General features: G+C 49.8%; 3 protein-coding genes across 4 annotated transcripts; all 3 read left to right on the plus strand.

The window, feature by feature from the left end:
• Positions 1-18,230: 18,230 nt before the first annotated feature.
• KIAA1671 (KIAA1671 ortholog) lies at positions 18,231-43,901 on the plus strand. The gene is made up of 8 exons (XM_086623238.1): positions 18,231-18,515; positions 33,207-33,325; positions 38,284-38,539; positions 40,317-40,491; positions 41,376-41,500; positions 41,878-42,017; positions 42,191-42,273; positions 43,113-43,901. Exons 1-7 carry the CDS (start codon positions 18,231-18,233, stop codon positions 42,267-42,269), a joined length of 1,179 nt encoding a protein of 392 aa, XP_086479364.1. The 3' UTR covers positions 42,270-42,273; positions 43,113-43,901.
• Positions 43,902-49,893: 5,992 nt separating this feature from the next.
• Positions 49,894-52,556, plus strand: CRYBB3 (crystallin beta B3). The gene is made up of 5 exons (XM_086623266.1): positions 49,894-49,973; positions 51,305-51,423; positions 51,527-51,659; positions 51,797-51,939; positions 52,391-52,556. The coding sequence occupies exons 1-5, from the start codon at positions 49,899-49,901 to the stop codon at positions 52,554-52,556; spliced, it is 636 nt and encodes a 211-aa protein (XP_086479392.1). The 5' UTR covers positions 49,894-49,898.
• Positions 52,557-55,861: 3,305 nt separating this feature from the next.
• CRYBB2 (crystallin beta B2) lies at positions 55,862-58,607 on the plus strand. 2 transcript variants are annotated; one of them, XM_086623267.1, is made up of 6 exons: positions 55,862-55,908; positions 56,135-56,210; positions 56,583-56,701; positions 57,622-57,796; positions 58,181-58,323; positions 58,439-58,607. In XM_086623267.1, the coding sequence occupies exons 1-6, from the start codon at positions 55,862-55,864 to the stop codon at positions 58,605-58,607; spliced, it is 729 nt and encodes a 242-aa protein (XP_086479393.1). The 2 variants fall into 2 exon arrangements, with proteins under 2 accessions (XP_086479393.1, XP_086479394.1); XM_086623268.1 differs by lacking the exon at positions 55,862-55,908 and having other exon boundaries at positions 56,157-56,210; positions 57,622-57,754.
• The last annotated feature ends 1,013 nt before the right edge of the window (positions 58,608-59,620 follow it).

Genomic DNA, 59,620 nt, shown 5'->3' on the forward strand with positions numbered 1-59,620 from the left:
GAGTGAAGAATTTCTTCCTTAGATCTAATTTAAGTCTCCCCTCTTTCCATTTGAAGCCGTTGGCCCTTGTCCTGTCACTCCACGCCCTTGCAGCAAGCCTTGTAAGATGTTTGTGGTTCACGCATACACCTGCAGGGTGCTTTAGTTTTGGAATATACTGAGCAGAGAATAACACTCAAAGTAGGGTTAAAGCATCACAGCATAGATATAAAAATAAAGTTGTTCTCCTCCTGTTTGCTCTGTTCAACTGGGCTTTTAGCTGATAGAATTGGCTGCACCTCGCAGACTCTCTAGCAAGCAGAGAGCGTGTCTGCGTGGCTCAGTGCCGTGCACCTTTACAGGAGTCTTGAGGCCTTGAATGCACTTTGAGGGACTGTGAGCCTCTGTCGTGACTGTCTGTACAATGGAAACGCTCCCTGGCTGTGTAGCCTGTTGTAAGAGTTGGGGTTCCTGTTGGCTCTGTGCTCCCCCGGAAGGCACCGTACCCGCAGCACGTTATGGTGCACCACCAGAACTTCCGCAGACGTTTTCACGTGTTGTCTTTCGTAACTCGTGGTGACTCCATCGCAGCTGACACAGGTCTTTAATTCTGTGACGTTGGGTCACAAACCTCAATTCCTGATTAGGTCATCAAGACTGATAGGAGCCTTACGAATGAAGAACCGAGGAATGTGCCATGCGGCTCGTCTCCCCGGCGGAAGGAAGTGCTGGTGCTCTGTGGGGCCGAAGGGATCGTGCCCTCGTCCCCAAACAGCAGCTTTGGGGCAGCTGTGGTCTGTAACCAAAGTCGCTGCTGTGTGCAGTTGAAACGGAGCGCTCCGGTACTGGAGCTGATGTAGGCATGAATTATTCTGAAGCCTCTGGTTATATATTTTATTTATTTATTTTATATTAAACTTTGTGGGGTTTTGCCCTTTCGTGAGGAAAATCTGGTATCCTTAATGGTATCCATATAAAGATGCACATTTGAGACTGTGATGTGTGGGTGGGGAAGGATTTGTTTGAGAAAATCATGAGCTGACTCTTAAAATGTTTTGGAAATGAACTGCAAGGGAGAGAAGATAAATATTTTATAAACATGTGCAGATGAATTGTATAGTTTGGCTTGCCATGGGTCACCAGATCTCCTGGTTCTGGCCACGACGGGTCTCTCTCCTGCCCATTGAAGAACAAACATTCTCATCTCCTGGTTGTGTAAAGCCTCTAATGCTGCGGCTTCGCTCCTTCCCAGGTGGAAACAGATGTACTAAAAACCCAATCCTGTGCCAATGGTTCTGTTAGCCTGAAAACTGAATCAGCCTGGAAGAAAATCAAAAGAATTTGTCAGCTGTACAAGGACTTATAGGTGGTGATTAGAGGAGTGGGGGGTATTCTTGTTAAACATCCAGAACCAAAATTTCAAGCAAAGGAAACTGTGGAGTCTTGGAAGCTGTTTTGTGTCACCTCCGCGTTGTCCCTCCCTGGGAAAGGTGAGAGCTGGAGGAGGACTGGAGGAGTTGGGGTCATGCCTGGACTGGCTCCTGTCACTTCCCTGTCCTTTCCTCATCAAAAAAAGGACATGGGTCAAAAAAGTAGGAAGAGAGAGAAATTTTATGATTCCTGTTTTGGCTTTTCACAAGGTACCTGCCATCATTCAGTCACTCAGCTCTGCTTCCTTCTTCTAAAGCAGCCTGGCAGAGGCTGACCCAGCACTGGTTGGTAACTGGGTTTAACCAGACTTTCTTCCTTTTTTGGTAGTATTTGTTTGCGGGGAACATTCCAGCCATATATAAAAAGACACTTTGTGTCTACTTCATCTTGTTCACAAAATACGATTTTGTATTAAAAGCAGGAGCTTTTCTTTCATCTGTGGTTTGGTTTGTTTTTTTTTCTTTCCTTTCTTGCACAGCGCGGAAAAACAAGGTCAGCTCGGAGCCCCACGGCTGCGGGGGCATTAGCAGCGTTTCGTAAGCCCGCTGGCACACGCAGGGTGGGTTTAGAAGCTTCTCTTTCCTTCCAGATGAAGGGCTCTTTGGCCTGAAACCCAAAGTGCTGTTACTAACTCCCGACTCAGGCGTTCCGGAGGAGAAGCCTGAGCACTGGGATGCGAAATAACCGGTGGTTCGGTCACATGTGCCCGCGGCTCAGCGGCTGCTTACGAGCAGCCACAGCATCTGTTAAAGGCGCAGAGTGACGTGGGGCCGGATAACCAGGCACCCTGCCTGCCTTCTTCGTGTGGCTTCTGATCGCTCCAGCCTGCTTCCAGTTCGTGCTGGAGGCGGGGAGGAGCGGGGAGGCAGAGCCTGGCGAGGATGGGGTTGTGTTAACTTTGGGCTTTGGAAGATGGAGTATTACTACTGTCCGCGTCTGCTGAAGTTTCTGCAGTATTTGTGGGTAAGCGTGTTCTTCCATGTGCTTGTGCTTACAAATTGGGACCTTTTTAACTGTTTTCCGAAATCCTGAGGCTGTTCCTGCGTAGCGATGGCTTTGCCTCGCAGTTTCTTTCTGACCTTTCTGAAGAGTAACATGAAACTTGAGGATTAAGAAAGGCTGTTTTATCTTTTCTAGTCGCTTAAAACGGAGAGACTGCAGACTACATAAATGTAGTAGTAAACCCTCTAGTAAAGCCTCTAGAAACTGGAATTTCTTCCTTGTTTATGTCTAGCCACAGGAGCTGTAGTTTTGCATGCTGCATATTAGCAATATTCTTCCCCATCTGTGTAAGAGCTGTCGTTGACTCCGGGGACTGCTGTGTCCAGGAGCGCTCCTTCCCCTGCTGCCCGCTGTTCCGGTGAAATGACCAGTACTAATGGTTTGGGAAGGGGGTGTTTTTGTAGTTCCTTACTCATTTTTAATTTGGCTGTGTTAGTAGGTTTTGCTCATCCCAGTGAGCACTTCCTCTTCAAGCAGTCCTTCGTCAGTGAAAAGCTCTTTTTAACGGGCTGCTTTTCGTGTGCAGCTCTGGAGGGTTACGTTTGCACAGTGATTGCTCTTTGTCGGATATTTCCACGTTTATCAAAGATGAATTTGATTTTTAAAGCCTTTATGAATAGATATGATATTACTTTGAACCTAATTAATGAATGTTTTCATTTCTGCTGTACTAATCAAGTACCAGTTTTCATTTGTGGTACTGTCCACATTAATCTAGCCATTTTTTCAGCTGTAAATTCAGCCTGTAATCAACACTGGCACGTCAAACCTGGTAATGTGAGCTGCTTGCTAGTGTGTTTGAAACTCTGAAAAGAGTGGGCTTCCTTCGTGTGGAGTTTAATTTTACAGTCCTCACCTTGCATGTGCTTTGAGCAGCAGTGAGATGAGGTTGCCTGCTGGGAATTTTGTGCAGCTACAAGAGAAAGTAGTACTTGTAGAACTGGGCATTTTCTTAAAATCTTTTCCTGTTGGAGACTGTAGTATTGTGAAACATGGAAGTCTTTGGACATTTCTTAAGTTTGTTTATTTGATTAGTTAGATTTTTAAGAAGCAAGCCTTCTTCAAATTGTGCATCAAAAAAGGGACGTGTCAGACTTTGGTACGATGAGCGGCTGATGTTCTTCGTGGTTTGCCAGTGTGAGAAGTCTGGAAGAGATCTCTGAATGCTTCTGCTTTCACATGTATCTGGTCATTTTCCCTAAGGCTGGGAGGAACAAACCAAACCAAACTTTTTGTTTAGTCCAGATCACTGGGATGATATCTCAAACTGTGCAGTTTTAGTCTGCAGCTGAACAGATATCTTGTGTTTTCTGTGTGTGCTGTGTGTGTATGTTCTTTTAGAGGCCTTGAAGTATTTCTTAAGCATTTTCATTAGTAAATGCTCTCCTAGGTTGCAAGAAAATATTGGAAAGATGATTGTGATATCAATTATATTAAAAAAAAAAAAATATATATATATATATATAAAAGAAATTTTAAGGGGAGAGCACCGCTGTGCCTTTTGTCACTTTCTGTGTTGATGTTACAGCTGAAGACTACTAAGGAGATCTTTATCAGTTCTCTCTATTTATAATCAGGAGTAACCAGAGATGTCAGGATTAGTTGTCAGGCTTTGTGTTGAGTTATTTAATCTATCTTGGGGAGCTAAGATACTTTATTCATTAGGTAGACATACCTGAAGAAGCTGTAACTCTTAATTAAAAAGTATTATAATGAAAATCCATTTTTAAAGCTACTATTTTGAGTTATTGATAGATTGCATCTCGTCTGCTGTGTATTTGTTTTACTCCTGTACAGTGATGGAGTTGTTGGACATCAGTGGGCCCACTCAGTGCAGCTACCTGCTGATTACTTGCTGATTCCTCATCTGATCTTTGAAGAGGATATTCATTATTGTGACGTGTAGGAAAGTTGTCAAAAGAAATCTTGAGAGTATTTTTTCAGCACAGTGCAGTTTGTGGTCTGCTGGAGCGTGTGTGAAATGATGACTGACCACCAAGAAGTCTGTGGCCGGTAGTCAGGGGTGTTGAGCGACAGCTCTAAGTTTCTTTGGGTCTAAGTAGTCTTTGTGCCCAGAGCAGAATGTTTTTGTTTGGTAGGTTGTATTCAACACAGGCAGAGTTCTGTCCAGTAGTGCAACTTCCAGCTCCCTTTTCGATCCAAGATGTAATGAGAGGAGAGCGAGCTCATCAAACCCAGGTCATCTGCACCCTTAATGAGGTGGGCTGCAGGATGCTGCAACGCTGCAGCGTGCTCATCCTCTAGTGCGATGTGTAACTCTGAAACAGGGATTGCTGAGAAGCAGGTTCCTGGGAAGACTGATCATTGGGGTTTTTGGTGACAGGAGGTGGGCTGACGAGAGCTACCGAGAACTATCGCTGCAGCTGGACCAACTTGCTGAAAAAAGAACAATAAAAGAGGAAAGCCAACAGTGCTGATGAGCCTTGCAGATTGCTGCATAAAGCTTTTAGGAGTCTTTAGGATGACTGTTCAAGAATCCAGAAGTTCCTGGATGGTGTGATAACACAGTCTGGTTTTGGTCAAATCAGTTGATTTTTCTTTCAGAAGCGGAAGAGCAGGACTCTTAAACACCACTCAGTTTGATTCACTCAGTAAATTGTCTCTTCATACTTCTAATGTGCTCGTTTCTGGGAGAGATTTCCCAGAAACTTGTAGTTTTGTGACTCCAGCAGTGCACCTATCCTCCTTTGATTCTGGCCATTCGAATTACAGATGGTGTGAGATATTACCTGTGTGGTGTACAACTGGGCTTTTGCTGGTGATAGAGGGGGGAAAGGGGTCTGGGCTAGGTCCTGCCTTAGCCTGTGTTTTCCTGCAAGCTGCTGATGTTTTTCTGCTGTGTTCAGGGCTGGCTCTTCACCATCCAGCTGGTGTCAGCACTGGTTCCTCTTGCTGCCTTTTCCATCAACCTGGAGCCCAGACTTACGGAGTTGCTTTCAGTCATACGTTCAGTTACGGGCTGTGTTTGTTGTCTGGACACTTTGAGTCAAACGGTCGGATGAGCATCAAGCAGAGCACGGCACGCTGATCGCCAGGCTGTGGTCGTCTGTTGTTCAGTGGCTGAAGTTCAGAGACTGAATCATAGCTCTCCATACTCCATGTCATCACTTCCTTCTCTGCTCTGCCATGTACCTTCCTCCTAGCTGTCAACTCTTCATCATCTTTAATTGGTTAGTTATTGTAATTATATATTCAAGTGCCAGTCATTCAGCGACCATGTGCTATATTTATTATATCTGAGTATTTTCCAGGGTACATGGGGTATTCATCATTGCTTTTCCAGCTGGGGAGGAGCTTTGCTGTGACTGATACATGACATCTTTAGGTCTGACTTGCATAAGAAGTCCTTCAAGTGCAGCTCCATGGTCTGTTGTGCAGCTGCTTGCCGCAGTCACGCTGTCGAGCTGGCCAGCGTCCCAGGTAGGCAGCCACAGCGATGAGGTTTCCTGTTCCATCCTGTGTCCAGTAACCAGCTTTTTTGCCTTCCTGGTGGACGACGCCACTAGTGGAGCGCTCAGTTGCTTCTGTTTGTGTCCTCAGCCATCTCAAAGCTGGGAGTGATTCTTGCTCTGCCCCAGGGCGTTCTGTGGGGAACTCCAATTTTGATGATGTAATCTCTTTTTTGATGTATCTGAGGCTGCTGTAGAACATACTGATGAACAGTGACCAGTGTTACAAGTAGGACCAGGTAACGTAAGCCAGCTCGGTGAGCGGAGGCCTGGCTTCTGGCAGGGGGGACAGAGCTGGCAAGAGATAGGAAAGCTCTGGGCCTCTTCCAGAATAGGTGCTGAAGGAAAAGGGTAGGTGCCCTGGCTGGTTTTGAACAGGCGCTGCAGTACTCGTGGGATGAGGAGGGGTGATGTCAGGATGTGAGCTGTCCTAGATGCAGTTTTTAGTGCCTTGGTCAGGAGCCAGCTGTGACTTTGGCCACAGCCACCTTCAGAACTGTCCTGACAGGTTGGGTGGTTAGTGAGGGACCTGGATCAGAGTGCTGGCTGGGCATCCAGCCGTGCTGCTGTGGTGTGGGAGATGGGCAACCATCAAACCTCGGGGCTCGAGGGGGAGCCGTGCGATGGCCGTTCAATCCGGGTAAGACAGGTCATGGCAGTAGGTGGGAGAAGTTGATGAGTTGTGTTTTCTCAGCCTGGCACTCCCCCGTGTTCAGATAACAAACAAATGCTGCATCCTGGAAGCATTCAAAAGAAACTGGCATGTTTTATATGAAATGTTACCCTGCAGCTCCATGGTTTAAAAAGACCTTATTCTTTATTGCCAGTCACTAAACAATGATTATAAATTCAAAAGAAAATGCGGTATTTAAGTAAGAAGTAAGATCGAAAGTTTCTTTTGACAAGGTTTGAGTTTTTCCCTTTTGCGGGCGGTTTTGATCCCTCTTTATCAGGTGATTCCCAAGGAAGTGGCAGCTCGGGAATAGCCGTGCTGCCGCGGCGTGTCCCGGCGACAGCGCTGCCGTGGGCGATGGAAGGAAGCCGTGACCGTGGGCGTGCTGCCGCGGGCAATCCCTGCTCCGTGGGCGTGCTGTGTCCGTGCCGCCCGCTGCCTCGGGATTTCCTGCGGGTGACGTCTGCTGCGCTTCTGCCACGGGGTTTGCTTTTGGTGACGGGGCAGCTGCGTTTCAGACATGTGGTTTTTTTTTTTTTTCCCCAAAGACTTAAAAACCCCTCGTGCCCTGGTCGTGTCTGAGGTCCGGCCACCTTCTTTCGGATAACCTGAGTAAACGATGCCCTGTGCAGGGAAAAATCCGTTGGGAAAGGCGTTTTCCCAATTGCTGAATGCTGCTGTAGAAGAGGAGTTCTGACTCGTGTCCCTGCCAAGAGCAGCAGACCAAAGCCCGGCCGAGGAGCCTGGTTCTTGGCGGGGACGCGAGAGAGTGCTGTTCCGCCGCGGGACGCCGGCGTGCCGGGGCCACGCGTCCTCGCGCCGGGAAACCGTGCGGGATCCGAGCGAGTGTGTTGTAATTCGGTGTGGTGTAGAGTTTAATCTGCCATAAAACACTTTCATGAAATAACGCGTTCCAGGTTCACTCGGCGCAATAAGGTTTGCGTTCAGTAAAACATAACCATTTGTAGACTGGGTGATTATTTTATTTTTTTTTTTTGGTAATGACCATGTTGGAGTCGCTGGACGTGGGGGACTGTGCGCCCCTCTCCTTTGGTTTGAGCCTGAAGTAGCAAATAGGCCTCTGATACAAGCCTAAAGTGGGGTGTTAAACCTCATTTATACACACAGAACAGAGGTGACTTCACTGCCTCTCCACTGATGTTTTGATCTAAAGTTGTTTTGACTCAGTTCCTGCTTTCCCATGCTGTTGTCCGTGTGGCTGATGCTGGGAGACAGCCGAGTTCCCACTATTGTTCCTGTTCTTTCAGCATTGCGGGCTGCTCGGGCGGCCAGCGCGTGTTTACTGTACTGAAAGGAAACGGCGTTTTGGAGAGCAGCTTGAGCGTGGTGAAAGTCGTCCTTTGTAGTGGCCTTGCCTCAAAATATGGCAGGACTTCATCCTGCGGGGCAAAACTTCTCTTTAAAAATAACTTCAGTTAAATCTTAACCCTGAACGAAGCTTGGAAAAAATGTAGTATTTGGTTTAGTGATTCATGGTTGAGGCTAATAAACGCCTGCCACGTTCGGAGGGCAGTATGGATTATTTGCTAACCACGGTATGTATTTGGCAAGTTTGGATTGCCGGGGTTGGAGGTTGCAGATGTTGGATGAGGCTGGATTTCCTTCGTTCGTTCTGTAATTCAGCAGTGCTTCACCGTCCAGGGCAGGAAATACAGCAAATGGAGTTGGGAGCACAGAAGGAATTTCCACAAATCAGCCTTTTAGCTTCACAGAGTTCCAGACCAAGCAGGAAACAATGTCCTTAATCTAAAAAATGTAAATGAAGGCCACACCTGTAACAACAACCCCGATAACCGATTTGAGGCGCAGCCTTCTGCAGAGTCACAGGGTGTTCTTGTACCGCGCCGCTGCTCCGGGCTGCAGGAGAACGTGTCGCTGGGTGTGTGGGGGGGGTTGGCACAGGGGGGGCTGGCTCAGGGGCCCCCGCCGTGCCCTGATGGCATCCCAGGGGACATGGGAGCATTGGGTGCCATGGGGCTGACGGGCCGCCCGTGGCTGAGCTGCCTGGAGAAGAGGAGGCAGCAGGAGCAAAGAGTCCGAGAAATGCAGGAACCGTGTGTGCACACAGCGTTACACAGCCACAGCAAATAAAACCTGTTTTTGTCATAAAAATGGCACGTTGCAAGATAGGATGGACGAAGAACGTGTTGTGTAAACTTACACCTGATATTTGTTTCACTTACTGCGATCAAGAAGTGGTTGATGTAAATGAAAAATGCACGGAATAGAGTTTTGTGGGGAGGAAATGGAAAGCACAGTGAGGTGCTCGGTGCTTCCCAGCTGTGCAGTGGGAAGGTGGTTTAGACAGTTGTTGGGAGGTGTGTGATTGTGCTGAGAACAGCTGGAATGATTTAAGATGCAGTTTTGCTTCCCAGCTTCTTGTTACTACTGCTTGAAGAAGGAAACACCTCGCACAGAAAAGTGCGCTGTTCCTTTGGAGTGTTCTCTGAGTTCCAAAAGTCAGATCTGAACCTGCAGTAGCTGGGAAAAGTTTAGCAGATGGAGGTATTTTAGGCCAAAAAAAAGATATTTTGCAGTTGCCTGTGCTTAACGTGTGAGTCCGTTGGCTCAAGCGATGGAGAAAGGACTGTTCCCATGTTGGGCTCTGGTCCCGCTTCGTTTCGCCTCCCTGGAGCAAGCGGGTCCTGTGCAGGCTGGAGCTTTTTCCTTGTGGCTGCCCGGCACGTTGGGGAGATTCCCTAACTGAGGGTTGGGACTTGGGAGAAAACGGGATCAGTGGTGGGCTGAGATGGTGTGTTGGATCAGAACGACGGAACTGGGGGCGTGTTTGCAGGGAGCACGTGGTGCTCAGCCTGCTCCGGGTTTGTTTGCACGCCCATGTTTTCATTTGGCTGTGCAAATAGCTTCCTTTTCCTGCGGATAAGTTTCACATTGTGGTTCTTGTTGACATTAGATATTCCCGACTGTAAGATAGCTCGCGGTTTTCCATGGCATCTTTCGCAGGTGATGCAAAAGCCAACGCTTCCCTTATCGCTAAGCTTGCAGCTAATTTGTTTGCAGGTTTTGGCCCACATTGGAGGGAACGTTTAGTATTTATGTGGTAATATTGATCAACAAAAAACTTTCTTCATGGTGGATTTTTGTTTGTATAAATGGAAAAAAACTGTAACTGTCCGTCTTCTGCTCGGCTTGATCCTTTTGACGTAAACAGATGTAAAGAAAATGTTTTTAGTACTTTCCAGAATATTTGTGCTGTAGGAATTTCCTGTTTCTGTTTTGTTTTTCAGTTTTTCCTCCTCCATTGAGATGGAAGGGAAGTGCTGAATGATTCTGTACATGGGCTTTCAAACAACATAGTATATTTTTAGCCCGTTCCCTCAGCTTTAACATCGATAGCTTTGTTTTATAGTGAAACAATTCAAGGTACAAAAACTGTGCGTGTTCAGGATGTTTAACTGGGCCTTGCTGAAGTTCAAGAGAAACATAGTTTGGGGGTCAAAAGAATCAACATTTTCCGAAAAACTGTTTGGGCACTCTGCTTGTTGCAATTATTACTGGTAGTCGTAATTAAATTCTTTAAAAACTTAGATTAAAAGTTACATTTCACAATTACCTTTGTTTACAGATTTTTATTAATCTTGGAATAATTATGTACTGCTGTAAAAGTGCCCAGAATTTTGTAGAGAGGAAAGGATGGCTGATGTTCTGCTTCGATTACAAATGAAATGGGAAACAGCAGTTTTTCACTGATCCCATCAAGGATGACCATGGGAGCAGAATGGTAATATTGTTTTGGCAGGAATAAACAAATACATGATGTGTTCAGTCATGGAAATTATTAACGTGTTTTCCTTTATCACAAGTGTAGTTCTGTAAGGAAAACAAGGAATTTAAATGTTAAGGGTGTTTTTCTTCTTATCTGGTTTCTGTAACGTTGGTTAATTTGGAAGAAAGTGCATCTTTCAAGTGCGTTTGGAACTTAATAAGACTTTGTGCCTCTGCTTTCCCCTGTTCTTGCCCCTTCTGTTATCATTTTTTGATTTAAATCTGTAAGAAGTGTATCGTACTTAAATGGGACTTTTCTTAAATGAGAACGTAAGGTGCAGAATTTTATCTTGCTGCCGTAATAGCAGAAAAAAACACTTTTCTGTCTGGAAAGTGGGCAGAGAGTGGGGGACAGCCAGGGACCCCTGGGGTGTTCCTGGTGGGGGACGTGCAGCAGACTCGATGCATTGGGCATCTGACCTTCTTGAGCAAACATTGCAAAACATTTCTCTGCGATAAAGAGCCTCGTTTCATATGCACTAACGTGCTTCTTGTGTGAGAGGGGGAAAGATGATATCCCAGCAACATTTGTAATCTTTTTTTTGCCTTGTTTGAAGTGTGCAGATGTCTAACTGCGTTTTGAATTTATTGATCAGACTGGGACGCTCTTTTTTTAAAATATGGAAGAAGAAAAGATGTTACAAGTGGTAGCTCTTTGTATATAAAAATGATTTGGAACTTTGTGCACGGAGGTTTAATCGGCTGCACGTGGAACACCAACAGCTTTTAACTGGCTTCACGGTGTTACGTTGAACAATTCTCGTTGTGTGTCACGGAGGATGTTTTATTTGTCTGAAGATGTGGGTGAGGTGGGGATCCATGGTCAGGCACCAGCTTCAGCTCTAATAAATTACCGCTAAGTAGATATGAGACATTTACCCCTTTGATGTTCCTGCCACCTTGTTGGGGTTACAGAGTGTCAAGGACCTCTCTCTTGCTTCCGAATGCTCTAATTCTCCTTAGAGCTGCCCTCTTTAACCTTTACTTCCCGACACCGGATGCGTTTTCCTGCTTGGTTTCATGCTGCTGACTCGAGGGCGTTCAAACATGTACAGGGTGAAAGGGTCGGAGTGCCCACAGTCAAGGGCAATCATGCAAAAAAGGGTGGAAAAAACATCTTCCCTGCAGCCCAGACAGATGCTATGCTGCTTGCAGAGACCTTTGGAAACAAAACTCACGTTCTGCCATGGGGGACATGGGAGAGAGGAGCTGGACGGCAGGCGAGGAAGGCCCTGTCCACTGCGAACTCCGTTTTTATCAGCGCTGAGCCGTGGCTCCGCGTGGCAGCCGTGCTCAGCCGGCGCCGAGCCCGAGGAACCGTGTGGCACCATCCCTCTGCATGCTGATCTGGGAACGTTCCTTTGCTTGGCCAGGGATGTTCCAGTGATGCTGTAAGACAGCAGTTATATCTAGGGAGCGTGGGGATTTTGTTTCTTCTTTCACTTTTTTTTTTTAAATTTCCCTGCCATTTCGTCCTCCCTGTAGTCGAACCAAGTCTCTTTCTGTACGAGACTTGGAGAAAGGATGTATTCCTCTTGTTCTGCCTCCTTGTTCCCTTTCATGGTCCTCTCTTAGCTGATATTCAAGAAGATGCATGCAGTGACTGAGATGTTTGGTTGGTTGTGAAACCTTGGCAGAGCATATTGGTTTATACTGGGGAAATGGCAAAACCTGTGCTGTAGGTCTACAGGGAATTTGGTAGTTTCCTCCCTGAAATCACTTTCTGTGGCAGGGAATGTTCTTGTTGCTTTTCTGCCCTTGCACGAGGGGACTCTGTGCTTGCCATAAAACATGAATATTTTTATAATGCTTTTTGTGCTCTGAGAGGATTATCAGGTTAGCCCACAGCAAGGCAGAGAATAAAGAGAATAAAGCTTTCCGTGCCTGGGCGTTGGGCTGTGCTGGATCATCGTTCTCTCCTCGCCCTGGACGTTTCAGCTGGAGTAGGCAGGATAGCATGATGGCAGGCAAGGGAGTTCAGCTCTGTTGTTTGTCAAAGGTAGTAATGCCACAGGTGAACTTCAAGAATAAGGTAGCTGTGGAATGAGGATGTGCAGCATGTGGGTGGTGTCGTTTCTATTTTCAACAGCCAACTGTCAAAGTGGTTCAATCTTCTAGAGCTGCCGACCGGCTGGGGCAGTGGGCCAGTTGGGCAACGGGTTGTAGCAGAGCAGGACTCTTGCAAACTGGCAGATCATCGTGAAGGCTTGAGAATATTACTTGATGTTTCAGATGATTGAGTGCTAAAGAATTTCTTTTTTACTTTAAATGAGAATTTGAAGGTGACATGGAAAAAGCTTTTCTTATAGGATGTTACATGTAAGGAATTCAGCCTGTAGTTAGGAACGCTCGCTAGTCCTTCTTTGAGGATGACAATTCAGATGGCAAAAATAAGGAACTTGGGAAAAACAGAAGTTGTTTTGTAGTGTCTGAGGAATCCAAGGAGTAACTGAGCCTGGAGCCATGCAACTAGGCTCAGCGCAGTGCTGCGTCTTTAAATAGTCCATAATGTCAAACACAACAGGTTAAATTAAGTTCTCTTACTAATGAAACAGAAAAAGAGTCGGTGTGGAATGCAAGACCAGAACAGCCTTACAAGGGCAGGCTTTGCTCCTCGGTGGTTGCTGAAGACTGAGTGTAATTGAGATGGACAAACTAAGAGGCCCGAGATGGAATGGAAGCTGTCATGATCTCTGCAAGTACTCGGTCATGATGTCTTGTGCGTGGGGTGATGCCTCGCAGAAAACACTGCAGAAATGTGTGAATTATTAATAGTTGCTAACTGAAGTGGGGTGATGGGGCGTGAGGAGGGTGAGCATTGGGAGAGTGGGTTTCTGGCTGAGTGAGGGTCCCACAAGGGAAAAGCAGAGACTTTTTGTTCACAGTTAGTTTAAACTGGTGTTGCCCATCCTTCTGTCCGTCTGCTTTGCTGACAAAGGATCATTCAGGGGTCCAGTCTAGGTGAAAACTCACCCCTGATACCCTGTTGGTAGGTCTTCAGCTGGATTGCCATCCCAGTCCATAGTGCTGGCAGAAGGGAGGTGGGCTGGGGGGGACCCAGCTGCTGCTTGAACACCCCGTGGGCTTGAACGGCTCACGCTCAGCATGAGGCTGTGCTCGAAGCTCCACCTGCCTCATGGTGTGTGTGTCGTGTGCTCAGTTATGTGCAGGCCTGTTCTTAATTTGACCTTCCCATCCTATGTAGTCATTAGCATAATTATATGTATTTGAGAACAGGTAAAGCTCAAAATCAGCTGAAAGAACCTTTTGAAAAATACAATGTAACCATAGAATTGTGTTTTCTGCTGAACGAGGGAAAAAATAGGGATCGTTACTCCTTTGTGCAGGATTGTATTTCTGAGTTGTAGGTGGAATAGATGTTAATAATAAAAGTATCCAGCAATGTTTGAATAACAAAGTCCCATTTGCTGCTGTGGTAATTAGTCCTGCAGTACTGGTTAGCAGTGCGTGCTCTCTGTTTTCCAAAGCTGCAGGCCCTTGGCAGAGCCAGGAGGTAATCACTAGCGTTTTTCAAGGGCAGAAGATTGTCCTGGGCTGCTCTTGTTCAGAAACAAAGCCCTGCTCAGCCAGAAAGGCTGCTGAACTGGAGTGACTGGGAGTCAGTTATGGAACATCTGTATGGTTCGAGCTGTGTTCTGTAGGCTGATGGGTATCAAAGATATGTGGATTCACCGGAGAAGTGCTAAACAGAGCCCGTGTGTAACCCACGTGCTGTTATTTAATTACAGTACAGTTGTGAGCTTTTGCCAGCTGGGAGGTCTGTGTGGAGCCCCACAGAGCATCATGTTCTGGGGAGCCTTAGAAAAGAAATAACGAGAGCAAGTAGGTGTGCTCCCCGGGGAGCCCAGGCGTGCCTGTGCCCTCGCGGGCAGGAGATCTTGTCCGTGGCAGCCTGCTCTTCGGGACGGGTACTCTTCTGCGGCTAGTATAGTCCTTAATCTGTTGTGAAATTTAGTTATGTCTTTGAAAAGTATTTTTAGTGGTGGCTTCTGTTTTCCATAGAGGTGAAACCTCACTTGAATCAGAAAAGCCCCAAAACGTGATTTGCTACTTGGTTTCTTACAGCTTTTAGAAACTCGGTCTTTTAGGCTTTTGAAGTGTTCTCCAGCTTTGGTTGGTGGCTCTAACAGGGTCCTCTGAGGTTTCGGTGGATTATTTTACTTACCAGAATAGAAGGGATAGAAGCAGTCCCTGTTTTAATAAAGCAGAATAACCCTCCTGACACACACACGCTCTGCGCAGAGCCAGGCAGAGGTCAGCGTGTTATGCTTTTGGTGGGGAGGGGGAAAATAAAAAAATACATTGTGAAATAATCTCTCCAGTCCTTGCAGTGTCCAGTGAGAGGTATTTTTGAGGAAGCTTCTTCTATGCAGATGCATTTTAATAAAGCAGTATTCCTACAAATTTGCTTAAAAGTTAATCCATTTTTTTCAGACCTCAGTTATTTTTAGATGGATGTTCTCAGGAAGCTAAGTTTGACCCCGCGTAGTCTGTCAGTCTCCTGGCAGCTGCTGAACTCAGCCACTTTTGGTCTGGAGCTGGAGCAGGAGAACATGCAGTCACTTACTGCATTTCAGCTGAAGGGGTGGAAAAATCTTCAGCCGTTTGGATTTGCCGGTGAAAGCGCATCTGATTATCGTCTAAAACGTTTTGCCATGATGTTAATTGAGTGTAAAACTAAGCAGTAATTTAGATGCTGAGTACACTTAAATACCTGGCAGTGTGTTCGTGTGGTAGCCAGAAGATACTGAATTTAGTACTGCAGATGGACTCAAGTCAGCAGTTTTAGTCTTCTAAGGATGAAAATGGTAAATCGGGCGTAACATCTCGCTCTTTTCAGGAGGGGTCTAATAAAAAAGTGGAACGTGTTCTCGAGTGAGTTTTCAGATCCTTCAGGTCGCACACGTGTGAGGAGTTCTTGCAGCAAGCTGTGAGAAAGCCTTCTGTGGATGTTGGGTTGGACCTGGTCGTGCATCGCCTCCCGTTTTGTGACGGGCGATAACCAGAAGGTTGGTTAAATTTCGGTTCTGCCGTGCTCATCCTGTTTAGGTGAAGGGGCTGCTGACTGGCTTGTCTGGCAGCTCCAGTCCGGAGCGCTCGGATTGCCATTTTGGGGGGGCTCCCGAACCAGACAGAGCTCAAAACCATCTAAAATAGCAGAGTGCCTCGGGAAGAATCCCTGTCCTGCAGCAAGCACCGAGCTGCGCTTGCAAATGCACCAATGTTTGAAATGCAGAGCGTAGATTAAGCAGTATGAAAACATGTAGTAAATCTTAAATTTCAACCTTGGATGCAGGATCTCCGTTGTTCATGAAGCATTATCCATAACTGTGTCAGAATAAAATTAATTTTTTTGCTGTTTCTTTAAAAACTCCAGCTCTTGGAGTGTCTGATCACAAGTATCTCTTTCCATTTCCACAGGAAAACAACCCTGTAGCTCTTTAAAAGAAGAGCTATGTGAGGAAAAAGAGTTTTTCTCTGTTGGTTTGATTCCCTTTTAACACTGAGGGGTTTTGTTAGGGCTAATTTGAGAAGGTTCAAAACAAATATAATGTATTCAGAAATGAAGAATAGGATATGAAACGCTACGTTTTGTCGCTGAAGCTTGTCTTGCAGATAAGTTACAGGTTGCTGGAGTTCAACTCCGAAAAACAATGCTCCAAAGGCCAGACACCCCATTTCCTCAGAGCATCTTACGCTTGTGCGCGTGTTTGTAAGCAGCATTTCTGATACAGTAAAACTTTGCATGTTATCTAGAAATTTCTCATTCCATTGAATCTCTTCCTGACAGCTTTAGGGGAGGAGAGGGTGATGCAAGACCAGGGTACTTTGTATGGCAAATTAAGCAACAGCAGCACAAAACCCCTTGAATAAACAAGAAACCAGCAGCTTTCAACACGCCTTTCCTGCCTCCAACCCTCTCTCTCTCTCTCTTTCCCCTTGATTCTGAACTAGTCAGGTCTTGACTTTGGGCACCTACTTACGTTTATAGATTTAAAACTTTTGCTTTTACTTCTGCTGCCTGCCCAAATGGACTGTTTCCAGAAATTCCATGACCATTGACATCTGGCTGCTCAGCGTTACCTGCTTTTTCTCCCTGGGGTCCCCTCGTCACCCCCACCCATTTCAGGCTTTGCAGCAGCGATCCCAACCCCGTTGTCTCCCAGCTGCCGGGGAGGGAGCGGAGCGGGGGCTGACAGCGAGCCCTGGCTTACAAAAGTTGTTAACAGGATGGGAAAGCGGGGAAAAAAACTGCTTCGAATGGTCAGACCCGTTCAGCTTTTGTTCTGAGCTTCTGGCTTAATCATTACCCTGCCCCTGATATCGTAGTCGTTAACTTGAAAGTCTCTTCTTTGAGTTTGTCAGTGGTATAATAAAAGTCACACGCGATGGTGCTGCCCGGGTGCCCCGTCAAACGATGGGAACGGGGTGGGGGTTTCATCCTGCCCTGCCCCGTCCCAGTGGGAAGCGTTTTGGTGCCGGTGGAAAACCCTCCCTGGCACAGATGTGGCTCTTGTTGTCCCAAGGAAGGGTTAAAAATCAGTAAGTACACGTGACATGTGCAAACTATGAATCATTCCAATAGATCTGTGCAACTCCTGCCTGCTCAGGCAGCGAGCAGATGCTGTTCCCTCGGTCGCCATGGTAACCCTGCCTGCACTCCAATAAAGCCCAGCCCAGCTCCTTCCTTGGGCAGACCTCTGCGGCGGTTCCACCTCGCGCATTGTTTCCTCCCCGGAGCAGGGGCAAGGCAGGGACGGGGAGCAGGGAAGAGGATCCAGCGACAGCCTTCGCCTGCCTGTAGGCTCCCGCGTCGGCCGGGGACCGTCGGAGCACGGCGAGCCTCGCTGCCGCGGTGATGGGCATGCCCACAGCTGGGGCATCCAGCAGCTTCTTCGGAGCGCGTCTCCGGATGGTGTAAGGAGAGGAGCTGGCGTGTGCAGTGGCTTCAGCGGGCGCGGGGAAGGTGTCTGTGCTGGCTGCTGGCACGGCGTTTGACCGTTCCCAGCTGCGTTCCTCTGTTCCGAAGCCCCTCTGGAAGCAGCGGAGCTGATGTCATTCCCAAGATCTCTTGGCAGGCGCTGAGCAAGGCAGCAGGTCCCGTCTTGAAGGCAGCAGCCTCGACACGGTTCCCCGTCGGCTCCGCTGTGCCTCGCGAGCCTGGGGTCCGCGTTTCGGGAAGGGAACGTCTTGTCCAACAGTTCCGAGGATGGGAAGGCGGGTGAGGAGGGGGTTCTGCCGACACTGATACCTTCCTGCAGAGTTTGTTGGGAAGAAGGTAAATTGGATTTATCGTCCGGAAAATCTAATCGTTTTGCTGCTAAATGGATTGTATAGAAGCATCGGAACTTTGTTTAATGGACTGTTACCCGAAAAGCTGCCGAGCCAGAAGAATATGATTTTTTTTATCCTGCTGATATTTACAGCGAAACAAAAACTTGTCTTAAAAAGGGAGTTGCTTTTCCAGCTCTGAAATGAGACAGTAAGAGACTAATCCTGTGCTTGTAAATGGACTAATTTCAAGTGACCGTGTCAGGATTTAAACCTTGATTTCTCTCTTCAACATGGCTGAATTAAATAGATTTTGATGGAACTCTGGAAATCCGATTGTAAGTAGGACAAGTATTTTATTTTTTCCTACTTGACAAATTCCCATCTCCCACCTCACCTACCTTTTGCTCTTCAAATACAGAAATAAGCTGATGGTTGTAGTGCAGTGCTGTTCACCTTAGCTGAACACATTTTGTAAGTGGAATCTCTTTTGCAAAATACAATCAGGATTGTTAAGGAGAATATATTTTACGGTAATTGCTGCTGAGTATCGATTTCTCATCTCTGCTGGAAAAATGGATTACCTTGGAGACAAACTGACAGTGGCACAAACTCACATGACCCAGTGGATGGGGACAGTGCGGAGATCCCTCCAGGAAGCACTAAATTTAGTCACTACTGCGGTTGCTCACGAGCGGACTAGCGGGGACGGTGGAAGCAGGACTCCCTTCAAGCGAACCTCCTCCTTCAGGCACTTTGCATCCCGGAGCAGAGAGTCCTTCCGAAGGTTCTCGGTGCGGAGTCAGCAGAGGTTTTCCTCTTTGAGGAAGAGGCAGACCAGTTCAGAGCCACCCGAGCTTGTAAGCTATACACCTTTTTGAGACTCTCGAGGTAGATAATGCAACGCAAAAAACTTGGTTTTGTTGCAGTGTTTTATCTCATGACAAAACTTATCTCATGTCTGCTTTCCAGTTTAAAAATAGCCCCCAGAACACTTCCAGGCAGTGGTGTGTGTCTGTCTGTCTGCTCCCAGCTGGTTTCCTTCTGCAGGCAGGTGGGTGTTTTTGTTTGCCAGGGAACACTGGTTCAAGGAAAGCCAGGTTTCAGGAATGATGAAAGATGTTGTTGGTCTTTTTTATAGCAACACAGTAAGGTAGGACAAATATTTATCTAAGGTTATAAAAAGAAAGTTAGCCTGAAACTGCACATGTGTTGGTCATTTCAACAGCACAGGTCAGGGTGACTTTGAATGCACATCAATATTGGTGATTTTTCAGTAAAAAAATGCCTTAAGCTAAATTTGTAAAAAGATTTAAGTGCTGTCACTCTGCAGTCAATGGTCAATGATCATTATTCTCTTCTTTTATGGAAAAAGAGGTGTTTTTTCTCAGTATAATTGCTACTTTGTCGTGAAGCAGAAGTTAGAGGAGCAGCATGGCTTGTGAGGGCTGCGGTGGCGCGGAGGCAGCGGGTGATTCCGTGGGCGCAAAGGAAAGGTGAGGAGCTCCTGGTTCACCGTGACTGCGTGCCCCACAGAGCCCCCTCCCCTCCCTTTTGCATTAAAGGCCTTTCCCAGTCTCTAGGCTGTTTTCAGGAGGGACAGTCCGTGTGAAATGGCATGGCAAAGGTGGAGGAAACACCACTTGCGTAGAGGGTGGAAGGGGTGCGGGCTCCTGCAGCGGGGCTGGGGTCTGCCGTGCTCCTCGCTGGCATTTTCTAGTTCCAGCAAATACAGCAAAGCAGCAGTGCTTTTAGGTTACTTTATTTTATTTCATGGAGAGGAGCCTAAACTGGTGATGTGAGTTGTACCTGGAACCGATGATTTAAGACTGACGCGTGAACCATGGGAAGTGGGTGTGCTGTGGTTGGCTTGAGTGGAACCTGGACCAAAGCCTTGGTACGGTATGTGGGTAAATCCTGAACAGCTTGCTCTCTCAATGGCTCAAATGTTTTGGAGCTGCTTGATTTTTTTTTTAAAAAAGTGGTTATTGTAAAGTGTAAATACGTAAAGTTCTGATGTGGCCTCATGGAAGTTTGTTCACTGAGTGACTGAAGGTGAAGTTGCATTCCTCGGGCAGGCGTGGTGTTTGTGAACGGGCTATTTCCAGGACTTTTTATCAGTTATGGTTACAGCATTTTTGTCCTAGCTTGTTATTCATCTTTTGTTTGGCTGTACTGGAAAAGAAAATACTGTAAAGTGGGCACAAAAGAATGAAGAGGAAAATATTTGGTAGCCACTGTTACAGTGCTAGCACGGTGACGTTCTGTTGGTTTCTTTTCTGAGCTGATATTTCAGATTTAGTAGAATCATCTGAATGAAAAACTTGTTTAAACGAAGTGAAAACTGGAAAATGGAAATGTGGAACGTGCAGAGGGCAACTCTGCTGCTTTCCTTGCACCACACTGCTTACAGAGCCCAACTCGTGAGACACAGGGTGACCTTTCCAGTTAATTCACTGGAGACGATCCCTGGGGCTGCTGGTCCTCTGTTTCAGCAGTAATTCCCCATGTGCTTTGTGTATGAATTTGATTTAACTTGTGCCCAACTCCTGTGCTCAAACATAAGGTCTCAACACTTGTGAAAGTTCATAGTTGGTGCATTGTGTCTTCCACACAACAACTTGTCTACGTGGACCTTGGGCTATTATTTTTTAATCTGGCTGGAACAGGGTCTTGGTGTTACTTAGTCCTTGGAGCTACTAACATTTTTCTACAAAAAAACCTATGGAATTAGTGTAAAGCACACAGTGAGGGCTGGGTGGCTTTCAGCTCCCGTCTCTGCTGTGGCTGCTGCCTGAGAACTTAGTGATGGACAAGACCAAGAAACCTGTCAAAACTCACGTCAAGCAGCACAGTTTCAGATAGAGTGAATAAACTTGCTGCTGAGGTCGGAGATAGTGGAGGTGTGAGAGCGTGCTCCGTGCATCGATGTAGCTGTCTCTTTGTCCCCTCTCGTGACTTCGGTGGACTTTCAGATTGAAGAACCGAGGGAAATAATAGGTTACAGTTTGTATGGATCTTCTGTCGCTGCTTCAGATATCTTCTAGATGGATTAAGAGTATTTTATTTAAAGTATCCATTTATTTGGATATCTATGACATTTAAAAAACACTTAGGGTCAAAAATGGTCTTGTTTTCTGTTTAGGTCTGTACTTCAGGTGCAATCCTCTGTTTGTAGCAGCTTTGATGGCCGAGGGCTGATGCTGCGCCTGCTGTCTGCTGGATCCCGCAGTGGGAAGACTTTTCCGTGGGTCTGACATAGGTGCAGTTCCCAGTCTTCTTAAATGTGGGGAAACTGGCAGGTCAGCACCGTGTTCATGACGTAGTGCAACGTGTTTTAGCTGGTAAGCACTGCAAGCTGTGTAGCTGGGAAAGACCTCCTAGATACTGCTTTTTTTTCTAGACTCTTCAGAGATTTTTATTCCCTACAGAGGCGCTTTGGGATTGCCGTGGAAGGGATTTGACGTAACTGGCTCTTTCCTTGCTGGAGGCCATAAAAGTGGGAATCAGGCTGCAAGAGAGAGGAAATAATTTTCTTTCCAAACACTTCTCTTTGGCAGCTCAGGGATTACGTATTCGCTTTGTTTTTCTGCTCCCACCTTGTCACGTTTTCCTGCTGGATGTCTGGCGGGGCCGGTTCCCTGACCCAGCTCCGTCTCCGATGCTCCGTGTTTCTCTGTAGCGCCGCAGAGAGGAAGTTCTGCACCAGATTCCCGGGAAAGGGAGGCTGGGTGGATGTACCTTATTTAAAATTCAATCCTCTAGTTTTTGTATGGGAACCAGTCTTTATATACAGGACACTGAATTTAGTTTGTGCCTTATAAAACCTCTTCTAATCTCCACTTTTTTTCTTTTTTTTGAATTTAAATCCATATGCCTTAAGTTACACCTAGATAAATAAATGTTTAACACGGGGCAGTCTGGTTCTGAATCTAGAGAAAGTACAGCTGTGTTTTAAGAATTGCTTAAAAGGTACAGCAATTGATGAAGTGATAAAATGACCCCGAGAGCTGAAACTAATTTATCTTTTGGTTCTCAAACCAACAGTTGATCAGTCAGAATTTAATATATGCAAATCACAAACAGGAGTGCAGGAATCATTTTATTTTAAATAGCTTCTCCAGTATATTCAACAGCAAACTGTTTGTAAGAAGATTATTTTTTTAATTATTATTTTTCCCTATTATTTTTCCCTATTAATTTCTTCATTGAAATGGAATGCGCTGTCGTTTGTCCTGCCTTCATTCCTAGTGCAAACCCCTGAGCACGTTGTTTTTCTCATCAGTTGCTGTTCCCAGCAAAGCTTTTCCTTCCTCTCTTTTGCCTCGTGGCACTCTGCTCGTGTAGCCACGTCTTCAGAGCTGGTCACCTGTCCTTTCGTTTGCGCTGAAACCGAATTCAATCGGTCTGAGAATATTTTCTACAAATAGATATGATGCAGTGTTCTCCCATTTAATTTGAGGCAAAAAGGTGTCACCGTGGGCCGAAGGGACGTGCTGGCCCCAGGAGTGGCTGGCCCTGCTGGTGGCAGGTCGTGTGTACTGGAAACTGTCCCCACGTAATGACACAGGACCAGTTTTAATTGCATCATTGTTCTGGCATCTTGGTATCAGATCTGGGAATCCGTAGCTGGCCTTGCAGAACTTCTTACTTCACAGTGAAAGCTTTTAAATAGAAGCTGTTTCTTCTCCTGGACATTTTTCTGGAGATTTTCTTCCTTTTTTTTTTTTGTCTCGTGTCATCAGCTCAGTGCCTTTGTTGTAATAGGAGCAGAGATGCTTTCGTTCAACACTGCCTCTGTTTTAGTCGTGGTACTATCGGTCATGTTTCTGTTAATTACAGGTATGATGTCTGTTTTCACAGCCAACACCTTCAGTTCTAGATCTCCAAGCTTGTTGCCATACAATAAAAACAGGGTGGTTGTTTAATGCCCTCAGTTCCTTGGCTGTGCCCTTACTCTGCTGAAAAAGTACGGCAGTTTGTTTCTTTGTAAGAGATTTAACTGCTTTCAGACTGCCAGCACGAACAACAAAGCTGTGCAGAACCTCAGGGGTGTTTCGGGTTCTTTGGGAGAAGATTTTCAAACAGAACAGGAACGATTAATTCCGTGGGCGCTGGCGCTGTACGTGGTTGATGCGTTTTATGTGAGTTGCTCCGATACATCCTAAAAATCACACCAAAATGTGTTTAATTGTTTTACTTTCTGCTGTACTGGTCAGTTCATGGAAATGGACTTTTTGTTCAAGCTTTATCTGACAGCATCAGTTACTTTGTTTGGGTTCAGTGTTGATATAGTTCCAAATTAAAGATGGAAGTTGAGTGTTTGGTTTGCCCGCAGGAGTCCCAGACATGCAGAGGGTGCTTAGTCCTGCAGGGGGTTTTGTTGGTTGCATCCTGCAGCCCTTCACTATCATCCTCTCTACTAGAGATTGGAATTCCCATCTGGATCTTTTGAATCATAGAATCATGGAATGGTTTGGGTTGGAAGGGACCTCAAAGATCATCCAGTCCCAACCCCCCTGCCATGGGCAGGGACACCCTCCACTACACCAGGTTGCCCAAAGCCCCATCCAACCTGGCCTTGAGCACTTCCAGGGATGGGGCAGCCACAGCTTCTCTGGGCAACCTGTGGCAGTGCCTCACCACCCTCAGAGTGAAAAATTTCTTCCTTAGATCCAATCTAAATCTCCCCTCTTTCAGTTTAAATCCATTGCCCTGTGTCCTATCACTACACACCCTTGTAAAAAGTCCCTCTCCAGCTTTCCTGTAGAGAAATCTGCACAGATGTTTCTTTCTAAGCCAATACAACCCTATGCAGTCGCCTTGTTTCTTGGAAAAGTTGGTGGACTCTCACTTTTTCCATCTGAGCAGGTGGGGACGGAGAGGAGCGTTGGTAGAACCCGACATGAGTTACCCCCGTGCCGTTCGCCTGCGCATCACCTGGGGCTGTGCCTCTGCTTCGAAACGCGCCTGGTCTGTGCTGTCTGGTCTGATTTTACCCCAGTCTGTCTGCCAACGTTTGCTCTTTATGGTCAGCATCCTTCAACACGCTGCCTGTAAAAATAAATGAACACAAGTTGGCATTTTGTTCTGAGCTTGGCCGTTTCGATACAGGCATCTACAATAAATAGTTGCTGAACTGTTCTGCCCTCATATTCACGAAAAGCACAAAGGAATTGCTCTCCAAAATAAATATTTTTTTTTTTTTTTTGTACCATCAGTGAATGGAATTTTATCTTTAAATTCCCCGAGAGCTGTTGTGGTGGCGTGAAGCATGTTTGCAGAAAGAAGGCTTTTAAAAATGAGTTGTTTGTCTTGTTGCAGGGGGGAAGGGAAGGAGCGAAGCTGTTCAGATTAATTAACGAAGATACAAGGGCCAATACTGAACCAGTTCATGCTTTTTCATTCTTAATAACTTTTCTTTGGTTTAACAGGCCATGAACATAGCTGGCAGCATAAATCTGGGCCATAAAACCGTGGTGATGGGTGCTTCATCGGCTGCCTTTGTTTTCCCTTGTTATTTTGAGAGGAATAATCACTTAGACGACCTGGTGATTTTATTTAGGCTGGCTGCAAGGAGTTGATTTTTTTACCATGTTCTTAGAGCATAAGAAAAGAATATATATTTAGAGCTGGCCATTTTGGGCTCTTTCACCTTGCCTTTTTTTTTTTGTTGTTGTTTCCCTGTTTTTAGGGCATACAGTGATGGCACTTGGCTTTAGAGGGAAATAAATTGCATTGACCACAACCCTCCCTGAACACAACTCAACACTGGCATCTATTGCTATTGAAATTTTGTAACATTGTCACAGTTTCAGGAAATAGTAGTGGTGTTTCGTTGGTTTGTGTGTGTGTTTTGACTGCTCTCTTCTAAAACATCTTCCAAGTTGTCTGAGATTTTTGTTTGAAGGAGCAGTGCAGTTTCCAAAGTCTGCGTGTTTGTTATTCGCTTCTTGTCAAGAAATCCTATCACTTTCTGTGTGTCTTTAAATCTTGACTTTAAACTAAAAAACCCTTTTTCCCAGGAATGTTTGTTTGAAGTTTAACTTGTGTCTTGTGTGGAAAAACGTTAACTGTGCAGAAGAGCTGTGAAATGAAGTATTTCAAGTGGGAGGTGTTGATTTCAAGCATGGAGCTTTTCAAAAAAAGCAAATATATTCATTTCCGAGCATAACAGTGTAAAACGCTTTTGTTCTGGCTTGTGGCTCTTGCAGTATTGAAGATGAGGGATCCTGTTCAACTCTTAGTGCCAACTTTTATTAGTGCTGATGAGAGCGGCGGATGCCCTCTGGGAGGGAGCGAATTCCACGGTCTCGGAGGTGGGACAGCACCGTTCTGCTCCACATCGTCCTGACGGACAGGCCGACGTGCCTCTGGCTCGCATCCGGCTGCCTTTGGTTTCTTGGGGTTTCGTTTCTTTGTAGCTTGACTGCCTCAGGCCAAAAAGAATAATTTAATATGTTGGTATAGGAGGGATTTTAAAGAGGTGCCCAACTATTTCCTCTGCTCCGCTTTGGTTTTCGGCGTTCCCACTTCCCGGAGGAAGTGCTGTCACGGCTCGCTCAGCCCCAGCAGGGTGTATATTTAGAACCTGGTTCTTGTCTGCTTTTTGCACGTCAAGACAACCTCTGCTCTATCTTCAGCCTTGCACTGAAACCACATGATACGTGCGTGGTGGGTGTTCACAGCAATTCAGAGCAGCTCTGTTTTCGGGGTATGAAAAAAATTACAGACTCTAAAATGTCTTTGAAACCCTGAATGGATGAGGAGGTTGGCTTCCACTGAGAGTCGCTGCAAAAGCAGTGAGTAGGTTTCATTGCATGATGGTAACCAGATTCCTGGCAAAACTAATTTAATCTGGATTAATTTGGCCACATTCCCTGTGGCCAGAGCCAGCTCTGGGTAGGGTTTGGGACTCTCTTTGGCATAGCTGGGAGTTAGGGGTGAAAGATCTGTTAACGGAGGAGAAATGATTAGCTAAAGACCGGCGAGCAGTGGAAGTAATTTTGTGTGTTCAAAAGGGGCGGAAAATGCCAGGTTTCGGGGAGCTGTGATGGTATGCAGCCTCTTGCGGGTCCCAGTTTGGGCTGGGAAGGTGTTGCTGGGAACACGCTGTTTGAACTTGAGTAAATCATTGAACCTGCTGGCAGTGTGTTCCTCTGGCTCCTTTTTTTTGCTGGTTGCAGTGAACGTTTTGTGCTGGTGTAGAGGAGGATCCCAGTTGGCTCCGCACTAGCCCCAGTGTCAAATCCTTGGTAGCCTTCAGGCCTGGTGCACAGTTTGGGTGTTTTGGTTAAGGTGAAAATGTTTTTACCGTAGCATAAGGCGCATTCAGGTTTCAAAGGGATCCAGGCTGAAGACCATGGGTTTGGTTTTGGTTCGATTCAGGTCAAACACAGCACTGAAGCAGAGTTTTGCTCTCACATGGAGGCCGGCTTCGCTATCAGCAGCGCTGCAGGACCAGCGATAAGGTCTGTCGTGGGTGTAGTATGGAGCTTTCTAAAGGAGAGCAGCTGAGCTAACTGCACATGGGACAGCAGCTCGGGATGTTCTCTGCCCTCTCCGTCCTGCTGCTCTCGGGTACTAGCCGGTCTCAACTCGCCCCTGGCGTTTCCTCCCTCGGGCGAGGGGCTGGCAGGGATGCTTGCCCTTCCCCTTATCTCTGCAGACATACGTCTGCTCTCCTGCAGTCTTTGCCGTGCCCTCCCAGAGGGAAGGGGTTGGGGTTCAGGCTGGTGCTCCAAGCTGGGAAGCTATGAGAAGGTGGAGAATGAAACCAGCCACCCTCTAGCGACAACCCATGTTTCGTAAGGTAAATGCTGTCAGCGTTTAGCGTGGGGGATGTAATTGGCTGCTGCTCCTCGTATCCCGGTGGCAGAGGGAGAGGAGACGGATGCGGCTGTGGCAGCCCCGGGTTGCATAGCAACAGTGGGGATGTCATGGCTGATACCCTTGGTGAGAACATGTCATACTGTGGGACGTGGTACCTACTCCACTGCCCATGGAAAAATTCATCAGGTGACGACTGAAAGGGGTTTTCAGTGGAGCAGGATGGATCCTTAGGGAATGCCAGTGCTAAATACGTGTGCGAGTGCTTTCGGACACAGGCGGTTGGGGCACGGCCGTGTTTCCCCGTGTGTGCGCCACGTGCCCCAACAGCAGTTTTGCCACGTTAAACCTCCGCTGTCCTCTCCAGCCCGGAGGGCTCCGGGGCTGGCGGGATGTTCCCCTGGAGCAGACCCCGAGGCTGCGCGCTGCGGTCTCCGTACCCGCTGGCAGCAGCGGAGATGGCCCGTGCAATAACAGACAGACCCGTAGGAGATAGATTAATTCAGTCCCTGCCATCATTAGGCTCGGTCTCCAGCGTTCCTAAAGTGCTGGCTGGGCTGGCAGATCCTGAGCAGGGTGTTTGAGAGGGCTGGGGAAGTCGTCCTCCCGTGTCCGTGCCGCCGGTGGAGCCTGCCCTGGAGCTCTCTTTGCTTTCCTCATCAGTGAGGTCAGAAAGAAAACGTGCAATTCCTGGAACTGGTTATCAGTCGCTGCAGCGCGGAGGGTGGGGTGGGAGGCAGAAGTGCTGCCTTCTGCCCGGGCCCTTCCGCGGAGGCACTTGCTCCGGTCAGCGGTTTGTTTGAACACGGAGTTGGTCAATCTTCTCGCCTGGTTGCTGGGAGCTAACCGGAGCGTTGGTCTTGAGCCATGACTTACTCCCTGTGGGCAGCGCTAATTCGCCGGATAGTGAGTACATGTGGAAGTCCTGGGATGCTGATCCCACAAAGCTGGGCTTTCCACTTGCTGTATTGGCATTTGGGTAGTTACAAGGGAAAAATATATGGGTTGGGAAATGCTGTGTAGTTTTGAAGGCTCTCTTATTGTGGTGGGGTTGTTTGGGTTTTTTCTATATTTGATTGGTTAGTTTTGATATGGTGTTATGTTCTTGATAATTCTGTCAGTGGTCCGAAATATATGGTTTACCTTTTAGTAATAATCCTTAGAATAATTGTAGAACAATTCAGGTTAGAAAGGACCTCTGGAGGTCATCTAGCCCAGCATCCTCTTCAAAGCAGAGTCGACTATGAAAGAATGGAATGAAATGTCGATAGAATAAGGTGTATTGCCATCTATCTGGTATATTGCATGGGAAAACCGGGAGTTTTCTGGATTTGTAAGGACTTGTAAACTCCCCTTAGGTGCAGCGTCACACTTAAGGGGTGGGGGAGCTCTGAATATGGGCAATATGACCAAACTTCAGACTACTTTTAATGAGAAAAGGAGAGGAGGAATAGAAGGTGGTGGAGGAGGGGAGCTTTTCAAGAAATTAGCAAAAATTTTTCTCTTTGAGTTTTGTATTAACAAGGCGGATGGTCAGAACTTCCTTCCATTGTGCAGCTACCTATTTATATCCATTTCATGCCAGTAGATTTTAGCGTTTAATTTTTGCACTTCAAGCTGTGGGGTGTCGTTTTGGCTGTCTGATGTCTCACTCTCTTCTGCAAACAAAGATATTTTTGAAACTGTCTGTGCAGGTTCTGACTCATGAGATCTCTTTCAAATGGTATTCCTCATATGCCAGGACTTTATTTCACATTGGTGCAGAAGAGTTTTTCACAGAAACGTATGCGTTCATTCTTAGTTACGGTTAATTTTTGCACTGTGTAGGGCCAATATTGTGTGTGCATCATTTTCAGGAACTGGAAATTGCAGGAGTAATCAGCCCTGGACTATTGCCAAACCCAGCTTAATTCCAAGGGAGTACGAAAGAGGCATCATCATAATGTCTCATTTTAGAAGAAGAACTAGAGGCAGATGGGTGTACAGCTCAGCTGTTCTATTTCCTATGAAAATTAACTTGATTTTTTTCCTGGCTACTGATGTAAGAATTACGAAGTTAAAGATCAAAGCATGGAGAATTACAGCCTTTGAATACTGGATTGAGAGTAGTATTTATTTGATTGGGGAGATTTTTCTGTGATTATAAATACGAAAATTCCTCATTTGGGTTTATCTTGTGCACTAAGACGACACCAGGTCCCCTCTTTTTATTGCCTTTTCCTTTGAAATGTCTGGTTTTACCGTGTCATGGATATTCTCTTTATGGAGGAAATGGCTGTATCTGGCCTAGCTTCACATGTTGTGTGCCCCTTCTTTCAACTTTGGTTTCTTTTTCCAAGGGGTAGATAAAGAAAGAGAATGGATCACAGATATTAGCACAAGTTTGTTGAGTTAATAATGGGTAGGTGTCTCTTAGAGGAAAAAAAAAGGCTCCGTTCAGAGCAGGTTTGTTCTTAAGAGCAACAAAAGCCAAAGCCAGATGTGTCAGTTCTTTATCTGGCAGAATCTCTTGCTCTCTGGAGCTTATGTGTTAAAAAAGAAAAAAAAGTAGTAAGTATTATTTCCGTCCATCTGAGGTAATGAGCTTTAAATTAAGATTTAGGCGAGAGAACAAAGGATGAAGCAGAAACTGGTCGTGTTCGGGAGCAATACACGTTGGAAAGTATTTCCTTCTTTTTCCTCCCACTACTTGGGTAAAAACTGGCTTTAGTGCCCGTGTTGTGCCCCTGGATGCGTCGCACGCGCTGCAGTAGGCAGGGTGCTTCGGTCTGTCTTCTGTGGTTGTAAAGTAACGTGGTAGAGGGCACTGAGGGATGTGCCATACAGTGGGCTTGTGGCAGACCTGGAAGTTGTCACTCCAGTGCATTCGGCAAGTCTGACGTTATTTTCCCAGTCTGTCACGTGTTGGAAAGCTTTCCATTTGTAGTCCCAGTTTATTCTTCATTCATGCTCTTTGCCTGCGACACCGGGTTGTTCCAGGTAAAACGTTGGTGCCAGAAAATGCAAATGCATCTGCACGATCCAGTTTGAGTTCCTTGTGTCTAAAAGCATCTCGGTCATAAAACACAACGGTGCATATGTGTGGTTCTCAGAGAAATTGTGTAGTTTTGGCTGGTATTTAGAAAACCAAAAGTTTAATAGCAACTATTAAGTGCTGTCCAGAGAGCACCGAGGCTGAAAGAGGGTGGAAGAAAATGATCCCTTGTTTGTTTTGGTTTTGGTTTTTTTTTTTTTTTCCACTAGCCTCTACTATGTGGGGCTGTTTGTTTGTTTATTTTTTAAATAAGCTTATAATTACTGAAAGTAGATATTTTGAAAACAAAGAGAATGGATTTTTCCCAGGCACCTCCAAGGTCCTGATGCCCAGCGCTTCCATGTTACCAGATGGCCTTGAGTCTTTCTGGAGCATGGTGGAGATGCTACAGAAGAGATCTTCCAAAGAAAAGCTGAACCCCATCATTCCTGTGCTTGCCAATAATCATGTACTGGAAAGAATAATCTTGATGACTTGGTGTCGCTTCCTTCTTCGTCTCCTCCAAGCTGCAAATGGCTTTTCTGCATCGCCCACGGTGCCCCTGGCAGGCACCTCCTGCACCAGCCGGGCTGGGGGTATCCCGGTTGGGTCAGAGTTGGTACCTTGTTCCTCTCAGCAAGCTGACCACCTTGTCACACCTCCTGGTGTTCTCCGCAGTTCTTCTCAGCTGATGGAAGCCAGAGTCTTTAAATAGTTCAGGGCTAAGGAGCAATTTGTAGACTGGAAAGAACATTTATTTTTTCCGAGGAGTCATTTGGCCTGTTGGAAAGCGTGGGGTGAACTGGGTCACCAGGGAAAGACGGGCAGTCGCCGCTGGAAATCAGTAGCTCCCTCCAGAAGCAAAAGGCAGTAACGTTACTTGGTACAAGGAAGTAATCTCTTAGAATTTGGAGGGTTTTACTCCTTACATTGAGACTTTTCCATTTGTTTTGTTGAATTTCAGTTCACAATGTCTAGAGAAGCAGTAATGCCACTTCTTTTTCAGGCTCGTTTTGGTTTTAGCATGGAGAATCACTATCTGAGTGTTAATTGTGCCATTTTGGTTATCAAACTGCATCTCCAAGTTCCAATGGGTATTCCATCAAGGAAAACGTTGCCTGAAACTGAGCAGCATGTGCTGCTCAGTTTGTTTGCAGTGTAGAATTTTATGAAGAATTACTGAGCCTTCAAATGAGCCATACGTTGGCATCTGAATTTCTTTTCTGTTGCTACCGAAATGGTATTATCTGGGTTGTGCATGTTTTCTCCTCACCACCATCACTTTTATGATAACACTGTACTTTTTATAAACAATGTCTCCCAAGTGGCGTACATGACGTGCCTCTTCTGCTTCTCCCGTTGCTCTTCTGATCTTTTTGGACTATATGGTCCAGTTAGAAACAATGTGAGTAATTGTGAGAAGTACAGCATATACTGCACGTAGGGATAATGTGCTTTAGCTGTAGCTGGTGAAGAATATGACTTCCAGCAAAAGGGGTAAGAGGTTGTGCCTGTTGGGTTATTTGCTGGGGGGCAGCGAGCGTTCCCGGGGGAGTCAGCCGAGGGCTGTGGAGGTGCACGGCCACCACGAACACTGCCGGGTGCTGCAGGTACAGCTCGTCATGTAGGTGCAACTTTGCGTGCGCAGAAGGTGGCAAAAGTTGATAAATACTCTGTTTGTGTTGTTTGCAAGAATGCGGAAGCTTATAATGTGAGATTAGGGTTGGAAAAGAAAATCGAAACAGCTGTCAAGTTGGAAAAAAAAAAAAACCCAACCCTGAACTCGGCTGGGCAGTAGGGAGGAAGGAGAGAAAAACGGTTCGTGTGGGTTAGTGCCTTGCCTAGAAGTGAACCGACCTGCCCGAGGGTACGTGGCCACCAAGTGGCAGCAGAAGGCTCGGCCCAGGAGCGCTGGTTTAGCCACCGGTGCAAAGCGTGAAATCATGAAGCTGCAGAGGGAGTTTGTGGAAAGGAGAACATAGACCTGAGCCGAGCAGGAGGAAATGCCCTGTGGTTTCGTGGAAATGTGAGGCTCTTTCCCCCACCACTCCCCCAGCCTCTGACAGCGCGTCCCGTGCTCACTGCAGCTCATGCCTGGAGTGGGCTGAAAAATGTAAGGACTCAGCTTACCTCTTGATGGACGTGCAGATACCTACATAAAGTGTAAGAATTACCACCAACGAATTGTTAGGCTGTGGGAACATCTGGAAGGTGAAAAGCCGGAAACTTCTGTTTCTTGTCATTCACAAACCCAGTCCCTGTTTTACTGGAGTGCTGCAAACTGAGAATTTTGTCTAGTAATGGTGCATTGTAATAGCTGGAATAAAGAGTGGAGCCTTTTGCTGTTTACTTCACCCCTCGGTGAAGCAGAGCCCTTTGCCAGCGGCGCGGAGTACGGTGTAACCAGAGAGTGCCGATGGCTGAGAGTAGGGTTGGGGAAACAAGCAACTGCTTACAGGAGGTGCAAACGTTGCAGGACTTCTTCAGTGTTGGTGAATTAATCTTAATGTCAATAGCTTTGTACCCTTACGGCAGCTTTCTTATGCTTACAAAATTAAGGACACCAGAAAACATGCAATCTTTTTTTTTCCCCTAGTAATATTAAGGAATCCCATTTCATTGATGTCGTTACAGTTGTTACTTTGCGTGGTGCCTGGAGCGAAATAGATGTGTTGGTGGTTTCCACCAGCAGGTTCTGCTAGGGGAGTTTGAGGGGGTGGGTGGGTGGTGTGTTTTTTTAAAAAAAAAAAAAAAAAATGGAGAGAAAAAGCTTAGGGCAGGTGGAAAACAATATAATCTGCTGTCAGATGAGATCTTAAGCAAAGTTGATAGGGCACTGAAAGCCATACTTGTATTTTTTCAGGATAATGAATGTGAAAGAGGCCAAGACTTAATTATCTATGCACAATGTATTATTTCAGTAACTATCTAACTTCAGCACGTAGCTCAGTACAGCTGCGAAACAAAAGGTGCACCAGTGCTGTGTTCTGGGGGGTGTTAACGTTGGTCTGCTGCAAATCCGGGGTGCCAGCAGCAGCAGCTGACCCACATCTCTCCCCCGAAGGGGAAGGGTCCTCAGGTGCACCGCGTTCCCCTTGGGAAAGTGGCAGATCTGTGAAATAAAAATACTTGGAATAGAAGAGAAAAAACACCGTGGTCTGTCCTGCCTTGTATGTTGTGTTTGAGCTTTACATTAGCGCTCAGCAATTTGTCAAAGGCTTTCTAGTGTCTGGCACTGTGCTTGTTCGTTTATTTATTTATTTGGGCTTTTTATTTTGAATGTCTTCCAAAGAAAGAGCTTAAAAAAAAAAAAATTCCCTTTATTAAATCCAAGAAAAGAGCTGTGGAGTTGGTGGTTGCCCTGGATGCCTGGGGAGATTAAACGCAGTCCCCAGCAGAATTCTTTGTGTTTGCAGAGGTGCTTCTAAAAATTTTGTGCAACCTGAGATAAGGACAGTGTTAAATCAACACGGAGTTACTAAACCAGAGAGTCGGTTCCAGCATCCAGAACTGGTTATTTGCCCAGGAAAACACTGCTTTATAGAGAATTGTTCTCAGTTCGTAGCCATTCCCATGTTGGAGTTTATTCCCTGTTTTATGTTGACCGAGTTTAATGGGTCGGTTCCACACCACCGCTGCAAATCAGCTGTCACGGCCGTCTCACCGAGGGCGGAAGGAATGCTGAAACGTCTCCGCTGTTTCCTTGCAGGACCAGCTGAAGCAGTGCTTCTCCAGACAGCCCCCAGCAGCCAAGGACACCGACACGCTGGTGCGGGAGCCCGACAGCCAGTACGGCACCTGGAGCGAGCAGCGGCACAGCGGGGACAGGTGAGGTGGGCACGGTGCCCTCTGCCGCGGGTGCCAGCTTCTCCTCAGCTGGGCACTGAGGAGGAGCCGTGGTTTCGGGTGCCTATGTGTGCACACGTGTGGGTTTTTTAAGTTGCACACTCACTTTCAGTGACTATACACTTCTTTAACCTAGAGGTGAAGAAATATTTCTTTAGGATCCGCAAATTGCAACGAGGTTTGAAATTGAAGCTCCATCCTCCGGTGAGAATGCAGTATTGCCACTTTTATACCCAGAGACAAAACCAGCTTGGACTGGAGGAGATTTAACAAGTTTGCTAGTGAGCGAAACACAAGTTAGATGTTACTTCTTGGTGCTAAAATGGTAGAAAGAAGATAAGGGAATATCACTTTTTCTTAGGAAATACGCCGAATGGCTTTGACTAGATCAGCATGGGTGGGAAAATTCTTTTTCACGCTTTGTATTTATGTGTTTGTGGTTATAACTCTAAATGTACATTTGCACATTTAGAAAGTGGTGTGATACGTGCCTCTGATGGGTAGAACTAGGGCTCTGGGATGATTCTGCTAAAACTGTCTGATTTCCTCCCTCTCGGGCACATAAGGAAGTGTCTGATTATGGTTAGACAGGGTACACTAACAGTTTTGGGATTTCCTTTTTTTTTTTTTTCCTAAATTTGGTCTCTCCCATACTAATTAGCATTGCCTTAAAAGCTGTGCTCCCAGGTAGGCTGGATGGCCCCAATCCCTTTGAAACGGGTGCTCCGAACACCGGGCACCTGCTGGACAGCAGGATGGCACACGGTGTAGTTGTTAACGTGTACCCATCCATGTGTCCTGGTAGACCTTTGGGCTACGATGTCCACAGCTCGCTGATGAAATGGGTGGGATGGACTATCAGTTGAATGAAAGATAGCATTACTGATGCTCTTCTGATATTAAAACAGTTTAATGAAATAAACCTGAAGCATTCAAGTGTCAGGTTGTTTATAATTTACAGCTGCCGTGTAAGTTATAGCTTGGTCTACACGATCGAGCCAATATCTTACCTGCTCGGTGTGGGACGAAAGCAGCATTTTGTCTGTTTGGGTTTTTAATGCTCTACTTGTCGAGTTCTTTTAGCAGATCTTAGTGTCAATTATGTTTGGTGTGTTCTACACTCGAGAACTGTGCGTTATGAATGGTTTATTGCTTATGAAATCAGGGTAGCTTTCAGCCTGAAGTTCAGTGAGCGGCGTGACACGCCGACAGTGCCATCCGAGACTTCTGTCAAGTTAGTTAAAGACATTTTCTGAAATCGATTTCTCAACAAAGGTGCTTGTCTCAGCTCCAAAGCAGACAGCATTTGAAGGCTGTTTCAAACCTGGAGGCATCTTCCTCATTAGAAAAGCTCCACCTAAAAAACTGGTTTCTCCAAGTTTTGAACTCAATCCCCATGTCCTGGAATTTTGTTTCCACTGTAAGAAATGTTTAGGTTTTTTCTTTTTTTTTTTTTTTTTTTCACAGTGCAGTGATGACAGTGTGGTGACTTTTCAGTGTTTTGCCACCCCTGTGCTCTGCTTTAGCTTGACTTACACTTCATTGCGGGGCAGTTACTGGTGTATTAATTCAAGCACTTGGAGAGGAATGAGAGTAACGTATTTTAAATATTAAAGTTTAATGGAAATCTTCCTGGAATATACTGAAACTGCATTTTACTTGCAGCAGAAGCCAGGACAAGTGCAGGCACTCTCCTCCTCTTGCCATGGGTGACTGGAGCACGTCCCAGTGTCCGGCTGCTGCCGAGGCGGTCGTCTCCTCCTCTGCCCAGCCCGGAGGCAGGAACTTACTGGAGACTTTGATAATTCCGCCTTCCTGTTTTGCCTGGCTCACTTCCCTTAGGCTTTATATCTTGCCAGCTGCACGTCCGTGGTGCCACATTCCCCACGTGCCCCGATCCACCCTCGCAGCCGGCGCTGGGGCCGTCAGCCGAACCCATGGCCGGGAGAACCGGCACCGTGACCCGGGAGGGCACCGGGCAGCAAACGGGGAGCACCGCGGTGGGGGACACAAAACGACGTCACCGGCCCGCTGCTGCGGCGTGGGAGGAACTTCCAGTTCCTGGCATTTTCCAGCGTTTGAGTCGTGAAGCGGTTATTTAGGAGAGTTTTAGTAGTGCATCTGTGAATGAACTCATTTTCTCTGGGAGAGGAAGAGAATTTTTTTTAAAAATTTTAAGAAATTTAATTTGAAGAAAAAGCCTACATTGCAACAGGAGAAACATGCTCCTTTTGCTGCTGGATCAGCTCCTGGGAAGGCAGAGGAAGGATCATGTTCAACTTGAACTTAGTCACTGCTGGAATAGGCGTAAGGGGCTGCTCTGGGCTGGTCGCGATGGGCTTTGGCAGATAACTCCTTAGAATGGACAGAGATGGTTTAATTCGGAGATGTTAATTGGATTTTTCTTAGCTTATTTAAAAGATAGTATTTTTATTTTTTCTCAAGGGCTTTAGAAAGCTTTTCCAAGTTGATGTCATAGAAAATTCTTGCTTTGAGATCAGAACAGTCTTGGTAAGGAGAAACGATTCTCTTTTACAGAAATGGGACTGTATTTTCCAGGTGTTGGATCTATACAGCTCTGACTCCACGGGGTTTTAGCTATTTGTTTCTTCAAATCCTTGAAGGTAGACTACAACGAGGTTTCGGATAAGTGAACCCACAGGGTGTTGGCTACCTGTAAAAGATGGGGATGTTCAGTTACAGAATATAAAAGGGCATTTTTGAATGGATGTTATTTCTTGTGCGATGCCCTGGGCAGACAGTGAGAGCCGCCTTCTGATCCGGGCTCCTCAGCAGTGTTCCTGTGAAAAGTGGGATTCCTTTACTTTTTGACTCCGAATTTCACATGATGAAGCAACACGTTCTTTATGGCTTCTTAGCACCGTCTTGCTAAAACTAATTACATTTCGTTGCAGTTGAAAGTGAAGATTGATCTTGGCTTATTGGGTGTTTGTGACAGCCGTGGTGCTGATGTTTGTGTGCACTACGTGCAGGGTGGTTTTCCAGAGAAGCAAGTGTCTGTTTGTGACACCTGTCCAACGTTGTTGGTAGCTCATGGATACGCTCATAAAACTTGGAATCTTACTGAAGTACTAGAAAAAGGCACATAATGCATCTCAGTAATGAGAACTGAAAACATGTTTTAAATTTCGGTGTTTGACCACTATTTGGAAGGGAATTTTCCCCCTAATTTGCTGTTCAGATGGAAAGAATCCACTGTGCATAACAGTGCTCGTGCTGGAGCCATCCGTGTGTTTGGTGATGAGCTGTGCCGCAGTGGTCAGCGTGTGACGGGGCTGTAATTGTGCAGGAACTCCCAAGGAGAATCCATTAGGAAGGTTTGTGGATTAGAAACCACCAATCAGTGTAAATTCATCTGAATTTCCGTCATTGCTTATGCTCAAATATTTCAGTTTGGAAAACTGCCGAGTTGTATTAGCTGCAGCTCTGGGGTGTGGAAGGGAAGAGGCTTTCTGGAGATGTGCCAGTCGGGCAGGATCCTTCTTATACACCTTCTAATTTCCACAAAAGGTGGTAAGTCTGCAGGTTGTCTTTTGTCTCCACATTCTCCCATATTCTGGTGGATCTAAGGCCTAACACTGCAGATACCAAATATCATTCAAAGCAAAAATACGAGATAAAAACTTCCCCCTGGAGCTCATTAGTACCATTTCTTGATTATCCTGGGGCCCACTGAAGGAGGGAAGGGGCATTCACCCTGCTCGTGTGCTGGAAACCTCTGCGCAGAGTTCGCTGTGCCAGGCTGGAAATTCTATCATGTATTGCTGCTTGATAGAAAGTTTTTATTCAGCAGTAGACTCCTGAGTGTTTTCCTCCCAAAATTGCTGTTGCTGTGGACTGTACCAAATAGTAAGGTCTATTGTTTAAAAAAAGAGCATATATTCATAGATACATGTTCAGATTTTTTTTTTTAGAACAGTTTTCCTAGATATTTGCTCAAGAAAGGGCACTTAATAACAAAAGACTCTTGTTTAGCAGAGAAAAAGAGTCTGATCTCCTTAAATACTTTAGGTTTTATTTTTTCAACTGGGAACTCCTAAAATTAGAAGCCAGACAGCCCTGTTTTTACCAACACTAGACTCTGACTGTGTTTGCTACAGTCTCCTGCTGCTTAAAGGAATTCTCCAGCCTGTGTGACAAAGGGAGACACATAGCTGCAAACAGCTTTCAGACCTGACACTGCAACTCGTTCCTGTTAGTCTAGGCAAAGGGAAGATTTCTAGGAAACACTGGGAGCATCACACCGTTGGGGTGCAGGTCCTGCTGCCCTCGGTGCTCTCCCCCAGGCACCCCCAAAGCCTCTGCTCATGGAGCCCTGCCTTGGGTTCCTTCAGCTCTCCTCCCATCCCTGGAAGAAGTCGTCCTCTGGCTGGCAGTGTTCAAGGCCAGGTTGGATGGGGCTTTGAGCAACCTGGTATAGTGGAGGGTGTCCCTGCCCATGGCAGGGGGGTTGGAACTGGATGATCTCTGAGATCCCTTCCAACCCAAACCGTTCTGTGATTCTGTGAAAGTGTAAGATCTGCTGCTGTTATGTATCAAACGGGCAGATTGCCAAGGGCTTTTAAGCAGCTTGGTGTTTCCCTCATCTTGTTTGTGTGCCCACGTTTGAAGGGGCCTTTGTGCTGGGAAGAAGAAGCTCCAAGCAATAAGAGCATGTTACAATCAAATTATTACAAGTTATCTGCATACTTGCATTATTCAGTGCCCTGTAAGTCCATGTGGGTAAAAAGCTGTGATGGTGAAAGTCATCCACACCTTTGCTGCTGGTACCTGCTGCCTCCAAAGGTGCCTTTAGTACTTGTAGTCGTAGTTTCAGTTCTACCTTTATTTCTTGTCTGCAGAGGATGTGTGATCCAAACCATCCTTGCATGTATTTGTGTACCCTGCAGTCTCACAGGTTTCATTTTCTTCATTTGCAGCTTTGTGCCCGAATCTCCTTCCTTGGAAAACGATGTCATTTCAACGAGAAAGCAGCCTCCAAATAGCCACCCATCGTCACTGTCCTCACAAACAGAACCTGCCTCCCTGGCTGATCACCATGACTACTCAAAAGACCAAAGGAGCACAAGTTTGGACCGTTCCAGCACTGACATGGACTCAACCGATGGGACCGATTTACCTCCTCCGGGAGACACCTACCCTGATGGAAAGGCCACTGATTTCTCTTTCATTGATGTAAGTTACCAAAATGGGAAACAGAAGTTCTCCTTCTGTACGTTAACTACATCTCTACCCACTTCAATCACTGCAAACCAGTATCTTCTGGAAACTCTGCTCGATCTTCCTCTGCCTTTTCTTTTATCACACCAAATTTTCCCAGCTGTTTTCCTGCCTGAAAAGTTTTAAGATCAAAGCTACAAAGTTCTTCTAGTTCCTGTAATGCCCACGTTCTGAGAGATTCCAAAAAGCTATTGGCCTTGGATAATGCCTGCCAGTGGCTCCATAAAGTTGCTGTTTCTCTTTCTGCTCCTCAGTGAGCTGCAACAGAAGAGTTAAATGGCTCTGTGAGCATTGGAAACATAATTAAATAACACAAATAGCGAGTGATGGCTATGCTATGTGCCATGCAGATTTAAGGCTTTAAAGGCATTTACTACTATTTTTCTTATTTACAGCTGATCACTTTCTGTAGTAGCTTACAATTGCATTTGAAAGGATTTTTTTCATACTGAAGAATCTTGCAGCTAGGATAAGAACAGTAATTTCTGGCCATACGGAGTTCGATGAGGTTTAGTGTTCTTTGAAAGCACTAACACAACTGTAGTTTTTCAGTGTAGCATCTAGGAAGTGCTGCTTTTTCTTTAGTAGGAGTTGGTGCCCCTTTTTTGGTGTAATATCTAATGGCAGACATGCTGGTAAGTGCAAAATAACCAATTTAAATGGATGGTGCAGCTGCTAGGAAGGTCTCAGATACTGCCTCGCCTGCCAAAGTGCCATAACGCTTCCGAATTGCGGAGCAGACTGCTCTCTGAAACAGAAGGATGCGAGCAGGCTTGTGCTGGAGGCAGTTTGGTCTGGTGCAGCAGAACTGACTGTTAAAATCACAGCTGCTTCCTGCGTGGGCTGTCTGAAAGTGCCTCCAGCTCTGTTCTCCGCTGGCGTTGCCATCTACGGGGAGCTGCAGAAACCTGTGTTTTGCCAAAGCAGGTGCTGCTCTCATCTTCCAGCCACGTTGGTTCTGAAACAGAGACCACGTTTGGTGGTCTCTTGCTTTGAGGTCCTTAACTGCCTGTGCCTTGGCCGTGGTATCAGCTAATAATCCTCTGGCAGAATAACCCCAAGTGCACTTCTTGCTCTGTAAAGGAAGCCTTAGTAGCCCAGAAGAGCACAGAGAAATAAATAAATAAATTCTAGCTCCTTCTTTCGCTCTGCAAATGTGATTTGTGAGATATCCATACCGTTGTGCACTGGGTTGGATGTGTTTGAAATGACTGATCACAGAAATTTCCTGGATGCCGTGACACTTAACGTGCAGTCTCCTTGTTGCTGGTGAAATCTTTGTGGATGGCAGACTGTCAGAACAATGAAGCTGCAGTGCTCTGCTGCTAGAGAATTCTGTGTAGTTGCTCTTTCTGGATCCCAGTCATCTTACTGGCCTTCAGCTGTTGCTAGCTAGCAAGGCCTGTATTCTTAAAACACTCTGGGAACGAAAATCCTATTTATTGCAGTTATTTTATTAATTTAGTGAGAATAATTCATGCAGACCAGACATGCACAGCCAAGAGAGATCAAAGAACCAGTATTGCACCCAGTTAGCCGCTATGTAGCATATCCTCATCATAAATTCTCTTTAATATAGCTTTAAGTAACTACAGGAATAATAATCAGGCAAACATATGTAGTTTAATTAAACTGAATGGGTTGATGTGTTGAAGTAGGTTGGGAAATCATTTTAGGGGAGATGACTGGTTTTCAGTCTGGTTGAAAGTAAAGGCTTTGTTTCTTTTTATAGCAAACCACTGTTCTGGACTCCAGTGCCCTGAAAACTCGTGTGCAGCTCAGCAAAAAGAGACGCCGTCGGGCTCCTATCTCCCACTCTCTTAGAAGAAGCAGAGGGCTGGAGTTTGAAAACAGATTTTCTTTGACAGAAGAACCAGATAATACCTGGATGTTTAAAGATTCCACAGGTATCCCTCAACTATCTGAAATAATTAGCCATAATCAACTTGGTTGTAAGGGCAGGAATTTCTAAGTGGTGTAACATACCTGAAGTTGCATCAAGGTTTAACAACAACATCCTCCTCCCACCTCTTGGCTCATCCTTTAAATTGAGTCTTCTCCTTCCTTCCTTGGAGCCTTGGGAGTGAGGGAAGCAGCAGTAGCCAGACCTACAGCAGACCAGGGTGATGGAGAGCGCCGATCCAACTTTCTTTAGCTTCTGGCTGCTGACTTAAGAGAATTTTGTTCAGTGAGAAAACACTGAGTTTAGAGACTGCTGCGGTTGGATGTGTTGTCTGGCACTTTCTTTGTCTCTAAGCCTGCGTGTTATTGATGACAGCAACGGTAACTGTTCATATTCTATAGGTGCTTATAAATATTCTTTCTTTCTAGCATCTGTAAGTAACACAGGGCTGAAGAGGCATAGTTGAGGATAAATCCATTCTATTAAAAACATGTCCTGGCCTGGCCTGTTCCTTAGGATGCAATAAAGAAGCATGTCAGGCCTTGAAAATCCTCGCTCGTCGAAGTGAACGGGTGGCGTAGTGCCATGATTTAGTACCAACACCACTTTGGTGTCGTGGTGATATATGCTGCAGATACCCTTTTGATATTCCCTGAGTGGAGGCATTACTGGTGTTGGAGGCTGGTGATGTTTTTGTAACTGAGGGGACCTATTAAAAAAGTCAGCTTTGTGACCTGCCATTTCTGTGTTCCATTGAAGCCTGTGAAGGGAGGGAAGAAGGTGGGATCTAGAACAAGGTCTAGATTAGCCTGCTGACTAATGGTTTTTCCCCCTCTGCTTTTATTTAAAAAAAAAAAAAAACAAACAACCCAAACAATTAATTAGAAGAGAAGCAAACTATGCAACAGGAAGATTCTGATGAGGAAGACAAGATACAGCATCCTGCGAGATCGTCTTCTGTACATGCTCAGAGACTTCCCGTGTTTCCAGGAATGGACCACTCTGTTCTCAAGGTGAGCACAGGCAGAACCCATCGGATGAGGGACACCACTCCAGCAGCTGCAGGTGCTCTCTAGGAGTAGAGCCAGGAAATTCTGCTGAAGATGACAGTGGTGTTTGGGGGGGGGGGTGGCCGTGATGAGGAGAAAAATCTTGCAGTTATCTTCCTCACTTTTCACTGTTGGCTAGAAATATTAAGTGATTTGGGGAAAAAAAATAGTTTTGCAATAGCAAACGTGCTTTCAGAACTGCATAAATTTATAAGGAGTCTCTTTACTGATTTCAGGCATGGACTTTTTTGGTTTTGTAAATCCGAGTTTTGTTTTGCGTTGCAAAAAGAGTCTGAATGCTGCATTAAAATGGACCTGTTTTATTTATTTCTATTTTTTAGGCTCAGCTGCGGAAAAGACAAGAGTCTGAGAGTCCTGGCGAAATGGGTTCTGCTCAGCTCTTCAAATCCCCCAAACCACAACTGCAGCTTGGAACGCCTGGCAGCAGACTGCTGCCCTCCAGTGTAGAGAAGGAGGACAGGTAAGAGGCTTCCACCACCGTCAGGAAAATGCTAATGCTCATTTTGGTGGAAAAAAAAAACAATGTAAATAGGCTTCCCAAGGCTGTAGGGAAATTGTATATTTATTTTTTTGTTTGCTTCTGTAATGAGTTTTCATAATTAAAGAATAAAGAGTATTTTTTTGACATTTTAGGTCAGAAGAAAAGTCTCCACAGTGGCTGAAGGAGCTGAAATCAAAGAAGAGACAGAGCCATTATGAGAATCAGGTTTGAAAAGGTCGGTTCCGACAGAGAGGAGGCTTTGCTCAGGGAAAGTACGCGGTGACGGAGCGCATGGAAAGTGTTTCCTTGTGTCAGTGTAAGAGCTCTGTAAGCACAAGCATCAGAGCAGCCTTTCTGTCAAAGGGAATGTGAAATACTGGTGTGTCGAGGCAGAGCAGGTTTCACAGAAGTGAAGTTTTCATTCACAAGTGATACGGTTTCGCTGATCGTTTCTCTGCAGTTAATTCTATTTTAACAGCACTCAGTCCGTGCTGGGGGTTTCATAGTGCTCCCATCAAGCAAGAGTCACAGAATCATGGAATGGTTCGGGTTGGAAGGGACCTTCAAGACCATCTAGTTCCAACCCCCCTGCCATGGGCAGGGACACCCTCCACTACACCAGGGTGCTCAAAGCCCCATCCAACCTGGCCTTGAACACTTCCAGGGATGGGGCAGCCACAGCTTCTCTGGGCAACCTGTGCCAGTGCCTCACCACCCTGAGGGAAAAATTTCTTCCTTAGATCTCACGGAAATCTCCCCTCTTTTTCAGTTTAAATCCATTGCCCCGTGTTCTGTCACTCCACGCTCTTGTCCAAAGCCCCTCTCCAGCTTTCCTGTAGCCCCTTTAGGTACTGGAAGGCTGCTATAAGATCACCCCAGAGCCTCCTCTTCTCAAGGCTGAACAGCCCCAACTCTCCCAGCCTGTCTCCAGAGCAGAGGTGCTCCAGCCCTCACGTCATCTTCATAGTACATGTTTGTGGGGACTTTCCTGTCGAGGCGCTGAGAAGGCTCTGACTGGTGCTTGGCCATGTCATACCAGTACTTCAGTTGCTGCTGTTTTTTTTTTCTTTCCAGATAGCGATTCTAACTAGAAGAAGCTAAAGAAGTTTAACAGAAGCCTTAACTCATCTGAACCTAAAATTCACATGTCATGTTGCTGCTGTTTGCTTCCTGCCTCAACTGCTATGTGCATGGTGCCTTCCTGTTCCGTGGAGAAAGCTGCTTCATCTTCATAGTCAAATACAAAGCTGTATCTTCCCAGACACGGGCGGAGAGGCGTGGTAGTCCTGCCTGGAAGGAGATCCGGTGGTTTGTAGTCAGCACTTGGGAAAGCTTTGAAAGATTGTGGAATTCGATGGAGAAGTGCTGTGCACCAGAAGAGTCCCCTCACTCCGGTTCTGCGTAGGTCTTCAGCCACTCGGAGTATGACTTTGGTAGATGGGTCAGGTGTAGGGCTGGGCTTTGTGTTTGCTTATGAAAACAAGAATTTTAATCAAATTTATCTCTTTTTTTTTTTTTTTTTTTTGTGAAAAAATAGTAAGCTCCTATTTAGTATGAAGTTTGTGGAAGGTGAGAGTGAAAGAACAAATGATGTTTACTGCCATATTGAAAAAGGAAACTTGATTATTTTTTGTAAAATGTATTTTTGATTGGCTTATATTTACATGTGATCTGCTGGCCTAGCAGATGAATATAATTTTTAGATGAACAAAATGTTAACTTTTGTCACTCTTGAAATGATATATTCTGTGTTTTGTCAGCATGTGGAATAATTGCTTCATTGGAATGTCTTTCCTGAAAAGGATCAAGCAATAATGTCAACCAGTTCTCTTTAAGGAAAAAAAAAAAAAAAAAAAAGAAAAATGTAAATACTGTTTTTATAGCAAAAAAGGAAGGGAAGAGGGAGGATGTTACACTCATATCAGGGTTTCAGTTAATTGTTGAATGTCACTTTAATAGCAGTTTGGATAGTCCCACTTCATATTTTTATTCGTTAATCTGTAAATACCAGGTTTAAGTTTTTTATTTTTATGCTGATTTTGTGGGATAACCTAAACGTGAGCTTCAGTTTCTCAGATGATTTACTTTTCTTCCGGTAAGACCGGTGTCACGGTAGCAGCGTCGATCTCTCACGCGTAACACGGGTGTTCCCAATGTCACCGATATCCCAAACCTGGTCCTGTCTTTGGATAATGACTCGGAAATAGCAACCCAGGTGTCCGTTTGAGACGTGCTTTCTTCTTTCCCCCAGTAAGTGCCCTTTCCAGTAAACCTTGAAAAACGCCGCCCGTCGTGTCGGTGTTCCTCGCGACTCGTGGCGGCCGGACGCTGCTCCTGCGTTGCGCTTCCCCGGCCTGCTGATGGGCTTCTCTAGACATTCAAGACAAAGCACCAGCACTTGAACATCCTTTTCCTTTTTTTTCCACGCCGTGCGTTTCGGAAGGCTGGATGTACGAGGGGTTACCGCGTCGGTGTGTGCCCGGTCTGCCGGCTGGCGAGCTCGTAGCTGCCAAAACCATGTGCCAACTCTCACGGCGGAGTCACAGAGGAGGTGATTTTTCAGTCCCAGTCTGCTCGTGGGAAATAGCAGCAGTATGTCAGGAGGCAAGTCCCATATGCACGTCTCTCTCTCCCGGATTTAGTTCCCGGAGCAGCTCCCTGTACCTAACGGAGACAAAATGAATATGTTTCTGGGATGTAAAACATCTGTACTGCCTGATTCCACAGCAGAGCTGTCGCCACTGTTACAGTTTTACAGCCCCTTCTGCTCCCAGTTAAGAAAAGATCACCCAAGAGCCCTGCCACACGGTTCATCCCACGTGGCTTTTCCCCGGGTGACAGAGGCGGGCTCCGGTGGGTGCAGTCGAGCAGACTGGCAGAGCTCCTCGGAGCTGACTTTGAAATGTTGCACATATTTTCTTTTTCCCTTTTCTTTAGACGGCGGTGGGAAAGGCGGCTCTTTAAGATAAGCTTTGCAGATGTGGCTTTTGGGATATTTTTGTTTCATGGCAGCACTCGAGGGTCCGTCGGTCGCGTGCCACGGTGGTGCCCGCGCCTCGGCCAGCCCCGAGCGGCGTTGGCAGGAGTGAGGATTGCTTTTCTCACTCAGATGGAGTGGGGCTTACTCCGACCCATATCTAGAAATCAGGTAAATCCCCCCTGCTTACGAGAATATTGACACAGGCTTGATTTTTGAATTCAGCAGGTTGACAGTGTCGCATTACCAGTAGTTGGAGGATTTACTGGTTCTTGGTCTAATAAATGAAGGCCGGAAATTCTGTAACTGGGGTGTTTGCTCTGTGGTTGAGGAAACTGAGGGGATTAACACTAGGTTTCCACAAAGCCCTTTGAATGTGTATGCATTTCCACATCTGCTTGGACAATGCACTGAAACTTACTGTATTTAGTAGTTTAACCTACTACTGAGAAATGTTTAATGCTTAAATGTCTAATTAAAAAGCATCTTTAGAATGTTGTTGAATGGGAAAGTGGTTTTTTCTGCTCTGTCTTTTCTTTATATTGTACATGGATTAAATACCTATTTCCTTCTCTTCAGGTTATCACTATGTAATAAAAGATCTATAAATATGTTATTCTTAAATGACAGAACACACTGTAATACACTTTATATAATTCTATTTTAATTGCAAATAATGCCCGTTGAATTTTTTACACTTTCACTTTTGTCGGCACATACTTTCTTTTGCTATTAATAGGAGATGGGAGCGTGCTCTTAATTTCAGCACTTTCTTCATGTCTGCATTTGCATTAATTTCTGGGACCTGCCCTAGAGCAGGTTTCAACTCTTGTCCTAACAGTGTCTGAGTAATAACGGACGCGCTGGAGATCCCGGTGCTCCCCGTGGAGCGCAGTGCCCTCGTCCCGTCCGTTACAGCTGCGCAGCTTTTTAGCTGCATCAGTAGAGTAATGGCTTTTAAGAGGGAAAGTACAGGGTTTGTGGAATTTGGAAATACATCGTTCCTGATGATGACACTTCTCTTGTTTTCCGTGACGCTACCAGAAATCCTCCCTCCCCTTTTTAGTTTGGAATTCGGAGATTGGCACTGCCATTCTGCTTCTTTGTGGGAATCCCAGTTGTGGACTCCTTCCTTTTTACTCTTCTGTTTGCAAATCCACCTTTTTCAAGCCCTTTGGTTTGAGTGGCTGTTGGAAGTTTCGCTGCTTTGGTTTTCCTTCCTGCAGAGAAACGTGCAGCGTTTGAAGCCTGAACCCTTCCTGTCCAGCGCCCCCGAAGTGGAGCCTCCCACCTTCTTGCCTGCACAGAAGTTCACTTCACCCTCTTGCTTGTCTGCAGACAATTCTTGGCAGACTGTCCAACGCACTTATACATTTGGTAAATTTAGAAATGCAAACTGTTAACCGGCCATTTCACCTGGAGCAGCAGCCGCCGTCTGTAACCGTCAGTGCTGGTGCGGACGCAGCGCGGCTCCTGGCCCGGGCGGTTTGGTGCCAAGGTGTTGGACGGAATGCTGACGGACCGGAGTAGCTGAGCGGGATCAGGAATCCCCTGAGTGGGATCAGGGCAGTTCGAAGACAAATGCCATGTAAATAGTTTATATAAACTATATTTCTATTTCTATAAAACACAGCGCTTTAAAAATCTGCGCCCCAGTAACAGGCGCTTCTGTCTCTGCGCCTTTTCCCCCTCACCATGGAAAAATTCCGATGCCGGTAGCGCGGTGTCATTCCCTGGTGTTCCTGCGGGGGGGAAGCGAGAGCAGCTTTGGACACGTTCCACTTGGAACGTCCTCTGGAGCCCGAGGAGCTGCGTGTCCAGGTCTCCTGCGATGCCCAAACACGCTCCGTGTGTGCGGTACCCCGGCGCGGTCGGTGAGTCCCCGGAGCGGAGCAGGATTCCCAGCACGGCCAGGGCTGCAGCTGGCGTGGGAAAAACCCCAAAGTCAGTTGAATGTGGCATTTTGGGAGTTGGCCGCGTGTTCCACACGTGGGTGGTGAGGGGGTTTGCTGATCACTTAACTGCAGATACCTTCGGACAGTAAATCCGCCCTCGCTCCGAGGATCCGTCGGATAAGTCGCCCCAGCCTTTGGGTGGGAGCCGGGGTGGGAGTCCCGCTCCGGCCTCAAATAGAAACGTGGAGGAAAAGCAACTGTTTGTTTTCTCCTCGAGCTCTGCGCTCCTGAGGGCTGTTGGCGGTGGCTTTTCCTGCATCGTTGTGAATTAAAGGAAATCAAGGTGGGCTTTTGAGGAGGACGGGGTCTGTGCCGAAACCTGGAGAAGGAGAGCTGGGGTCTAATGGCTCACGGATTTTTCTATATTAAACGTGATGACATCAAGCCTGGTTTTAAAGGAGCTATTGTTCAGATAAAGTTTTATATCATTCCACGTAGCCTTATAGAATATGTAAATATGGGTCTCTCTAAATATATTGTGCTGTACAAAATAGTTTGTACTGCCTAGTTTCCTAAATAATAAAGATATTCTGGCGGTTGTGTATTGTGCTGCAAAATTACGATTCAAGTTTAGCTTTGCCAGATATTAAAAAAAAATATATTTCTAACAGTATATGGTTAGCATTTCTCAAAGGGGTTTAAGAGGCTGACAGCAAAAGGAAACCGAGTTCTGTTAGGAAGACAAATCGATGGGATCTAGTGCCCCTTCTGTCATGTTTTTGCAATTGCTGTATCAACATGCAAGCTCCACGAGTTTGGGAAAGGAAAATTCCCGGGCACTGCGGCTGCTCCAGTGACGTGTGGTGGGGACGCTGGCGAGGAGCGGGCTGGTGAGAACAACTCTGTGTTTCGAATCTGTGGAAAACGGATGCTGTCATGTTTGGTGAGAGAGACAAATGGACCTTTTCCCTGCGCTCCTTTGAGAAGTGATTTTTGTACTCACAGCCAAACAGTTTCATTTTCAAAGGGAAGATGGAAACATCACAACGAACGTGGCTGGACATCAGTGCCGTGATGGGGAGGAAGAGCCTTTGCCGTAAGCAGCTCCAGCGTGTGGTGGGATACAGCAAACTGCAGTGGGGAGCTCTGTCTGGGAGCTGTCGCAGACAGGATGGTTTTATGGCCATCTGCCAGTCAGACCAACATCAAATTCATCCAGCTTGGCCAAGGGGAGCAGCTTTTTGGGAATTTCGGTGTATGTTTCGTGTGTAGTTCTCAGTTTCAAGATGAGAAGTACCAAGAGCAGGTAGAAAACCCTGCAAGAACCGTAGGAAACGGAGATGTAGTAAAAGAAGAGGGAACCAGCCCCGCTCCCGGCGGAGTGAAGCACTCTGAGGTTGGCAGCTGGCGCGGAAGGGCTGCCCGTTCCCACGTTAGATCTTGCTTTGCCTCTAAAGATGGATCAGCCCACGTGCGAGGCGCTTGGCTGCCCAAAGACCCTGTTGGTCCCCTGGAGCCCGGGCAGGGTGATGGTGATGCAGGTGTGCTCCCGGGAAACACGCAGGGCGTGGAAAGGAGCCGGCGTGCGAGGAAGGAGAAGGGGCTCGATGGAGGTAACTGCCTGGTGAGGGTCAACGCTGAAGCAAGAGCCCCAACCTCGAGTGCTGGTCCTGCCCTCCCACCGTGGTACCAGCCACCCCCGGGTTCCTGCGGAGCTCCCAGGAGCTGACACCGGCCCCGTGTCTCCGCTTGCCTTGGAGCCCAAACGAGCTGTAAATATTTTGCATGTTTTTTTTTTTTTCGCTTTGCGCTGTGCTTGGTTTCTAGGCTAAACCCTCCCGTTAACTGCTGATGGGAGAGTTTTCCAGAGGACCTGGCAAGAAGCGGCGTGAACGTGCTGATGTGAATTTCGCCGTTAATCTGCTGTCAACCGAGTGGCACATTTTTAAGGGACAGCCGGGAGAAATCCGAACAACGGTTCCATAGCCCGCTGCGAGCCCGTGCTATTGAGATGAAATCTCATGGATGGAATTCAGTGGACGCAGCTGCTGTATCAGCGTCCAAATAATGTGCTGTTCTGTTCAGAAGCAACCCATAAATAGCAGGGCCGGCCGCGGCGGCCGGCCGGCAGAGCGGAACCGCGCCGGGAGAGGTAGCGGCGGCACCGCTTGGACTGGAAGGGGCTTCAAAAGAGAATCAGCAAGTCTGAGCCAAGGTGTCGCCGTGGCGAGCGTTTGGCTGGCGCGTGGCGAGCCGTGGTGCTGCGGGGCTTTGGTGGAGGCCGCCGGTCCAAGCCACTTTCTTTTATTCATCTCTTAAGCTCTCGACAGCCCCGCGCGTTGGCGTGGCGAAAGCAGACGGGGGAGGCGTGTTCGGATGGGGTTTCCTATTCCAGTGGGAACTTTGTGAGATGTTCCTGCAGAGCAGAGGGGGCTCTTGCTGCCGTCCTACCAGCCACCGTGGCGGCAGCGGCTCCAGCCGCCGGGTCCGATGCCCACCGGGATGCCAGGCTGCGGGAGCGAGGGAGAGCTGCCAGCCCTTAACGTTAGTGGGGAAAGATGGCAGCAGCTGGAAGCTGAAACCGGGCAAATTCCTGCTGGAAACAAGGGACAGGCTTGTAGACATGAGTTTAATGAGCAGCTGGGTGAGCTGCCCAGGGCTGGAGAGGGATCCTGCATCCCTTGGAAGATGGCTCAGTTCGGTCATGGGCTCCCCAGCCCCACAGCGATGCTGGGTGAGGATGCAGGGCCACGTGCAGGAGGGAGAGGAGGATGGATAAGATGGATAACAGAGCACTTCCCTCTAGCCTGGCCATCCCTGGGGATTTGCAGCTGCTGCCTTTGGGGGGAACTGTGTTGACTTTTGCTACCTGTTCCCATGCCAGCTTCGTCTTTTCTGTTTTATTAAGCACTTTGTAATTTAAAGGCTGATCCCTCGCGTGAAGGCGATGCTGGTTTAACCTCCTGCAATTTGGGTTTTCCAGGCACAATGACCGAGCAGCAAAGTCCCCCCGAGCAGATGGCCACTGGGGAGGGTGCTGGCGAGCGCGGTGGCAATTACAAGGTACGCCGGGGGCAACCGCCTACGGACAGACATGGGGCGATGCTGTCGGTCGCCGCGCGCGCACCGGGCCGTACCGGTGCCGAAGCGCTGCCGGGGAAGCGGGCGGCCCCCGGCTCTGCTAACGCGGCAGCATTAGTGCCGCTGCTCCCATTGACCCGCTGCTCATGGGCTGGGGAGGGCGGCTTCGTCCCGGGGCTTGGCTGCCACCTGGCAGGAGGAGACGCTGCTGGCCGCGTTTGCCCGGCGATCCGGCGTGCAGCTGCGCAGGGGTTTGATCCAGGAGGTGAAGTATCCCGTCCCGGCGGGGAGGGATCGGCTGGAGGTCTGAGCGGGGAAATTCCTCGTGCGTGGTTTGAGGTTGGAGTTCTCACGCCCGGAGGTCGGTCGGAGGTGGATCAGCTGTGGGTGTTGCAATGGCTGCGGCCCTTCCCGCAGCTCGGGCAGAGCTGCTCCTGGTGCGGGGAGCAGATCCTGCAAAGGGGGTCTCAGCTGGCAAAGAGGTCCTGGGAGCTTGGGCTGCTTGTTGCTTTGGGGTGGAAAGACCTTCCTGAGAAGACCTCCATCCACTGATCTCCCCCACAGCACAGCGTCTGCGGGAGCCTCTGCCTGTGTCCTGGGCTCAGGGCTTTCGGCTGGGACCCCTCTGGGGCAGGGCTGGGGTGCAGCCGGGTGCCGTGCCAACCCTCCCACTCCCCGAGTCGCGCTGGGCACCGCGGGCCCTGCGCCCAACCTGCTCCGGCCACCGGTGCTGCCTCGAGCTCATCCTGCAGCTCAGCCCCGGAGCTCTGCCGAGAGCCGGAGCTCCCGGGGAGGGGTTGTGGTCCCTGCACCTGGCAGGATCCAGAGGAAAACACCGAAACTTGAGCTTGTTCCAGGCCAGGCGAGGGGAACGAATGGATTTGGAGGGAGCAGTGAGAAGGAAAGGGTGGGCCCTGGCTGGGCTGGGGCAGACCACAACCCGCGGCCCCGGAACTTTCTTAGCACGAACCCTCTGTGGTTGTGATGCTGCGTTTGAGCCGGTCAACTTGTTTCCAGCCTGTCACGGGTGAAACTCCCACCTGTGTTTTAGGGAGCAAACGCCTTTGGCCAGCACGTGGCTGCGCAGCAAAGCCCGGGAGCCGGAGCCGTCCGTCGGGGCAGCGGCACGTGGCAGGACCCGGCTCTGCCGCCGGAGAGGAGCGCGGTGGGCGCAGGGCGGCAGGAACGGAGGGGATGGAGGGGATGTGGCAAGGACAGAGGGGACAAGGCTGGAGTGTTCACCAAGGGGGGTCCTGCACTGGGGCAGGGGGTCCCCCCACCAGCGCGGCTGATGGCGACTCTCCCCGCCTTAGATCACCATCTACGAGCTGGAGAATTTCCAGGGGAAGAAGTGCGAGCTGACGGAGGAGCTGCCCAACATCAACGAGAAAGACCTGGAGAAGGTGGGCTCCATCCAGGTGGAGTCCGGCCCGTAAGTCCGGGGCGTGGGGGACGGATGAGCCCAGGGATGGGGGGTCAGGGAGAGCATCCCACCAGCGCTGCCACGTGCCGTCCCCGACGCTCCGGTCCCGCAGGTGGCTGGGCTTCGAGCGGCAAGCCTTTGCCGGGGAGCAGTTCGTGCTGGAGAAGGGGGACTACCCGCGCTGGGACTCCTGGTCCAACAGCCACAACAGTGACAGCCTGATGTCCATCCGCCCCCTCCAGATCGTGAGTAGTGGCTGCGTTGGGGTGTCCATGCGCCCGGGGACAAGTAGCACGGCTGGAGTGATGGGGACCACTGGGCTGGGAGGGTCCTGGGGGACTGGGGACATACAGGGCAGGCCCTGATCCCCACCTGCCCTCAGGACAGCCCCGACCACAAGATCCACCTCTTTGAGAACGCGGGCTACACCGGGCGGAAGATGGAGATCGTGGATGACGACGTGCCCAGCCTCTGGGCCCATGGCTTCCAGGACCGTGTGGCCAGCGTCAGGGCCCTGAACGGAACGTAAGGATGGACAGTGGCACACAGGGATGCTGTGACGAGGTCCCCTCCCATGGCACTGTGGTTGGTCCCCTGGGTTGGTGGCAGGGATGCCTGGTACAGCTGTCACAGCAGGGATGGCACTGCTATGCCCGTGACAATGCTCGTGCCCACCATGTCCCTCCTGCCACCCTCCCCTGGCCCATGGCAGTGTCCCCAGGGCTGTGAGGCACTGTTGCGGGAGCCATGGCCCCTTCTCCACCCCCTCCTGGTACCATGGCATTTCTCACCCGGGCTCTGCAGCCACCGTTCGGTGGTGACGGAGCAGTGTCACGGGGTCAGCTCCGGCTGCCCTGCTGCAGCCCCTTGGGCACATGCCCCCACCACCCCGAGCAGGAGGGCAGCATCCCCCTCCCACCCCAGAGGCTGCGGCGGTGCCGGTGCCGCTGCTCCATCACCACCTCCATCCCCGCAGGTGGGTGGGCTACGAGTACCCTGGCTACCGGGGCCGCCAGCACGTCTTCGAGAAGGGCGAGTACCGCCACTGGAACGAGTGGGATGCCAACCAGCCCCTTATCCAGTCCGTGCGTCGTGTGCGGGACCAGCAGTGGCACCAGCGGGGCTGCTTCGAGAACAGCTGAGGGATGCCCCGGCCCCCCGCTGCCCCCCGTGCCAGGGGCTGCCTGACGTGATGCCGCCGGCGGATGCTGTGACCTTGGTGTTTTTTTGTGCAGAAACCTCAATAAAGCTCTGAGCTGGAGGCTGCCGGGGGCCCGCCTGGTCCTGGGCTGGGGTCGTGCTTGGGAGGGGGGCACAGTGAGCAGAGCCGTGGCCCAGGGTGATGAGACGTGGGTAGGTGCCACGGCAGTGCCCCCAGCATCTCCACTGCCGAGCAGAAGTGGGGAGAGGGCGAGTGTTTGCAGTGTTACATAAAGGCTGCAGCTTTCCAAAAATAACCCCCGGTTGTGCCGCGGCGCGGTGCTGGCGTGGCCGTGTGCGGAGGCGAGCCCAGCGCCGGGGGGAGCCCAGCGCCGGGGGGGTGGGCTTGGGCCGAGGGTTTTTCCCGTGACTCTGCCCCTTCTCAAAGCATCTCCCAGGGCGGGGGGAGCCCTGCCCACAGCTCCTTCCTCGCTCTCCTCACCCCTGCCTGCTCCGCTGCGGAGGATGAGGATGTGGTGGTGGCTGTGAGGGGTCCTGGGGGCCACGGGCAGCCCCAGGGGCAGTGGGCACAGCAGCAGGGGGGATGTGGAGAATGGTGGTGCCAGGTTCATGCACCCTAAACGGGGACTCACCCCCAGCCTGGCCCTGAGGAAGCTTCCTGGCAGCATCCAGGGTTGTTGCTCCCTGGGGATGGTCTCTCTCCCATACGGGGCAGCTGGTTTGGGTGCAAATTTTGTGGTTAGAGACCCCTCCAGACCATGTGCCCGGGGGGTGCCAGCAGGGTGCTGGGCATGGCATGGTCCTGGCATCGAGCCACCTCAGTGGCGCAGGCAGAGCTGTGCCACGGGCACATGGCATCTGGGCTTGGGGACCGCTGGGGCTGGGGCAGGGCTGGGAGAGGGGCTGGAGGCTGCCCGAGGGGCTGGAGGCTGCCCAAGCGCCTGGCACCGGTCACCAAGCAGCCACTTCAGAGCCTTTCTGGGTCGGGCCCGGGTCTGCAGCTATTGAAGGAGATGGCGTGGCCCTGAGTGGCAAAAAGCGCTTCCAGGACAGTCCTTGGGGCTGCCAGACCCTGGGCAGCTGCAGCGTCCTGTGGCATCGCCACTGCCCGCGGCTGAGACGAGCTCAAACCAGCGCGGCAGAGCCAAGGGAGGGAATGGCAGCCTGGCAGGAGCCGTGCCGCGCGCCGCATCTGGGCTGTGCGAGGGACCGGGATGTGCCGGATGGCAGCCGTGGGGATGCACGTGCCCAGCATTGGGACCGGGGGCAGGTCCGTGGGGGTCCTGGGCCCGGGACCCCTATGAATTATCCAGGGAAGACGGGGAGGGCAGCAGCTGGATCCCTGTGCGGTGCTGCAGCTGGTGGCACAAGGAGTGGAACGGGACAGCAGTGGGGCCAGGAGCGTTGTAGGCACTTGCTCGCACACCCGACCCACCAAAACCTGCCCGTGGCACCGCGCGGTTTCTGGCGGAGCCGCAGGGTCGCCTGCAACCCCCGCAGCCCCACGAGGTCCCGTGGGGACCGACCCCTCCACGTGGTGCTGCCAGGGCAGCTCCGGGGGTGATTCCCCAGCAGAGGTGACTCTGCACGGGGCTGTCCTGGACTGGGGGGCAGCCAGAGGTGCCCCTGGGGGGGCTGCGGCCGTGGCTGGTGGCACGTCTGCTGTGGGACCCCCGTGAAATGCCATGTGTGCACAAGAGATGGTCTGTGCCGCGGTAACGCCGTGATGCTCACGGGGGTGACAGGAGGATCCCGCTTTTGCAGGGGGTGAGAGGGGGCTGTGGGTGCTGCACAGCACCCAGGGAGTCTGAGTGCCATGTTGTCATCCATGTGCCCCCCCTGCCCTTAACCCTCAGCCCATCCCTGGGCGCAGCGCAGCTCTGGGGGCACATCCCGGCTGTCAGCCCCCGCTGCTGACTGCGGCTTTGTCCCGGTGCCATGGAGGGGCCTCGGTGCCGCTGCTCCCGCTGCCCTGCGGGGCCAGGATGCTCCTCAGGGCCCCCGAAAGGGAGGAGGATAACGGAGATGGAGCCCAACACCTGGCACCCGGGATGCTGCCTGGGTGCTGCCTCGTCCCACCGGGAGCAGCCCCTGCCCGTTCCCGCAGCCCCGGGCTGGGGAGGCGGCAACGGGAAGGGGCTCCCGCGGTGCCCCCGGGCCCAGCACCTCGCCGGGTCCCTCTGTGGTGGCACTGGCACCGGCATTGCTGCAGTGGCCCTCGCTGGGACCGCAGACGGGCAAAGCCGGACCTTTGCCAGTTATCTGCAGGCTCGTTTTATCGCGCATGGAAAGAGCCAACTTCAGCAGTTTCGGGCGGCGCGGCGGCTGCCGCTTCGTTGGAGGGATAAAGTCCCTGGCTCCGAAACTCCTGAAGCGGGGCTGGCGGGCGCTTTGTCTGCCCCGGCCGCTCCGGCGCTTGGCACGCATTCGGCTGATGCTTGCAAACTCCAAATCTCCTTGCCAACGGCCCCGACAAAGCGGGCGACCCGAATGTGAAAGCTCATGAAATAACTGCCCGGCTTGGCGTTCGGGGAGACAAAGGCTGCGGCCGGTCAGCTGACCCGGGTTTGCTTTGGGGTTTAATCCAGCATTCTCGCTTTGCATCACGCTTTAACTAGTTTGTAAATAGTTTTGGCACCGCTCTGCAGCGGCTCCGTATAAATTCCACCCCTCGGCCCCAGCCCTTCACTGGCTCAAGCGGGTACTGGTACAACTGGTAAGACTTTTTGATTTATTGTCTTGGTTTTTGTTGGTGCCTCCTCCCGACCCCTGGCGCTGGAGATCCCTGCAGCAGCACCGGGCACAGGTGTGGAGGTGGCAGCGGGATGTGGGCACGAGGGGGTGAGCCGCGGGGATGCTCCTGCCCCTGCAGCCCGGAGCGGGTGGCCAGCTCGGAGCTTTGCCGCCCAGCCGTGGCTCAGGTTTTGTTTTATTGGGAATCACCTGATGGCACCTGGTTTGGAGCCTGCTGGGACACGGGGGTCCTGCTGGGCTTGAGGACGAGGGTCCCTCCTGAGGGCGGCTGTGCCAGGCAGAGCTGGGGGCCCTTGGCACCTGTGACCCTGCACACACGCATGGCTAGGGTGGGCGGTGGGACAGCGCTCCTCCCCGTCACCCTGTTCAGGCACCCACGTGGGATAGGGCCCCCTCGGCTGTCACTTGCTGGGCACATGGGAAAAGCCTCGGCCACAGGGGCTGGGTGCCCAGGGAATGCCCTGGGAACACTTCGGGCTCACGGGTCCCCTTGCTTGGGGCTGGAGAGTCTTTGCGGGTCCCATCATGGGTGATGCTGCACTGGGACCATCGCCGGGGCTCCTCCACGAGCCTGGGCAGGTTTGTGGTGCTAAGCAGCCCTGAGTGGGGACTGGTACCAGTGAACTCAGTCTATGCCCACCCTGCCACGAGCCCTGGCACCCCTTTCCTCTTTCTGGGCAACTCAGCAGCAGCCGGTAGCTGAGCACTGGGTGGGCTGCGGGGTTCGGACGCAGGATACGGACACGAGCACAGTCCGAGTGCATCCTCGGTGGCAGCTTTTAACCTGCTGAGTTTTCCTCCCAAGGCAGCGGACGACCCAGCTGATGATGGCTTCCGAGCACCAAATGCCAGCCTCCAAGCAGCAGCAAGCCAGCTCCAAGGTCAGTGCAGGGCTTCTCCCTCGGCTCTGCCATGGGGCCGGGGCACCCTCAGCCTCGCCGAGCGCCCAAATCATCCCCCTGGGGCTGAGCTGTTTGCCAAAGGACGAGGGGACAGGAGCGGGGTGGGAGACGCACGGGATTTTGCAGGTGTCCTATGGCCCCCGGAGCGGGTGGGAGTGGATCAGCCTCCCACCACCTCTGCAGACGCAGCAGATCTGCCCCCGCCGCCCCCTGAGCCGTGAGATCGGTGCTGAGCTGGAGGTGTTCAGTGCCAGGAGCTGCCCTAGTGCCTCCCCCGGGTGCGCCGGGCATCCTGCTCGCCCCGTCCCACCGCCCCCCCACCCCCCCCTCTGAGCCCCCACTCTCTTCCAGATCGCCATCTTCGAGCAGGAGAACTTCCAGGGCCGCTGCCATGAGCTGAGCGGCGCCTGCCCCAACCTGAAGGAAGCTGGCGTGGACAAAGTGGGCTCCATCCTCGTGCACTCCGGACCGTACGTGCCAGGGGGCTGGGGAGCCACAGCAGAGCGTGGGAGGGAGTGGGGAGGGGCTGGGACGTGGTGAGGGTCTCCCCACTGCCAGCACCTGCATCACACCCCGGATTAAATGTGGCCAGTGCTGCTTGCCCGCCTCGCCCGGTGGGTGCCCGGTGCCAGTGGGTGAGCAGAGGGTGCCAGTGTGCCCTGGGCAGGCTGGTGCCCCCCAGCCTTGCTTGGCAGGAGGGGTGTGGGCATGGGCATGGATCACGGTGTTGGTTTCCTTCCTTTCGGGTGCAGGGACAGGCAGGGATGGCACCTCCTCAGTGGTGCCCGCTGCTGCCGGCAGCACCTCCTCTCCCCGTCCACCCATGGACCCCTGTGCCTGCTCTCGGGGAGGGTCTATGCTCCCCGGGCTGGGGGGCTCTGGGCAGTGGGGAGCCCCTGAGAAGTGCCTGGGGAGGCTCTGTGGGGGGACCTTGCCTGTGCCCCGCGGCCGACGGCGTGCCGCACCCAGAACAACGGGGCATCTGCGGAGCACCCGGCAGGATCACGGCCCCATCCGGGACGTGTGGGTGATCCTGTCCGTCTGCAGGTCCCTGGGCACCAGGGATGGGTGGCCACCACGTCTGAGCGTCCACGCTGGCAATGCTGGTGCTCCTGCGGGGCCGCTGCCGGCAGGGATGCGGGGCTGACTGTGCTGTGCCCTGGGTGTGGGATGTAGGCATCGCTCCGTGGGCAGCACTGCCTGCTCCCGCCCTGGCACCGCTGCCGGCACCTCCCCAGCCCCGCGGTGCTCGCTTCCATGTTCCAACAGGGAGCGGAGGGGCCTGTGCTCTGCCAGGGGCACGGCCGGGGGCTCAGCCCAAGGACGCGTGCCAGGGTGCCCGTCCCTGAGCTGCTGCCCCACCTGAGGCTCGTCCCCTGCTCTCTTCCAGCTGGGTGGGCTACGAGCAGGCAAGCTGCAAAGGGGAGCAGTTTGTGTTTGAGAAGGGGGAGTACCCCCGCTGGGACTCCTGGACCAACAGCCGGAGAAGCGACAGCATCACTTCCCTGAGACCCATCAAAGTGGTGAGAGCACCCAGACAGCCACTACCCACCCGCCAGACCAAGGTCTGCAGCCAGAAAGTCTTCCCCAGCCTTCCCCCGCCCTCCCCAGCCCCGCGGGCGGAGGGGCACCCCCTCCTGCGCACCCTCGCCCCCGCCCTCGGGGCCCGGGGAGCCGGTGGGGGGGTCGGAGGGCACGGGGGCCGGGGGCAGTGGCAGGTGAGCCCAGAGCGGAGGACGCCTGCGGGTAAGTCTGGCAGTGCCCACGCAGGTGCCGGCTCTCTGAGCTGGATGGAGGGATGTGGAGCACCCCTGGCATTGGCAGGAGCGGCGGCACGCAGTGCCAGCCCCTTGCCTCGGTTTCCCTGTAGTCCTGGGCTTTGCCCCCCCCCTGCCCGGCGCTGGGTGCCGGCGGCCGCTGATGCCCCGTGTCCGCTCTCCCCGCTGCAGGACAGCCAGGAGCACAAGATTGTGCTGTACGAGAACCCCAGCTTCACCGGCAAGAAGATCGAAATCATCGACGATGACGTGCCCAGCTTCCATGCCCACGGCTACCAGGAGAAGGTCTCATCCGTGCGGGTGCAGAGCGGCACGTGAGTACCAGGGGGTGGTGGGACCCCGGCGGTGCCGGAGCATCGCGCGGCCGAGCAGCCTCGGCTGTGCCATGGTGTGGGCAACGGTTCATGACCCCCACGCTTGCCTCCGCAGGTGGGTGGGATACCAGTATCCCGGCTACAGGGGCTACCAGTACCTGTTTGAAAAGGGGGACTACAAGGACAGCTCAGATTTCGGCGCTCAGCACCCCCAGATCCAGTCGGTGAGGCGCATCCGGGACATGCAATGGCACCAGCGCGGCGCCTACCACCCCACCAACTAGAGCCCCCGGCCCGCGCCGGGAGCGGGGAGCGGAGCAAACGTTCCCCCGGCCGCCGCGGTCCCCCCGCGGCATCGCCTCCCGCCTCCCCCCGTGTGATGCACGCCGCTGCCGAAGCAACTGAATAAAGCTTGGAGTTGCAAAGTCCTGCCTCGGGCCCCTTCATTCCCGAGGGTGCACAGGGACCCCGCCAGCGGGGTGCCCGTCCTGACCCCATGCTCCCTGGCAGGGCGGGAAGCCCATCTCCGCACCCCCAATTCTCTCAGTGCCCCCCGCATCCCACCCGCCTCCCGTTGCCTGACATCACCGGTGGCATCGCGGTGTTCACCACTCGGTGCTGATCGACGGTGAAACTGCCCAGAGGGAGGTGGGCTGGGGGCTGTGCCGGAGGGAGCGGAGCTGCCCACCTCTTCTGCAGCTGGTGCCCCGGGAGGGTCTGGCCAGGGGCTCAGCTCTGTCCTGGGGGGCATTGCCAAGGGCGAGTGGCTCCTCCGCAGCCACGCGTCCCGCTCTGAGTGCCCCCAAAGTGCTGGGGTGCCAGGGTGGGTGCACCGAGGGCCGGAGGTTTGCCCTCCCGGCCAGGATACCTCCTAGCCGAATAATTGCTTTAATTATTAAGCACAATAAGCTTTAATTAGCAATAACGCTTTAATTCAGCATTAATAATGCTAAATAATGCTTTAGTTATTTGCATCGTGCAGCTGTCGAGTGCTGCTTCCTGCAGAGAAGGGCCAGGGCTCGGCATGGCAGCGGAGGGGGCACGGAGGGGGCACGGAGGCGGCAGGGGCAGCCCGGTGCCCACCGCGGCAGAGTGCAGCTGTGGCAGTGGCAGCTGCTCTGTGTAACTGCAGCTTTGTGGGGTGGGCACCAGGGGCTGTGTGGGGTGGGGCTGTCACCACTGGGGCAGACAGGGACCAGGGCAGCCCCCCCAGGGACCACGGAGCCCGGCTGTGAGCAGCTGAGGGTCCTGGGGGAAAAAGTGCCGAAAGCAGAAGGGGAAAATGTGAGTGAGCTCA

Source organism: Tauraco erythrolophus, chromosome 19 (genome assembly GCF_009769465.1).
Source record: "Tauraco erythrolophus isolate bTauEry1 chromosome 19, bTauEry1.pri, whole genome shotgun sequence".
In the NCBI taxonomy this organism is placed as follows: Eukaryota; Metazoa; Chordata; class Aves; order Musophagiformes; family Musophagidae; genus Tauraco; species Tauraco erythrolophus.

Coding starts and splice junctions, on each gene's coding strand:
- KIAA1671 (XM_086623238.1), top strand. CDS start 18,231: ATGGATTACCTTGGAGACAAACTGACAGTGGCACAAACTCACATGACC. Junction 18,516..33,206: donor GTTCAGAGCCACCCGAGCTT/GTAAGCTATACA, acceptor GTTTCCTTGCAG/GACCAGCTGAAGCAGTGCTT. Junction 38,540..40,316: donor CTGATTTCTCTTTCATTGAT/GTAAGTTACCAA, acceptor TTCTTTTTATAG/CAAACCACTGTTCTGGACTC.
- CRYBB3 (XM_086623266.1), top strand. CDS start 49,899: ATGACCGAGCAGCAAAGTCCCCCCGAGCAGATGGCCACTGGGGAGGGT. Junction 49,974..51,304: donor AGCGCGGTGGCAATTACAAG/GTACGCCGGGGG, acceptor TCCCCGCCTTAG/ATCACCATCTACGAGCTGGA. Junction 51,940..52,390: donor GTCAGGGCCCTGAACGGAAC/GTAAGGATGGAC, acceptor CCATCCCCGCAG/GTGGGTGGGCTACGAGTACC.
- CRYBB2 (XM_086623267.1), top strand. CDS start 55,862: ATGCTGCACTGGGACCATCGCCGGGGCTCCTCCACGAGCCTGGGCAG. Junction 56,211..56,582: donor AGCAGCAAGCCAGCTCCAAG/GTCAGTGCAGGG, acceptor ACTCTCTTCCAG/ATCGCCATCTTCGAGCAGGA. Junction 56,702..57,621: donor ATCCTCGTGCACTCCGGACC/GTACGTGCCAGG, acceptor GCTCTCTTCCAG/CTGGGTGGGCTACGAGCAGG.